The sequence below is a fragment of the Neophocaena asiaeorientalis genome, unplaced genomic scaffold (assembly GCF_003031525.2).
Source record: "Neophocaena asiaeorientalis asiaeorientalis breed wild unplaced genomic scaffold, Neophocaena_asiaeorientalis_V1.1 scaffold240, whole genome shotgun sequence".
NCBI classification, from domain to species: Eukaryota; Metazoa; Chordata; class Mammalia; order Artiodactyla; family Phocoenidae; genus Neophocaena; species Neophocaena asiaeorientalis.
Window position 1 is genome coordinate 5,909,231 of NW_020185331.1, and position 64,023 is coordinate 5,973,253.

The 64,023-nt window shown below is 39.8% G+C and overlaps 2 protein-coding genes across 4 annotated transcripts; one reads left to right on the forward strand and one right to left on the reverse strand.

Annotated features, from left to right (window-relative positions):
• Nucleotides 1–8,266: 8,266 nt before the first annotated feature.
• Nucleotides 8,267–18,952, forward strand: INA (internexin neuronal intermediate filament protein alpha). The gene is made up of 3 exons (XM_024735012.1): nt 8,267–9,382; nt 16,961–17,085; nt 18,559–18,952. The coding sequence occupies exons 1-3, from the start codon at nt 8,318–8,320 to the stop codon at nt 18,866–18,868; spliced, it is 1,500 nt and encodes a 499-aa protein (XP_024590780.1). The 5' UTR covers nt 8,267–8,317; the 3' UTR covers nt 18,869–18,952.
• Nucleotides 18,953–32,579: 13,627 nt separating this feature from the next.
• PCGF6 (polycomb group ring finger 6) lies at nt 32,580–59,967 on the reverse strand. Of its 3 annotated transcripts, XM_024735059.1 has the most exons (11): nt 59,556–59,967; nt 58,725–58,824; nt 58,536–58,632; nt 57,683–57,738; nt 57,523–57,582; nt 56,461–56,569; nt 54,061–54,219; nt 51,804–51,831; nt 42,861–42,959; nt 37,146–37,232; nt 32,580–33,803 (listed from the first exon to the last, which is right to left on the reverse strand). In XM_024735059.1, the coding sequence occupies exons 1-11, from the start codon at nt 59,916–59,918 to the stop codon at nt 33,747–33,749; spliced, it is 1,215 nt and encodes a 404-aa protein (XP_024590827.1). In that variant the 5' UTR covers nt 59,919–59,967; the 3' UTR covers nt 32,580–33,746. The 3 variants fall into 3 exon arrangements, with proteins under 3 accessions (XP_024590827.1, XP_024590824.1, XP_024590825.1); XM_024735056.1 differs by lacking the exon at nt 54,061–54,219; XM_024735057.1 differs by lacking the exons at nt 37,146–37,232; nt 54,061–54,219.
• Between the last annotated feature and the right edge of the window lie 4,056 nt (nt 59,968–64,023).

The following is a 64,023-nucleotide window of genomic DNA, read 5'->3' on the forward strand; positions in this document are numbered from 1 at the left end:
GCTGTGCTGATCAGATCCTAAATTGTATTTAAGTCCAGAGTAAGCCCAGCCATATGGCTGTTCCTGAACTTCTAGCCTGTGGCTGAGATTTCTGTCTTCCTTAATTCTATAACGTTGCTTACAATAACCTCTCATTACTTCTGGTGGCCTGAGTGAATCTGTCCTTTGCAACCACAAGACCTTATTAGGCCATAAAAAGAAACGGAACTCTGGTGACTGCTACAACACTGATGAACCTTGAAAACATTACACTAAATAAAATAAGCCAGGTATGAAAGAACAAATATTCTATCATTCCACTTATATAAGGTACTTAGAATAGTCAAAATCAAAGAGACAAAACATAGAAGTTACCAGAGGCTGGAGTCTGGGAAGTGGCAAGGGGAGCTATTATTTAATGGTTACAGAGTTTCTGTTTGGAGTGATGAAAAAGTTTTAGAAATAGATCGTTGTGATGATTACACAACATTGTGAATGTAATTAATGCCACTGAATTGTACACTTTAAAATGGCTAAAACAGTAGAATTCACGTAAAACAGTAAAATTCATGTTATATATATTTTACCACAAGCACACAAAGACCCTGTTAGAGATGCGGTGTCATGGAAAGAACACCAGCTTGGAGTCAGAGAAACTGAGTTCAAGACCCAGCTCTGCATTTTCCAGCTGTGTCACTTTGGGCAAGTTACCCAACCTCTCAGGGTCTCAGTTTATTCATTTGAAAAATGCAAATAATAAAACCCTTTCTAGGGTTTCCCTGGTGGCACAGTAGATAAGAATCTGCCTGCCAATACAGGTGACACAGGTTCGATCCCTAGTCTGGGAAGATCCCACATGCCGCGGAGCAACTAAGCCCGTGTGCCACAACTACTGAGCCTGCGCTCTAGAGGCCACGAGCCACAACAACTGAAGCCCGGGTACCTAGATTCCGTGCTCTGCAACAAGAGAAGCCACCGCAATATGAAGCCCACACACCACACCAAAGAGTAGCCCCTGGTCGCTGCAACTAGGGAAAGCCCGTGTGCAGCAATGAAGGCCCAACGCAGCCATAAATAAATAAATAAATAAATTTTAAAACCCAAAACAAACCCTTTCTAAGTTTATTGTGAGGAACAATGAAGACAAAAATGCATTAAATCATTACATAAATATCTTTTGAAAAGGAGTCTGGTGACTTTTGCTATGTGTATTTGGAAGAGGAGACAACAGGCCTCTGTATTCTTCTTAAGAAAGTGTGAGGCTTCTCCTTGGGCTGTGTGTTCAGGGTACACTTGGGGCCAACAGTGTGAAGCTCACCACATCTGCCCAGACTTCTCTGAATGCCCCTCTTCTTGACTTCCTCCTGCCACTTCCTCTCCAGCCCCTTTTGGGCTCCCAATGCTCTGGGCTCTCTCTTCCTTTAGTACCCTTCGAGACAAGCCCTCAGGAGGGATTATTTTCTCATTCAAACTGGAGTCCCTCTGTTCCCCTTCCCACAGCATATCTGTATTTAGGCCATACCTCTTTCCAGGGAGGAAAAAGCTTGATCCACATAATTTTGCTGAGTTGAACTGAAGGATTTTTTTAGGCATCAGCAGACATGTAGATACAGGAAATGCCGGGGGTGTGGGAGCCCTCCAACCCCTTTGTATCTCCCACAGCCAGGCAGTTAATAATCCTGAAACATTTGCTGAGTGGGATCCTTTCTCTAGGCATCATCAAAAGGCGGGGGTGGGGTGGGGACCAAATGGCTTCTCAAACTTGATTGCCTTCTGACGTTCTGTGAGGTCTAAAAAAGTAGGCGCCCACACCAGGAAGGCTGAGGAGCTGTCCTAGGTCCTGAAGTGCAACTGAGCTGGCAAGCCTCCCTGTTTCTCCTAACCCTGGGGCTCTGGCAACTCTGGTTCAGCCTGAACTCGGATTTAGAAGAGGTAAACAAAGAGCTAATTCTGGGAAGGGGGAAAGGATGAGAGAGAGAAGTATGCAAACACACAGAGCCTTCTGGATCAGCTTAAGCATGGAGAGATTGCTAAGGCCAAAACATAGAAACTTTTGTTTTGATTTTATTTTTAAATTAGAATGGTCACCAAGAAACCTCTAAGCAAAAATATGGAACAAGTACAAGGGGACAAAAAGCTGTGCAACAAACAATGCAATGCAAAACTGTGTAAACACCAATTTGTAAGCAAAACTACACCCACATAGATTGACGTGTCACCATCAACCATCACCATACCAAAGGACTCAGAGCTCTTTTGCCTTTTCTTGTAGATAGAAACAGTTTAATTTTTATGGACAGAGGACAAATAAGCATATGACTTAGCTTGATGTCATTCATGCTCTTTCACGTGTCTTTGTTAAAAAAAATTTCCCGCTTCTCCAGGAAGTTTGGGGCATAATCCTCTCCACCTGCCTTGATGACATGCTCATGCAAGCATGTTTTCATGGGGCTGAAGAAACTAGGCTGAACAAATATTACTAGTATAAAACCAGACACAGAAAAGGGGTGGGCTTCCCTCTAATTACTTAACACACATGGTCTGCAGTTAAATACATCCTGCCTTATCGTAGTCCATAAGTTAGGACCTCAAATTAGCCATAACTCTTCAACTTCACTCCTTAGAGGTAGTGACCACATCACATGTCTTTTCCTACACAAACAGACACAAGCAGCAAAACATTTAACTGGACACACAGTAGGTGTTCAATAAATGTCGGTTGGTTGGCTGTTTAAGGCAAAGTAGACGTGGAGGCTGGATTTCACTCAGGTAATATGTTTTCTTTTTCTTTCAGGTCATTTATTTTTCTTTCTTTTTAAAAAATTATGGTGTTTTTAATAGTGGAAAAATTAAAAATAATATGAGTCCAACACGAGATTGACTGAACAACTTATAGCACATCCATATAACTGCACACCACACCGAACTGTGAAATGAAGTAAACAGATCTACATAACTGATGTGGGTAAATGGCTACAATTTATGAAGTAAGAAATGAAAGCTGTAGAACATATATAAAATGTGTATGATTCTATATTTACTAAAAAAAATTAATCTGAGAAAAGGACACTTTTTATCACTTCTAGCTATATTCGTTGCTATAATTCCAGCAGCTGGCACATAGCCAGGGTTCAGTAAATATTTGTTAATTGGCTACGGTAACACCAAGGATTCAGTATAGCACTTAAAATACTCCCAACAGAGTGTAAATTCTGACCTTTTTTTGGTTGTTGTTACTCCAGAACAAGCAGGATTTTCCTATTGTTGGGCAGGAGGGGAGTGGGGAGAGCTTTGTTATTAGACAAAGCTGGTACAGCATTAGATTGAAGGTTCTGGATAATACATTCTTTTTTGCTTATTTTATCTTTCTACCTATCTACCTATATATTAATCAATTTTCATAACTTTTTATTTTGAAATTTCCAAACCTATAGAAAAGTTGCCAGACTAATACAATAAACATCTGCATTCACCAATTGTTAACTTTTTGCCACATTTGCTTTATCTCCTCTGCATCTGTGTGTGTGTATGTGTGTGTGTACTATTTTTGCCAAACCATCTGAGAGTACGTTATATAAATCATGACATTGCAAACCTAAATACTTCAGCATATACCTCCAAAGAACATTTGCCTATTTTTGATATGTATATAATTTTCAAAGAACTATTTCTTACTTTGAAATAGTTTAAGACCCAAAAGAAGTTGCAAAAATAGTACAGAAAGTTCCCAGGTACCATGAATCCAGCTCACTCTTCATGATAATATCTTACATAACCTTAGTACATTATCAAAAACAAGAAAATGACACTGACACAACAAATTAATTCAACTACAGACTTTATTTGGATTTCACCAGGTTCCTCCCTCTCTCTCTCTTTCATTCTATGAATTTTTATCACATGTATAAATTTGAGTAATAGAACTCAAAGTTACAGAACAAAACAACCTTCATGTTACCCCTTTATAGTCGTATCCTCCCCCTAACCCTAATCCATCAACCATTGATGTTTTCAATCGCTACAATTTTTTCATTTCAAGAATGTTACATAAATGAAATCACATAATATGGAGTACTTCTTCACTCAGCATAATGCCCTTGTGATTCATCCAAGTTGTTGAGAATTATTCATCAATAGTTGATTCTTTTTAATATAGATTAGCATTCCTTTAGATGGACGTATCACAGTTTGTTTATCCATTCACCTGTTGAAGGACACTTAGGTTGTTTTCTGTTTTTGTCTATTATAAAGAAAGCTAATGCGACCATTCGTATACAAATTTTTCTGTGAACATAGGTTTTCATTTTTCTAGGCTAATTATTCAAGAGTGAGATTGCTGAGTCATACAGTAAATGTATTTTTAACTTTATAAAAAACTGCCGAAGTGTTTTCCAGAGTGGCTGTACTGTTTTACAGTCCCACCAGCAGTGGATAAGAGATCCAGATGCTCTGAATCCTTGTAGGCACTCGATACTGTCAGTATTTTGTCTCTGCCACTCTAATAAGTATGTATCATTGTGGTTTTAAATTGCATTTCCCCAAAGGCTAGTGATGTTGAACATATTTTTCGTATGCTTATTTGCCATCTGTATATTCCCTTTGGTAAAATGTCTGCTCAAGTCTTTTGTCCATTTTCTAATTGGAATGTTCATTTTCTTACTGCTATGTTTAGAGTTCTTTATATACTATGGATATACATCCTTTGTTGGATATGTGATTTTCAAATACTTCCTTCCAGTCTGTGGTTTGTCTTTTCATCTTCTTAAATGGGTCTTTTACAGAGCAAAAGATTTTTTAATTTTTATGAAGTTGATTTCCTTTATGGATCGCACCCTTGGTGTCATGCCAAAGAGTTTTCCCAAGTGGTTGTACAGGAAAAAATTCAACCATCTTTTTCTCCTCACATGTGTTTAATACTGTGACAGATGCTGAGAGAGATACATAGATGTAGAAGTTGTGCTCAAGGAGCTTCCAGTTCAGTTTAGACAAACACACAAATAATTACAGCAGAAGATGGGAGGCAATTATGTCATGTGAATACTACAAAGGCTGTGGGTAGGAGGAGGAGAGCTCATGAGAGGGAAGGATCACTTTACATTGGAAATATCAGGGAAGGCTTCACGGAGGAGGCAGCATTTGAGCCTTAAGGATTTCAACAGCTGAAGTGGGGGCACAGGAAAAAAATTCCAAGGAATTTCTTGAGCATGCACATGGCAGGCACTGTGATACCCACTTTGTATACATAATCACATTTACACCTCATAGTAATCTCATGAGAGAGAGGTCAAGGGTTCTCAAACCTAAATTCAATGGGTCTGGGGTAATGCCTGGGAATCTGAATTTAAGTTCCCAGGTACTTCTAATGAGCAGTCAGGTTTGGAGACCCCTCAGGTGGATGGTTTTATTGAAATTTTACAGATGAAGAGACTAAGTAAGGTTCAGCAAATAATAGCAACTTGTTCAAAGTCCCATGGCTAGGAAGAACTGTGATGCAAAACTAGAGCTCTTACGGAGAGAACTTTATCACAAGGCTCTCTGCCTCTGGGAGGCAGCATACCTAAAAAAGAATTTATGAGGGAAGAGCAGAGGCCAAAGACTAAGTCCTTGAAACCCAGGAGAGTAGTGAGCACTGCCAAATGCAGAGGCCACAGAGGATGTGGCATGAAGGAGAACCTGGGGATAACTGAACAATGTGTCTGCCTGAGTCTGACATTACAGGAAGATGAATACACACCCCTTGCATAGGGCAGGGCACTCCCTCAGGAGACCTGGCCAGCTGGAAGGAGTTGTGGTTTGAGACTCAGCCAAGATCACTCCTTGGTAGTACAGCTTTGTGCTAAAATGATTAAAGCCAAACATGTGGGCCTACGGAGTGGTATGTCAAGAAAGGGGAGGCAGGGAGACACAAGTCTCACTGGGGAATCTCAGTATGGAATCTCAGGTAAGCTATTCAGAAATTGCAAAATGCAGCCCACTTTAGATTTTCCAGGGCCACTGCCCCTTTGATGGATTATTCAGGCCTTTTGCCTCATCTTCTGCTCTATGTGTGTCTTGCCTTTGGATTACTGCTTCTATTGGAGGATGGAAAGGAAAAGAAAGGTGAGACTCCAACTAGGACATTTTGCTGATTTTTGGTAGTCCTGATAACATGGTTAAAATGAGATCGGAACAACAGCCCAGATGTAAGATCTTCTAACTATCTGTGGGTGTTTCCACTTAGCCACACTCATGTTGGTCCCTGGTAGCACAGTCAAGTGGGCTGTATTCTCACTCCCAAGGGGAAGCCTGGAGGCCTGTGCAAGGATACTGTGGACAATTCCATCACGAAACCCAACTCATTTGCTGTTGACAGTAGATGCAAAGCAATGTCTGTTATTTGAAAGAGGACAATGATGACAATAACCCCTTATACCTGAACAAAGCACCTTCACATGCATCAACTCAGTTTTTTATGACCTTGGCGAGGTGGGCGTTGTTATCCCCACATGCTTAGGAAGTGGCAGCAGCCACAATTCAAACCCATCACCTCTGATTCTTTGAATTACAAACCAGCCTGCTACTTTGTTATTGGCCAAAACTTTCCTGAAGCCTACTTAGCTTTATTCTGGCTGCATGGAAATTAATAAGACTTCAAGAGTCTCATTTTTCTAAGAAGTAGAATTATGCAGCGAGGAAAGAATGTTTGCTTGCTAGTGACCTTATGCAGAGTGCTGCAGCTAAGCCTTGGTTTCTTATCTGTAAGATGGGGGAAAGGGCTACCTTGAAGAGTGGCCAAAAGGAGGTAAACCTATGCAAAATTCCTGGCACAAAGGCTGGCAGAGAATATTCATTCTGTGATGTTAGCACTCTTCCATCCTTCACATCACCAGGAATTTCTGAGCCCACTGAACTCAGCATTGAGTCCCTCCAGCTCAGGTCCTGGTCTCTGATGAGGAACCACAGAGACAGGCTGTGGCAGGGCCTGACCATCTTACATGACATAAAGCACAAAGCCAAGAATACGCTCCAAAGTCCCATAGGCCTCTATTCCCCCCTTCCTTTAGTGGCCTGTCTCAGGTAATATTTCCTCCATGAAAGTAAAACTTATCCTAGAACTACATCCTTGAGATTCCAAGATCAAGAAAGGCCTTCAGTTTGGAATTCTGGAATCTACTAAAAAGTTCTTCATCCTCCCTCTTCAAAGCCATAGCCACATCCTGAGAGATTATAAATTTGAAGACCCCACCCGACCTCCTCCCAGCCTTCATCTTTACAGATCCCATTCTTGGAAATCCACCACTGTGTAGTGAAGGAGGCCAGCTCAGTCATCAGCACTCTTCCCCACTTTTGGAGTTTAATCTGTTCGCAGGGACCTCTTTTGTCCAAAGACAGATCTCCACAAGAAGGGGCCCTCCCTAAACCAGATGAACATTTACACAGACTGAAATCTCAAATGCCTGCCTACAGGGCGAGACAGGTAAAGTAACTAAATTAAGAAGGTGGACGTTATTCAATGGAGAGTGGCGGGGGACTGTGGTGAACAGGAGAGCACGCTTATACAAGTGGCAGTGGCACCTCAGCTCTGCCCATCGTGGCCATCCCAGCTCTTTCCTCCGCTTCTCTCCAGTCTCTGCAACTCAGGCCCACTCCCTTTACCTTCCTCCCCTCTCTTCCCGGGCGTCACAGGCTTTCAGCACAGCCACCCAACCCCGGGCGCTCCGGAGAGCTGCAGAGGAACAGCTGATGAGATGCTCTCTGACGTAGACCCACTTCTCCCCTGGGAACCCCAAGCGGGCAGAGGGAGGGGCCAAAGCCGCGCCCTGAGGGTCCACACTCTGTCTGGAAAAACAGGACCTCACGCTCGGGAGCTCCAGGGTGGCGATGAGCGTACAGCATACCTCCCAGAAAACACTAACCTCCCAGTGGATTAAAGGGGGCAAGGAGGACAGGGTCAAGGGACGCGACGGAGCCGTGTGGTTTCCGGATGGGAAACCCCCATCGTTTAGGCACCCTTCCGCACAAGTCACTTCCAAACCAGATAACTCTCGGGGACGGACGCTTCAGACAGGCGGTGGCTCCTACGCAAATGGCTCTGTCCCCGCGCCCTCGGTCCGCGGCGCGCGCAGCTGCGGTAGTCACTGCGCTTCCCCGCCCCCGCTCCTGGATGCCCCCCCTCCCTCTCTCCGCCAGACCGGGAGCAGGAGCTCCGCCCACAACGCGCCGCCCCAGGCACCCCCCAACCCCGCCACCCCACGCCTTAAAACCCGGTGCACACCGCTCCGCCGCGTCCGGGCCGGCTCACCTCTCTTCTCCTCGTCAGCTCCAGCGCAGCCGCTCTCCCGGTCCTGGTCCCGGCACCATGAGCTTCGGCTCGGAGCACTACCTGGGCGCCGCCTCCTCCTACCGCAAGGTATTCGGAGACGGCTCGCGCCTGTCCTCGCGCCTCCCCGGGGCCGGCGGCGCGGGTAGCTTCCGCTCGCAGTCGCTGTCCCGCTGCAATGTGGCTTCCTCGGCTGCCTGCTCCTCGGCCTCGTCGCTCGGCCTGGGCCTGGCCTACCGCCGGTCTCCGGCGTCCGACGGGCTGGACCTGAGTCAGGCGGCGGCGCGCACCAACGAGTACAAGATCATCCGCACTAACGAGAAGGAGCAGCTTCAGGGCCTCAACGACCGCTTCGCCATGTTCATCGAGAAGGTACACCAGCTGGAGACGCAGAACCGCGCGCTCGAGGCCGAGCTGGCCGCGCTGCGGCAGCGCCACGCCGAGCCGTCGCGCCTCGGAGAGCTCTTCCAGCGCGAGCTGCGCGAGCTGCGCGCGCAGCTGGAGGAGGCGAGCTCGGCGCGCGCGCAAGCCCTGCTGGAGCGCGACGGGCTGGCGGAGGAGGTGCAGCGGCTACGGGCACGCTGCGAGGAGGAGAGCCGAGGGCGCGAAGGGGCCGAGCGCGCCCTGAAGGCGCAGCAGCGCGACGTGGACGGCGCCACGCTGGCCCGCCTGGATCTGGAGAAGAAGGTGGAGTCGCTGCTGGACGAGCTGGCCTTCGTGCGCCAGGTGCACGACGAGGAGGTGGCCGAGCTACTGGCCACGCTGCAGGCGTCGTCGCAGGCCGCGGCCGAGGTGGACGTGGCTGTGGCTAAACCAGACCTGACTTCGGCGCTGAGGGAGATCCGCGCCCAGTATGAGTCCCTGGCCGCCAAGAACCTGCAGTCAGCTGAGGAGTGGTACAAGTCCAAGTTTGCCAACCTGAACGAGCAGGCGGCGCGCAGCACCGAGGCCATCCGGGCCAGCCGCGAGGAGATTCACGAGTACCGGCGCCAGCTGCAGGCACGCACCATCGAGATCGAGGGGCTGCGCGGGGCCAACGAGTCCCTGGAGAGGCAGATCCTGGAGCTGGAGGAGCGTCACAGTGCCGAGGTGGCCAGCTACCAGGTAAAGGTTGGAATGCTGCGTAGGGAGGGGAGTCCTGTTCTCTCCCGCTCATACTTCCCGCACAGTTGGGGCTCTAGAAACCAAGGAGAGGATAAGGGAGGGGACAGAAAGAGCCCCGCCTGGAGGCATTAGCAAACACAAAGCCCTGGAGCCTCTCTCGCTAATTTTAGGGGCCTGGACGCCCTCTTTCCCTGCCCCTCACTTAACGTCCCTATCCAAGCCCTTCTAACAAAGAAGCCCTCAAGCTTCTGTTCTTCGGAGTCTTCAAATCTACCTCATGCCTCCCTGTCAGCAAGTGGGCATAAACACGCTGGCGACCTGAAGAACAACACCCACCCAAAGTAGGAGTGAGCCCAACGCGGGTGGGTCACAGCCTCTCCATGGCTGGTGGTGCTGTTTCCGCTGTCTGGCTTGTTTGATTGACTTTGAAAGGCTTTCTGTGCGCCCTGGAAATAGTCCTGCCCTTGGGTTGGGGGAAGAATGAGGGACTAAACTGGGAAGGGTTCTATCCCATTGTCTTGACTTTTGCCCTCAAAGGAGTAGAGATTGGGAGCCAACAAGATGAGTGATTGGGCTAGTAATAACCGCTCTGCTCTGTCCTCCCCCAACACATATACACGGTTCCCTCCTCCACCGAGTAATGTTACTACTTCCTAAAGAAAGCTTTGCAGCTGTCAGCAAATGAGCGTGGTCGGTCGCTGTCCTCGGTGCTGATCTCTCGTTCTTCCCATCTCAGAATTTCCCTCTTGTCTCATGTCCCAGTTATGAGTCTCTAGGCAATTAACTGCTTTGATTTTTTTTTTTCTCTTGCAACACCAACACATCAGTCTTGGCTACCTGCAGTCAAAAAGGTCACCTCGTGGACAGCATCAATTTTCACTTTCATGGATGGCTTAGCACTTAACAAAAACCACTTAATCTGCTCAGCAGCAGTGAAGTCCCACTCGAAAATGCCCATTTCCTTAACATTTTTCCATCCTAAGTGCATGTGATAAATCACAGAGATGGGTTCATCTTTGTTATAGGTCACTTATTTTTTTTCCGTCTTTGCCTGTCCTCTAAGCCCCGGTGAAGGTATCGATTGGCTCTTTCCTCCTTTTCTCTCCAAACAAAGGCCACTGCATCTTCAGTTTTACCACATAGAACATTCTGGGCTTATGACCACAAAGGACACAGAGGCAGGAGAAAAGTGTAGAAAAGAATCTAAATAGTGTGGTTCAGTTTCAAGGTGCAATAAAAAAGTCCATGGGATAGAATGCTAATAATTCAGAAACTTGCTATAATTCATTCTAGCCAAGATCAAAGTTTACATTTGATAAAATTAATGGGGTTTGGGAACATTAATAAAATACAATCAAGAAAGGAGTGAAACCTCAAAATGCTATTTGAGTCTGGAGCTATTGATGTGCAGTATTTGCTGTTCATTATAAATTACTCCCTTTGATAAAGGAAGGAAGCTTGCTTAGATCATTTGTTTTGGTGTTTGGAATTACAGTAATATTCAAATACTTCTATTCCACTTCAATATCTGTAACTTGAACTTTTCACTATGTGGCCTAGGTCCCAGATGGCCTGAACTAATCACATTTAGTTAATTGAGACTTCATGTTTTCTTCTAGAAGCTTCAAAGGATGAGTTAGGTGGTCTTCTGGAGGGCTAGCCCAGTATTTCTCTAAAAAGGATAACTTACCCACAACCTCCATCTGAATTGGGCTTTGCCATGTCCTCTGTTTGCTCATTATAGCCCCTGTATTCTGAGAGGTAGCGACAGTATTGTCTGGCTTGTTTTGTTTGCTTTAGAAGGCTTTCAGTGTTAGACAATAGTAGGGTCATGGAGATGTAGTCTGCAGAAAACAAAAAACAACAGAAACTGCAGTTCATGCAGCTCTGCAGTGCTTCCCCCGTCAGCTTTAGCCTCAGAGCCTCAGTGGACCTGCTTTGAATGGAAGAGAAGATCAGACAACATATATACATGTATATATGTATGTGTGTGTGTGTGTGTGTGTGTGTGTGTGTGTGTGTGTGTGTGTATCCTACCTACCTCGTAGGACCTAAGGCTCAGGTGGGGCTCACATCTTCACCTAGGGATCCTGAAGTCCTGAAGCCACAACGGAGTCATTGGGCTATTCTCTGTAGCAGTCTTAGCAGTGCTGACTGAGATGAAAAGCCTCCTCCACAGTGAGATTCAGCCATTGTTTTCTTGCCCTCTAACCCCCTCCCCCTCCCCTTTCACTGCAGTAATGGAGGCTGTTCTTTCTTCTGCTTCAGAGATTAGTGGTAGGTTCATCTTCCTTTGCAAGTTTGCCACCCTCTTAGAGGCAGAGGAGGGCCCCATTAAAGTCACGTTTTCCCTGCTCCTGAGAGCTAACAGCCTATTTGAGGAAAGAAAGCTTATCACACTTTTGAAAGGGTGATGAATGATTCAAGGTGACATAGTAAGTATACAGTGGTGTATGAGAGAGCCTGAATCAGGTAACAGGAAACATTATGAGGAGTTAGGGCTGTTGTCCTCAGAAGCCAAACAGAGCCACCCTCTTTAGCTGAAGGTTTTCCATTCCTGCATAGCTGCTTCACCACCATTAGAGTCCTTGCTCTGCCAAAGATGTCGAAGGACATTTTTGTAGGGTACTGGGGGCCCTGGCCCTATACTGTGGTCAGTCTTGGAAAGCTGAAGCTTTCCTTGAAAGACCTTGCTGAACAATCAAGATCACACCATTAGTTAATGCTCTCCAGGGAGATGAGCCAAGTCTGCCCTCTTCTTTCCAGTATGAGATTGGAATGCGGCCTAATTAAATAGGAGGAAGGGGCTGGCCCCTTGGAGATTGGGGGTGGCAGTGGCTGAGTAAAAATCTATAGCTTGATAGATCCATTTCTGAAATTAGAATTCAAGAAAAAAGCTTCATTTGGTCCCTCTCTCTCTTTTTTTTTTTTTTCCAACTCATCCATGTGCTTTTTGCTTTCTTTTGTTCTGTTTTTGCCCCCTCTACTTCACTGTATTATTGTTACCTGGGCCATCCTGATAGAGCCTTTACAGAAAATAAAAAACTAGTGGTTCCTAAACCCATTGACCCACCAAGGTTACTTGGGCGCTTAACAGAAAGATTCTCAGGCCCACTCCCAAAGATATGGATTCAGCAGTTTGTAGGTGGGGCCCAGGAATACGCAATTTCGATAAAAGCACCGTCACTCCTCAGACTGATTTGGGTGTTCATTGACTTAAACCACATTTCCCAGTGTAAACCAGCCTATAGAAATACATATAATGCAACATTTTGAAATATGGTAGGAAAAAAAAAATATGGGATGAAGCAAAGACAGGAGTGAGAAAAGGCAGCACAGTGACCTGTGAGTGTACCATGCATAGAAATCCTCTCTCCCCACCTTCATTTTTATCAGGCAGAGCGGTAATTCTGAACAGCCTCTTTCAATCAGTGAGTGCCGCACTCATTACTGCTCACCTGGCTGAGGGCCCCTCAAAGTGATGAAACCCACAGCACCGTCTGTTGTTCCTATGCTCCACTGCAGATGCTAGTGTGGCCAGTTCTCTCTCTTTACTCCCAGCCCGCATCCTTCCTTCCGGCCCTGAGGAAGACGCTCAGCACTTGGTTTAGCCATTCCAAGAGAGACCCCCGCTGGAGCTGGGAGTGCCTCTCTCCCACTCCCTCAGGCTAATCCAGCAGTAGCTGCGTGGTTGGGGGAGGGAGCAGTCTGCAGCGCTCTGCTCACATTTCGAGCTGGAGGCCATCTTTGGCAGGGCTTTTGAAGGGCAATGCAAGACAGCCTGGTGTGGGGAAGAGAGTGCAAACAAGAGACTGGACACTGAGGAGCAGTGGTCAGCAGTCAGCACAGTTCCTTCTAACAGGAGCAAAGTCGTGCTTTCTGTCTACACTGATCCATAAAATAGACATGTGAAATGTGTAACAGAAAAGTTTAAGGAAATTTCATCTATCTGGAACTCGGGTCCCCAACAACCTCTCATTCAGAAAACACAGCTGTGAAACAAAAATAATTTTTTTAAAAAGGACCTAATTAACCTGCTGATGTGACAAAATGTCTATCTCTAAATCACATATTGGGAAGTTGGCCCTTTTGCTGCCCCCAGCCTGTTTATTGTTAACTTTACATGATTCTAAAGTACTTTGCTATTTGGATTTCAAGCCTGCAGCAAGATAAAGAAGAGGAGCCACTGGAGTCAGGCATTGTCAAGAATGAGTAGAAACAGATCAGTTAAACTTTCAGGACAAAGAAAACCAATACGTAGCAAACACTAACTCAAACACTGCTCTATGAATTGGGAGATTGGGATTGACATATATACACTAATATATATATAATAGATAACTAATAAGAACCGCTGTATAAAAAATAATAAAATTTAAAAAAACTTTTTTAAATTACAAAAAATACTGCTCTAAGGGGCCATTTAGGATAGAAATAAACAGTCTGATATATCTTAGTTGACCTAAAAATCACATCACAGTATTCTAGGAAAATAATTGGTCATTGTCTTAATCCTTAGTTGCTGAGAAAGGTTGCATTGTGTTTAGTGTCCTAGGTAAGAGTACTACAAACCACTTTAGAAAGGTTTTTATTTAAAATTGTGATTTTTAAAAAATCTGTTACGGAGATGTACATCTTCGTGAAAAACAAACAAAAAATAATAATGTGGTGCTTTAAGGGGTTTGCCTCCAACTCTCCAACATTAAAATTTTATTTTACGTTGCCTTCCTTAGTTATCTAAAGGGTTGTAGGGAGGGCTCGTGATTAATTTGTCCATATCATTACAAGGGTAGAGAGTTAACAAGGGTAGAGATATTAACAATAATAAAAATCACTAACATTTATTGAGCATTCCTAGGTGCCAAATGCTGTTCTAATGCCTATTATCTAATTTAACAGATAATGGATTCATCACATAATAATGTGAGGTGCATTAAATTGGCATCCTAACTTGAGGATCTCAGAACACTTCAGAAAAGAATAAACACTGTAATTTCCCATATACAGAAATGGAAGTTTCAAAGAAACTAAAATATAGAAAACTGAATGAGGTATGTTAGATGTTTGTGGCAGGGCAAGAAATGCAACCCAAAGATCCTGATGAAATCCTCTTTTTTTCCTCATATAACATTTCTCTTGCTCCTTTGCATAATGAGTATACTCCCTCCCCTTTCTCCTTTTTCCTTCACCCTAGATGCTTTTCCCCCTTACCACAATAATATTGATTCTCTTACCTCTAATGCGTCACTAGCAGACTTACTTGTAGGCTAGTTTAACCTCAAATATAGCAACCATCCAGTAAAATTTCTTGGTAAAAATCCTTTTAAACTCTCATGATCTCTTAACACACTTTGGAATATTTTCATCACTGTCCAGTGTATTATGTATTTTCCCCACTGCTTATCATCCCTTGCTCTGTACCCATCAGTTAATTGAGTTTCTTCTTTGTGGTATTCCTGTCAATATTTATAGAACAGGTAGGTGGTATGAATTTTTGTTCTTTCTGCAGATTCTCTTGATTTGGAAGTTTGTACCCCCAATGTGTCAGCCCTGCCTTTCACCATTGCTTCAACATCCCCACAAGGGAAGTTCAAAGGTTCCTCAGCTCTTACTTTCTTGAGGTTTCTGATATTTTTATCTGCATCACTACTTCATAAAAATAACTCTCAGTCATTGTGCTCTTCATGTTGACAGAGTTGCAACTGAATTATATAAATTATTTGCTCAGAATAAGAAAAGAAATGCTTATGTAGCATCATTCATTCATTCAACAGTCATTCATTGAGCATCTACAATGTGCATTGTGCTAGGCTGTGGGCTTCCAGAGGAGAACTAGACAGAAGGGGTCCAGGTTTCCATGTAAATTACATCCTGGTTCAATTGTTCTCTAATAGTGATTCACCCTCCCAGGGACGTTTAGCAGTGTCTGGAGACATTGTTGATTTTCACAACTGGGAGGCAGGGCACGTGCTACTGGCATCTAGTGGATAGAGGTCAGGGATGCTGCTAAAAATCCTACGTTCATAGGACAGCCCCCCACAACAAGGAATTACCCAGATAATGATAAGAGCTAAAAAGCAGAGTGGGGACTTCCCTGGTGGCGCAGTGGTTAAGAATCTGCCTGCCAATGCAGGGGACACGGGTTAGATCCCTGGTCCGGGAAGATCCCACATGCCGCGGAACAACTAAGCCCGTGCGCCACAACTACCGAGCCTGCGCTCTAGAGCCCGCGAGCCACACCTACTGAGCCCGCGTGCTGCAACTACTGAAGCCCACGCGCCTAGAGCCGGCGCTCCGCAACAAGAGAAGCCACCGCAATGAGAAGCCTGCACACTGCAACGAAGAGCAGCCCCCGCTCGCCGCAACTAGAGAAAGCCCACGTGCAGCAACGAAGACCCAACGCAGCCAAAAATAAATAAATAAATCTATTTTTAAAATATAATAAATAAATAAAAATCAGAGTGGCCAGTTTCAAATGGGGGCTTTTTTCTAAGTTGTCTTCCCACTGGAGGTGCCTTTTTCTAATCTACACAAAGTTCCTTCATGGGCTAGCAGCTGCCCTGGTTTAAGGTAAAATCACGTGCTAGATCGGTGTGGAAAGGGTACTTAAACTGGATGCTGAGGAAGACCTGTCTTAGTAAAGGGCATTTGAACTGAATCTAGTTATGACATGATGTCAGTCATGTGAAGACCCACCACAGAGCATTCCAAACAGAGGAAATAGCTAGCCTAAAGGGCCTGGGATAGCAATGAACTTGGTAAGTTTAAGGAGCAAAAGAGAAGGCCAGGGTAGCTGAAACACATTGAGCAAGGGGAAAAGTAGAGGCCATGCTGAGGAGTTTGGACTTAATTCCAAAACTGTTGGAGGGTTTTAGGAAGATGAGCAATGGGATCCACTGTGTTTTTAAAAGATCCTCTGGTTTCTCAAGAATCACAGATTTAAAGCTATTTTTCTTCTGTGCCTGGGTTTGCACCTGGAGGAACTTAAAGCAAAAGGATTATATGAACTTAGTTTCTTTTTAAAAAAATATTATAATTTCAATCTGCCATTTGGATTAAAAAAAAAATCCTTGGAGTGTTTATGCTTCCTCCTATCTGTCATGAAAATGCTTTCAGTAAAGTGATTGAGTAGCAGACTTCCAGGAAACCATCAAAACAAATGGAGGCAGAGAAGACTTGCCATCCCCTCTGTGCTGTCCACAGTTGGAATTTTCTGAATCTAAGCTCCTAACCTGAGCCTTTGGTTTGGGAAAGTACCTGTAACAACTGAGTGATTCAGCAGTAATACAGCAAGCAAGGGAGGGACGGTAAGTAAGTAAAAAATAAATATTTCCCCAGTATTCAGTTTAGAACCGTGTGCTCCGTGGTAGAAATGTATCCAAATCTCCTGGGGACCTTTATGAAAAAATGCAGATGCTGGGACCCCACCCTAGAACAAATGAATCAGAATCTGGGCTGGGGGACAGGTCTGGATTTTTAATGTGTAGGCAGGGTTGAGAATCCTTGCTTTCTCAATCTCAGTCTCCATGAATGTCAGCTGCTTTGGCCTAAATATGTTGGACATGCGTTGCTTTTCAGGATAACATTGGGCAGCTGGAGAATGATCTGAGGAACACCAAGAGTGAGATGGCCCGTCACCTTCGGGAGTACCAGGACTTGCTCAATGTCAAAATGGCTCTTGACATTGAGATAGCAGCTTACAGGTATGTCACAGGGCATGCTCACCCAAGCAGATCCCATCACCTGGGGCATCTCTACCCAAATAAGTGGTTTTAGTCTCTCTGATTTCTGATGGGTGAGGGGGGGCGGGGGTTAAGGAAAGGTATCACGGGCTCCTTCCAGGTGAGCTGACCCTTATGTCCCTCGACTTGGTTATATCCCAGTTCCACCTTACTAGGCCTGGAGTAGTCTACCTACCTCTGCAAGGATTTAAGGGGATAATGTGAGTGCACAGAGGTTGAAATAAAATCCATCAGACTCTAACTTTAAAAATAAGGTTCATGTAACATAGAAAGTCCCAAAAGGTGACTGGATTCCTACTCAAGCAATATGTAAGTGAAAGTCCCAAAATCCCCCTGGATTCCTACTCAAGCAATATGTAAGTGAACATTTACCTCTAAAAAAAATAAATACAGGGTGGGGGTGGTGGTGGTGTGATGAATTGGGAGATTGGGATTGACATGTATACACTAATATGTATAAAATAGATAACTAATAAGAACCTGCTGTATAAAAAAATAAATTAAATAAAATTCTAAATAAATAACAGCAGCTACTATTTTTTGAATGACTACTGCGTGCCAGGCACTATATTAGATACTGCATATAAATTATCTAGGTATCAAGTCATATTATTCCCATTTTGCAGATGAGAAAACTTGAACCACAGACTGTGCAACATGCTCAAAGGCACAGTGCTGGTAATGGAAGAGCTCAAACTCAACCCCAGATCTGTCTGAAAATTTTTTCTTTTTTTCCTTACACTATGTATACTACTTCAAAACAAAGCTCCAAGAGGAGTTGATAGTGTTTTGAGTTTCTGATTTAAAAAAAAAATGATAAAAATTATTAGAGTTATGAGAAAAAAAGGTATTGGGGCCATGCTTTTATGATGCTGTTTAAGCCAGGCTGGGAAAAAGCTTGGTATCTGAAACAGTTTAATTCACTGGTTTCTGTTATTGCTGATTCCGTTTCCTTTGTACCCCTCCCTACACGTTGAAAAAGATACAAATCTCAAGTTCAGGCTGATTAGGCAATTCCTTTGTGGACTTCTTACCTTCTTATCCCAGTTGCACTTAAGGTGTTAATTAGTAAAATTACTTCTCCTTAGAGCTTTGTAGACTCTTAAGTGCCAAAAATGGGTGTGACGAAACCAAGGGGAGTTGTAGGGTTTTTTTAAATGTATTTGCGAATAGGATAGGTTTCCCTTTGACAGTGCTTTAAACGCAGCTTGTGCTAAAGATTTGTGAGTGTGTGTGTGTGTTTGAGTGTGTGTGTGCATGTGCCAGATAAAGTCCAGGTCTTTGAGCCTTGAAATTCAATATTTATTGGCCTCAATCTCATGAAGAAACTGCGAAATCTTTCTAATCTTTCTAAAATGAATAGAGGCTGGAGGGTTAAATTCTTTAAAAGTTTCAAGTTGACTTCCTGAGAGTTTTTCTCTGTTGGATTTACAGGAAACTGCTGGAAGGCGAAGAGACACGTTTTAGCACCAGTGGAGTAAGCATTTCGGGGCTGAATCCACTTCCCAATCCAAGTTATCTGCTCCCTCCTAGAATCCTCAGTTCTACCACCTCCAAAGTCTCATCCACTGGGCTGTCTCTTAAGAAAGAGGAGGAGGAAGAGGAGGCTTCTAAGGTAGCCACGAAGAAAACCTCCCAGATAGGGGAAAGTTTTGAAGAAATATTGGAGGAGACAGTGATATCTGCTAAGAAAACCGAGAAATCAAATATAGAAGAAAGCACCATTTCAAGCCAAAAAATATAATTCTGTTGCTTGAAAAAAGTTAATGCTTAAGAGGGGATAATATGCATTTGACTTGTTAAACAGCCTATTCCTGATCCAAAACACCTGTCGCCACTATACAATGTTTTCAAGGCTTCAGTCTCATATTTAGCATTGAATACTTACTTTCTCTAATAAGAAAACCACACCTTAGATTGGAGCAAATGGCAGTCCTAGAGCAATCACAGAGGAGTTATCTAAGAATGCAGCTTTCTCACAGCAATAGATGATTCAGGTACAGAGGAAGTACAGACTTCACAGCAATAGATGATTCAGGTACAGAGGAAGTACAGACTAAGGTACTAAATCTGTGATCATCATCATTTTGCTGTGAATTGAAATTAAAACCTATATTCACTCACCACACCCAGCCATTACCCAGCTATTTAATCTCACTCTAGATACCTAAAACATAAGGTCACTGCCAAAGATAAACCCACGGTCCACACCTGACACCACTCTGATAGAACTGTTTCACAAATGATAGGTGTTTGTTTAATGGACTCTTTCCCTCCCATCCCCCCTCATTTCCATATATCCTTTTCTTCCATTCAGAAGAAAAAAAAAAAAAGGCTAGTGTAGTATTTATCCCTTTGAAATACATTTCGGTTCTTCTCAAAAGAACTTACCCCCTTTAGCTCTCTCTGCTCAATAGGTAGAATTAGATGCATGCTGACCATTTCTGTGATTTGTGTAGTGACTTCTCCCTGTCCATTTCATGTCCTTCTATTGCTATAGTTTAAAAGAAATGGCAGTGATAAGTTTTATGGGTTGCCCCCAACAAATAAAATATTGAAAAAGGTCCCTAGATTTTAGGCTTTTAGCTTATTCAAATCCACTTAATCAGGAAAAAGGAATACTTCATTGAGTGTAGCTTTTCACCTTAACTTTAGAAGCACAGTCATAGTTAATCCCAAACTGTGATTAAGCTGACCTTAGATTTAGTAGTATAAGCTAGAAGAGGTATTTGTATGAAGGGGAAAAGCCAAGGTCTCATTTATCTGTGGCAGTTCATTTGTGGTGATAGAGAATTAGCTGTTTCATGCCTTTACCCTTAGACAGAATCCACATATTCCCCTTCCCACTAGTCTAGGTCCTAAGGAGGCCTTGGTTTCACTCTTACACCTTTTAAGAGTGCTAAGTATAGATTATGTTATCACCAGGACACAATGCTCCTGCCCAAAAGTAAAAGAAGACACTTCTGGTCAATCAACACCACCAGCGAATACAAAAAAGAAATATTTCTCTTTTCTAAAAGAGTCTTGCCCAAACAGTTTTCCCACTGCTGCATGGTTAGTGGGGTCTCCCTTCCCTGCTGGAGACGAAGAGATACTCAGACCAGAGAAGAGGCACACATGCTCCTACTCACATGCTAGGAAGTAGATTCTGGAGAGTTCAGTTTTCATCTGCCCAGCTGTGTAGCAGCTGCATTGCCCAGTCTTCCATGTGTGCCAAGTTTGATGTAGAATTAATTCTCTGTTGGAGTCACTTCCACCAGATCTAAAGAGTTGCTATATCTCTGCCACACATCTCCATTAGGAACTCTGTGGTGAAAAGGACATGATGCTTTTACTGAACTTTCTTATCCTAGCACATGCTTCAGTCGTTCACGGAACTTGAAAGAATACTTTTCGCTTCTTCCTTTCCCTTACTCCACCCCGTCTTTACTCCCCACACTTACTGTAAAATGTTAGTAAAATGAGAATTAAAAGTCACATGAATCCCACCAATATAACTTGTGTTTCGTGGTTTTTGCTGCTTTAACTGAGAGAAGCACTGTTTTGGTTCAGTGAGACAGGTGTACCCCCAAGTCATTCAGAAACCATATGTTGTCTGTTTCCTGCATCCACATTTAGTTTCGTTTAATGTTATTTTGTTTGTTTGTTTTTTCCCTGCCAAGGCCTTCGGGCAGTCTGCAGACTGTCTGGTCTGAAACACATAATGCACTAAGTGGACAGTTCATGGCAGGAAGTGGGAAAATCAAATCAATCAAATGATGAAAGACAGTGTATTCTGTACCTGGATAATAATTTTTTTTGAATTTTATATTTTTTTAAACAGCAGGTTCTTATTATCTATTTTATGCATATTAGTGTATACATGTCAATCCCAATCTCCCAGTTCATCCCACCACCACCACCACCCCCCGCTTTCCCCCCTTGGTGTCTATACATTTGTTCTCTACATGTCTCTATTTCTGCCTTGCAAACCGGTTCATCTGTAGCATTTTTCTAGATTCCTCATATATACGTTAACATACAATATTTGTTTTTCTCTTTCTGACTTACTTCACTCTGTATGACAGTCTCTAAGTCCGTCCACATCTCTACAAATGACCTAATTTCGTTCCTTTTTATGGCTGAGTAATATTCCACTATGTATGTACCACATCTTCTTTATGCATTTGTCTGTTGATGGGCATTTAGGTGGCTTCCATGTCCTGGCTATTGTAAATATTGCTGCATTGAACATTGGGGTGCATGTGTCTTTTTGAATTATGGTTTTCTCTGGGTATATGCCCAGTAGTGGGATTGCTGGGTCATATGGTAATTCTGTTTTTAGTTTTTTAAGCAACTTCCATACTGTTCTCCAGCGTGGCTGTATCCATTAACATTCCCACCAACAGTGCAAGAGGGTTCCCTTTTCTCCACACCATCTCCAGCATTTGTTGTTTGTAGATTTGCTGGTGATGCCCATTCTGACTGGTGTGAGGTGATACCTCATTGTAGTTTTGATTTGCATTTCTCTAATAACTAGTCATGTTGAGCAGCTTTTCATGTGTTTCTTTGCCATCTGTATGTCTTCTTTGGAGAAATCTCTATTTACGTCTTCTGCCCATTTTCTGACTGAGTTGTTTTTTTAATATTGAGCTGCATGACCTGTTTATGTATTTTGGAGATTAATCCTTTGTCCGTTGATTCATTTGCAAATATTTTCTCCCATTCTGAGGGTTGTCTTTTCAGCTTGTTTATAGTTTCCTTTGCTGTGCAAAAGCTTTTAAGTTTCATTAGGTCCCATTTGTTTATTTTTGTTTTTATTTCCATTACTCTAGGAGGTGTGTCCAAAAAAGATCTTATTGTGATTTGTGTCAAAGAGTGTTCTTCCTATGTTTTCCTCTAAGAGTTTTATAGTGTCTGGTCTTACATTTAGGTCTCTAATCCATTTTGAGTTTATTTTTGTGTATGGTGTTAGGGAGTGTTCTAATTCCATTCTTTTACATGTAGCTGTCCAGTTTTCCCAGCACCACTTATTGAAGAGACTGTCTTTTCTCCATTGTATATCCTTGCCTCCTTTGTCATAGATTAGTTGACCATAGGTGCATGGGTTTATCTCTGGTCTTTCTATCCTGTTCCACTGATCTATCTTTCTGTTTTTGTGCCAGGACCATATCGTCTTGATTACTGTGGCTTCGTAGTATAGTCTGAACTCAGGAAGTCTGATTCCTCCAGCTCCATTTTGTAGTATCTTTGTCTGGTTTTGGTGTCGGGATGATGGCGGCCTCGTAGAATGAGTGTGGGATTGTTCTTTCCTCTTAAATTTTTTGGAAGGGTTTGAGAAGGATGGGTGTTAGCTCTTCTCTAAATGTTTGATAGAATTCACCTGTAAAGCCATCTGGACCTGGACTTTTGTTTGTTGGAATATTTTTAATCACAGTTTCAATTTCATTACTTGTGATTGGTCTGTTCATATTTTCTATTTCTTCCTGGTTCAGTCTTGGAAGGTTATACCTTTCTAAGAATTTGTCCATTTCTTCCAGGTTGTCCATTTTATTGGCATAGAGTTGCTTGTAGTAATCTCTTATAATGCTTTGTATTTCTGCAGTGTCCATTGTAACTTCTTCTTTTTCTTTTCTAATTTTATTGATTTGAGTCTTCTCCCTCTTTTTCTTGATGAGTCTGGCTAAACGTTTATCAATTTTGTTTATCTTCTCAAAGAACCAGCTTCTAGTTTTATTGATCTTTGCTATTGTTTTCTTTGTTTCTATTTCATTTATTTCTGCTCTGACCGTTATGATTTCTTTCCTTCTAGTAACTTTGGGTTTTGTTTGTTTTTCTTTCTCTAGTTCCTTTAGGTGTAAGGTTAGATTATTTATCTGAGAGCTTTCTTGTTTCTATAAACTTCCCTCTTAGAACTGCTTTTGCTGCATCTCATAGGTTTTGGATCATCGTGTTTTCGTTGTCATTTGTCTCTAGGTATTTTTTGATTTCCGCTCTGATTTCTTCAGTGATCTCATGGTTATTTAGTAACGTATTGTTTAGCCTCCATGTGTTTGTGTTTTTTACGGGGTTTTTTCCCCATAATTTATTTCTAATCTCATAGCATTGTGGTCAGAAAAGATGCTTAATATGATTTCAATTTTCTTAAATTTACCGAGGCTTGATTTGGGACCCAAGATGTGATCTATCTGGGAGAATGTTCCATGTGCACTTGAGAAGAAAGTGTAATCTGCTGTTTTTGGATGGAATGTCCTATAAATATCAATTAAATCTATCTGGTCTATTGTGTCATTTAAAGATTGTGTTTCCTTACTAATTTTCTGTCTGGATGATCTGTCCATTAAGTGAGGTGATAAAGTCCCCCACTATTATTGTGTTACTGTTGGTTTCCTCTTTTATATTTATAATTGTTATATCTTCTTCTTGGATTGATCCCTTGATCATTATGTAGTGACCTTCCTTGTCTCTTGTAAACAGTCTTTATTTTAAAGTCTATCTGATATGAGTATTGCTTCTCCAGCTTTCTTTGATTTCCATTTGCATGGAATATCTTTTTCCATCCCCTCACTTTCAGTCTGTATGTGTCCCTAGGTCTGAAGTGGGTCTCTTGTAGACAGCATATATATGTGTCTTGTTTTTGTATCCATTCAGCAAGCCTGTGTCTTTTGGTTGGAGCATTTAATCCATTCACATTTAAGGTAATTATCAATAGGCATGTTCCTATTACCATTTTCTTAATTGTTTTGGGTTTGTTTTTGTAGGTCCTTTTCTTTTCTTGTGTTTTGCACTTAGAGAAGATCCTTTAGCATTTGTTGTAGAGCTGGTTTGGTGGTGCTAAATTCTCTTAGCTTTTTCTTGTCTGTAAACCTTTTGATTTCTCCATCGAATCTGAATGAGATCCTTGCCAGGTAGAGTCACCTTGGTTGTAGTTTCTTCCCTTTCATCACTTTAAATATATCATGCCACTCCCTTCTGGCTTGTAGAGTTTCTGCTGAGAAATCAGCTGTTAACCTTATGGGAGTTCCCTTGTATGTTATTTGTGGTTTTTCCCTTGTTGCTTTTAATAATTTTTCTTTGTCTTTGATTTTTGTCAATTTGATTTCTGTGTGTCTCGCTGTGTTTCTCCTTAGGTTTATCCTGCCTGGGACTCTCTGTGCTTCCTGGACTTGGGTGGCTTTTTCCTTTCCCATGTTAGGGAAGTTTTCAACTATAATCTCGTCAAATATTTTCTCTGGTCCTTCCTCTCTCTCTTCTCCTTCTGGGACCCACTATAATGTGAATGCTGTTGCATTTAATGTTGTCCCAGAGGTCTCTTAGGCTGTCTTCATTTCTTTTCATTCTTTTTTCTTTATCCTGTTCCACAGCAGTGAATTCCACCATTCTGTCTTCCAGGTCTCTTATCCATTCTTCTGCCTCAATTATTCTGCTATTGATTCCTTCTAGTGTATTTTTCATTTCAGTTACTGTATTGTTCACCTCTATTTGTTTGTTCTTTAATTCTTATAGGTCTTTGTTAAACATTTCTTGTATCTTCTCCATCTTTGCCTCCATTCTTTTTCCAAGGTCCTGGATCATCTTCACTATCATTATTCTGAATTCTTTTTCTGAAAGGTTGCCTATTTCCACTTCATTTAGTTGTTTTTCAGGGGTTTTATCTTGTTCCTTCATCTGGTACATAGCTCTCTGCCTTGTCATCTTGTCTCTCTTTCTGTGAATGTGGTTTTTGTTCCACAGGCTGTAGGGTTGTAGTTCTTGCTTCTGCTGTCTGCCCTCTGGTGGATGAGGCTATCTAAGAGGCTTGTGCAAGCTTCCTGATGGGAGGGACTGATAGTGGGTAGAGCTGGGTGTTGCTCTGGTGGGCAGAGCTCAGTAAAACTTTAATCCACTTGTTTGCTGATGGGTAGGGCTGAGTTCCTTCTCTGTTGGTTGTTTGGCCTGAGGTGACCCAGCACTGGAGGCTACAGGTGCTTTGGTGGGGCTAATGGCAGACTCAGGGAGGGCTCATGCCAAGGAGCACCTCCCAGAACTTCTGCCACCAGTGTCCCTCTCCCCACAGTGAGCCACAGCTTCCCCCTGCCTCTGCAGGAAACCCTCCAACACTAGCAGGTAGGTCTGGCTCCATCTCCTATGGGGTCACAGCTCCTCCCTGGGTCCTCATGCGCACACCACTCTGTGCTTGCCCTGCAAGAGTGGAGTCTCTGTTTCCCCCAGTCCCGTTGAAGTCCTGCAATCAAATCCTGCCAGCCTTCAACGTCTGATTCTCTGAGACTTCCTCCTCCTGTTGCCGGACCCCCAGTTTGGGAAGCCTGACATGGGGCTCAGAACCTTCACTCCAGTAGTGGGTGGACTTCCGTGGTATAATTGTTCTCCAGTTTGTGAGTCACCCACCCAGCAGTCATGGGATTTGATTTTACTGTGATTGCGCCCCTCTTACCATCTCATTGTGGCTTCTCCTTTGTCTTTGGATGTGGGGTATCTTTCTTGGTGAGTTCCAGTGTCTACCTGTCGATGATTGCCCAGCAGTTAGTTGTGATTCCGTTGCTCTCATAAGAGGAAGTGAGCACACATCCTTCTACTCTGCCACCTTGAACCAATCGCGTTCTGGATAATAATTTAACTAGCTTAACTTGGTGAAGATTTCTGAGAATGAACTGGCAGAAGTCACATGATAAAAAGTTCTTCAAAATGATAAGAATCTTTTCCTTCTTTGAAAATGAGGCTATACTTTTGCAGAACCCAGATGTCTAGGTAGAACATGGGCAGCAGTAATAGAATTTTCCTCTACTATAATGATTCTTAACCTTTTTTGGGATTCAACACCCCTTGGAGAAAGCTATGGATCCTCTTCCCAAAAAAGAATGCACACACAAAACTGTAAAGATCAAGGGGCTTGTGACTCCTTTAGGACTATCTACTTGGGGTATCCAGGAGTCCATGGACGCCAAGTTGAGATTCCCTAATGCCATCCCAGGTTCCAGGATGGAGACTGCAAATGAGGGGCTATATGGATGCAATTCACAGCTGGTGCTAGTGGTTGAAGCTGGAGCTTGCTGAATCCCGAACAATACTGTCATTCTTAGTCCATCTGGCTAAGGGCGGTTTCATGCCACTTGAAGATACATTAGTGGTACTGCTAGTGAAAAACATTAGTGGTACTGCTAGTGAAAAAGATGTTAGTTGCACATTAACTATGAGAGTTGTGTAGTAATCAAAACATCTTTCAGGGCCTATTAAGGAACAACAGTCTCATCAGTACACGGGTTTGTAAAGTAGGTGTTGGTTGCCGCTTCTAAGAATAGTACTAGATGGTTAATAGATCCTTCTCTATGCAAGACCAGAGTCCTTTCATTAATTTATATAATTTCTGGCTCTGACTCATTTGTATCTCCTATTTTCAATGAGTCACCACTAATTGCCATGAGCTCGTTTATAAAAGAAAGACATTAAAAGCATATTATGGGGGACTTCTCTGGTGGCGCAGTGGTTAAGAATCCGCCTGCCAGTGTAGGGGACATAGGTTCAAGCCCTGGTCCGGGAAGATCCCACATGCCACAGAGCAACTAAGCCCGTGTGCCACAACTACTGAGCCTGCACTCTAGAGCCCGCGAGTCACAACTACTGAGCCCTCGTGCCACAACTAGTGAAGCTCGCGCACCTAGAGCCTGTGCTCCGCAACAAGGGAAGCCACGACAATGAGAAGCCCGCGCACTGCAACGAAGAGTAGCCCCTGCTCGCCGTAACTAGAGAAAGCCCGCCCGCAGCAACAAAGACCCAACGCAGCCCCCAAAAAAGTGTATTTGTAAAAAAAGAGAGAAAGAATGGCAGAAGTAACACTGTGATTTAAAGAAAAAAAAGCATATTATGGAGTTGATAAATTACTAAATCAGAACAATTATAGTAACAGGGAAAAATGGTGTTCAGACTCGTAAGTCAGGGAGGAGAAGGAAAGGGGAGCATCAACATCAACTGTTATGATGGAACAGGACAAGAAAGTGAGTCTGTGAGATTGTGGGGAAGCCTGTCCACAAAGCACATTAATGATATCCAATATGACTTTCAGAGTCACTAGGCAATGTGATCCTCTGCATCCTGAGATGTATTAATAACAGCTATTATTTATTCAGTACATACTTACTATATGCCAGCCACTGTACTAGGCAGTAAACATAGAATGATCTCATTTAAGCCTCACAACCCTCGTTAGGTGTAGTATTTGTATACCCATTTGACAAATGAAGGAATAGATCCTTGGAATGACAAGGTTAAAACCCTTGTCTGATGCCACATAGTGAGTAACAGAGCTGGGAATTGAACCCTGGTCTTCTGACGCTACAATGCTTGCTTTTCTTTCCTTCGTTGTCTTTCTATGTAAAAGAAAGTCCACTCACTTGAGGGAATAAAAATCTTTCTTTTTATCTTCTTTTTCACCCCTTCCTCCCCAGGTTTCACTTAAGGTTTCTCTGCCCCAGAAATCCTTAGCAACACCAAGTCTCAAAGGCAAACCGCTACACTTTGCAGACTTCCTGAGCCTACTGCCTTCCTGTATTGCAGTAAGATGGTGGCAGACCAAAACTGGGCTCTGGGCCCATCCAATCATGAGTCTCCCCTTGCTCCTGCTAAAAGTTATATAGAATTGGGGGCTATTTACCTATTTTTTAAAAAGGAGTTTTAAGAAATAATTTAAAGGACTTCTGTAGCTCGGTATCAAAGAGCCTGGAAATAAGGGAATATTAGAGAAGGGACCACTCCTCAAGGGGTAATAAATCCAGGATACTTATAATTCATTCTACTGTACTGGCTAAAGATGGGGGCAAGATTTGAACCATAGTCTGGAAGCTAGAGTCCAAATTTTACTTCCAGAGATAATGCAAATTACACAAAGTCCTGGGGATGAACTTTTAGAACTTACCTGTGAACATAAGCAGGGAGCCCAGAACCACCATTCATGGATCTAAAGGCAAACATGAGACAGTTTTTGAAATGTATTTAAAATCCATCAGAACTGGAAGCACACTGGTAGTTGCTAGGGCTGGAGAAAAGGGGTATAGGGATGGGGTTTTACTGTGGAATGATGGAAATGTTTTGAAACTAGATAGAGGTGGTAGCTACACAACACTGCGAATGTACTAAATGCCACTGAATTATTCACTTTAAAATGATTAACTTTATGTCATGTAAATTCACCTCAATTTTAAAAATCCATTGATAGACGATTTATGAAACTATCAGAAAAATATAATTATGAAGTCTACCATACCTTCTGCTCCAGCTGAGACCATTATGTACAGCCACCTGGGTCAAACCAGTTAGAAGCAATTCCATTAGGAACACATAAGCCAGATCTAATAAGAGTAGTATTGATTTCAAAACAGAGCCTGGAGAAAAAGCCAGAAATCTCCCTGGATGTAAACGAAAGAAAGAATAGCTAGAAATGTTGCTTGCTTATGAGTGGTGATCACTGATTTTCAACTAGCTTTATTTTTATTATTATATCGTCAGAAATCTCTAAGTTGCTTTTAAGCAACATCTAAATCATGAGAATACATTTTGTTTCTTAGAACCAAATAAATTGGCATACCTGAAAGCACAGTACTAATTTAAAATGGAAATAACTGAGGGGAGCTTTGCAGGATCTTAAAACAGAGCTCCTATGTGAAATTTTATTTTTCTTTAGAGACAATACATTACTGGCTCTGCTGCATATTCAGATTTAATGTACAGGTTAGATTGATGTCACCCATGCCTTTGCTATTTTCCAATATCTCACACGGCTACGCCATTTGCAAATGGGGTGAGTGCTCGTGAATCCAGCCAAACAAAGGACTGTTTTTATTACATTACCAACCCCTGCCACATACACTTAAAGGGAGAAAGGAATGGTTACTATGTAGATCAGAAGGCTTCTCTACTCCTCTGTCCATCTCCTAGAAGATGACTTGGTTGCCCTCATGTTTTATGCTATTTCACAAGCTTACTAGGTGGGGGTGGGGACGAACTAAGATTTATATATTCTTTGTTTCAATCCCTTGAAATATACACACACATCCACACACACCAGGATTGTCATAAAACAGTGAGTCACACGACAGATATTTGAAGAATTATGTTTCTACAGTGCTTCAGTGATTCTGAATAAAACAAAATAGAGAAAGCTCAGGCTACAAAGAAAAATGAAGATTGATCTTGGAAGGGTCTCCAGGCTCCCTTCCTCATTGATTAATTACTGTAGATCACCACATGGCTACTCTCTCCCCTGATGAGACAAGTGGTCTCTGTTCTGAGACATTGCATGCCAGTTTTATCACGTTCTCCTAGGGGTTAGAGAATGCTCAGCAGAGTGTAACCAAAATCATTAATATGAGGGCTGGAATTTTGGAATACAATCAGTAGCAGGTCTAGCTAATTGCTGATTATTACGCAGGACAAAAAAAGCATTTTTCCTTAGAAGGGCTTATTAAAACAAATTGAACTCAGATTTATCTGCTATGCCATAAGTGTGAATAAATGAAAGGGGTAACTTCCATCTCCCATGATTTCCTGGCATAAGGACTCATACATGACATACAGAATTCTTGATGTCCTTTAGGGCTAGACAATCTTTTATCTTTATCTTAAGCCAGATGTAAGCTCAGCAAAAGGAACTCCTTTCTGGCAACGGAAATTGTCCACGGACTGACCTAGTCTGTGAAGTAGAAACAGCAGAGGTAAGATTAGAATTAAAGTGAAAGCAGAATTCAAGTCCAACCTCAGAGCCTGTATCCCCACCCCTCGTCCAGTAATTAATAGAAGGAAGTGAATAGAGAAAATATGTAAGAAAGAAAAAAGGGGGAAAAAGATAGTTTAACATCAATCTTTTAATAATAATGGACCTACTTATTCATTAGAAGCTAACTCAGCAAAGTAATCTAAGAAGTGACTATATAAGGACCATATTTGAATTTGAAAATAGACTATATGCCAGCCACTGTTCTGAGTGCCTTAATTCTCATAAGTCTTTGAGTTAGGTACCAAGTCCCAGTTTACAGATATGGAAAACTAAAGCTCAGAGAAGTTATATAACATGTTCAAGATCACACAGCTTGAAAATAGCAAAGCTAGAAGTCAAAGTTGTGAGTCTGGCTTCACAATTCATGTCCTTAACCAGTGTGCAATACTGCCTCTGTGTCTTTCGGGGGGTAAAATCTGTTCCGGGCAAATACTGTCTTCTTCATCTTCTGATTTAAAATGTTATTTAACCAGATTTTCTTTTGGGAGAACACTTTCTTAGAAACAGAAGAAAAAAACTTTTCTCATTTAAATGAAAATAGTGTCACAATTATAACCTCTGTAAAACAATAGACACCAACAAACTGAAATCAAAATTCAGTAAAGATCAAACCATAATATCCATTCTATGTAAGTAAATACTTGGCAAGCTTTCAGAAGATCAATATGGCATTTCATTTATGCATGGACTATTAATGTCAATAGATAATAAAATTTAGATTTCATCAGTCCAGTTTTGAAGAGAGGCCAAAAATAAAACTCATGTACACAACAACATTGAAAAAGGTTAAAAATGAAGACCTACCCTTTGGTCATGATCTGCTGAAGACAGCAAAGATAAACATTCGGAACCAGCATCTGAATGAATCTTCTCTACCGCTAGGGCTTTCCAAGATAACGAAATACACCACAGACGCTGCAGCTATTAGAACTTGAAAGGGAAAAAAAAATTTTAGTCACACATGTATCTAATAAGCAATTATGACCTGGTCATCCTACAAGAATATTCATCTAGGATTGAACCACTGAGATTATACTTTGGGTAGACTGAATAGGACAAGTAAACTGGTCAATGGCATTACTTTCAAGAATTCAAAGCCGAAGTTGCTGTAGGAGAGTCACTGTGTGAGTGTGTGCAAGGTCTGTGTCAACTTTGAGTCCAGAGGAGAGATTGTCAGAAACTAGGTAAGAATGTATTTCACTCAATCAGGAAGGAAGGGCAATGCAGTGGAAGCAGAGGGGAAGCTCAGTGAAGCCCAAGGTCAGAGGAAATGACGATACCAGGGAGAAAAGATTGGGATGGCATTCAGGGAGGAACTGAGAAACCTGCCAAGCGCACATTCTGCCGAACTACTATTACCACAGCCCAGCCCTCTGGGCATCTTTGCTCAGAGAGGGTTTAAACAAAAGCAGAGGGACCTGCAAGATGTACCAACCAAACAAATCTTTCTCTAGCCATTGAAGTTAGGCTCTGGAGTCTGCACTTCATATCGTCTCACTTGTGCAGATTTGGGTATTTAGTTCTGTTCCTGCTTATGTTCCTAGCAAAAATCCCTCTTGAAAAAAATTTGATCTTAACTAAAGTAAATGCATGCTGCTGGTGACGGCAGTAAGGCTAACTCAAGGCAAGACAGGGCATTTGTCTGTTCTTGCTTGTGCTTTTTCCCTCATCTAAGTCTTTGACCCTCTGGTTATTTGAAGACAACTATCACGTATTGCCTCTCACTGCTGTTTTTTGCTTCTCCAACATAGAAGCAATTGCTCAATGCTTGCTCTTTTTTTGTTCCTGAGTCTCTCCCTCTGACTGTTCCCTATCCCACTGCCTTCCCATCTGTCAGTATCCTTGAGGTATGCTACCCAGAACTGGATACAAGATGCATTGGAGATTAAAAGTATCAACTCCCTTGATCTAAAACTGTACTTCTGTTGATGTAGCCAAGGTCACATTGGCTTTGGAAGTACAGATTTTTAAACCAGTCAATCAGCATTCTTACTTAGTTTATGCTAAGTAAATTTATGTAGTTTATGCCACAATGTGATTTATGGTGAATGCCTATTTTTGTACACCTGGGGCTCTGGGACATGCCATATCAGTTTGACTACTGGGAGGGTGCTGGGGTATCAATGCTGCATGCCTATGTGACTGACTCCAATAAAAACTCTGGACTCTAGGGCTCAGGTGAGCTTCCCTGGTTGGCAACACTTCACACATGTCACACATCACTGTTGGGAGAATTAAACACTCTCCCTGCATCTGCACCGCGAGAGGACAAATGGCAGCTCGTGCCTGGTTTCTCCTGGACTCTACCCTATACATCTTTTCCCATTGCTGATTTTAATCTGTATTCTTCCACGGTAATAAACTATAACCAAGAGTATAATAGCTTTCTGGGTCCCATGAGTCCTTCTTGTGAACCATTAAACCTGAGAGTGGTCTTGGGGATCCCCAACACAGATGTTAACATGGGACAAGAATAAAAATAGTAAGCAATTTGTGCAAGAAACATTTAAGAGGCAGTGAGCTCCATAGTTGCTATTCTGTCCATTGTCAAATAAAGGCATTTAGTATAACCAGTGAAGGTAAAGATGTTTATAAAATATCTATTTTGATGGCATAGTTTAACTTTGATTTGGCTATGTTGTCTCTTAAAGAGTTTTGGTTATTTTTTAAAATTCCACAATAAACACAAACATTTCAAAATAGGTTAAAATAAATTTTTATTAAAAAAATTGTATTAAATGTTAGAAGAGATTTATACGCAATTCACAAATGCTGTATAAAACATTGCCAATCTTTCTCCAGTTGTAATTGTTTTTATGCAGACTTGGAAATTTTGCAGTGAAATAAGATCTACAAAATATTTCTTTTAGAAAGCATCACAATGATAATTTTAGGCAAAATAGTCTTTAAAACTGAAATATTTGCATGCAAGTGAGTGAGCTCTCAAACACCCGTATTCTTTATCCCAGTGACAAAGTAATGCGAAAATGAACATTAAACTGACTTACTGAGGAAACAATGAACAAGTATTCTGTAAACTTCTCAAATTCACTCAAATTTTTAAATTACTTTCAAAAGCAGTGCCATTACAAGGTACTGACAATCACATTACGTACTCAAAATGAATGTTAATCAAACTAACATTCAAAAAATAAAAATACTGTTGCAAAGAGGCACCCCTTGTTGTAAGGTATGTTAAAGGAGTGTTTATTACACTGAAGGCTTATGGTACGGGCCGTAAACCCTACAGGAGACAGTCTCTTCACACAGAAAAATTATAATCCATCCCTTTTAGAAGTGAATAATATCTCTTTAGTAGTGTTGCTGGTTGAAAAAAAAAAAAGTTACAAGTTCGAAATAAGATGGCAACATACAAAAAGTGGCCCATAGTTTTGGTCTTTGTCTAAGAGGTACATTCTGTAATTTAACAAAGACTGGCTTTAAATCTTCAGTTCAAAAGCACACTTCTTTTCCAAAAGGGTGACTGACGCCATTTCAGAGAGCAGAATCCTAACCACCACCTTGAAAGGGGTATGGCTCAATGAAGACAAAAACAAAAACAGTAACTGATTTACCTCAAAGATTAGGAAACAAAATCAATGTCAAAGTATTTGAAATCATAAAAATCCATTGCTTTAAAAATTTCCCCCTGAGCTGTGGATGCTTTTTTATATATAGTCTCTAGTAAAACAGATGCATTCTATAATACCAAGTTGTAATTATAAATCCTATGATTCTTGGTGCTGAAAATAGATAAGTTATGTCTCAAACAGCACAAAGTGATAACAATTACACATTCCGTGGAATTCTTTGGTGAGATGCAATCCTGCAGAAGTCTCCTTATTTTGTTTCCCTCCTCACAATACCCTTAGGATCTTCAAGTAATTTTCAAAGGAGAAACCACAAGTCCATAATGAAGGACCAGCAGACCATCCTGAAAAGAAAAAAAGTGTTTGGCAGTTATTTAAAAATCAGTTATGTAAATGATCAAGTCAAAGGTAGTTTATTTTTCATAACCCAACATGAATGTGAAATTCTTTGATTTAAAGAGAATAAAGAGTCCAAGATAAATAAACTTGCTTGTTCACTCACTTCATTACTAAACACTCCCTGTTAATGTGCCTTTTTAATGACTCTCAGAAGAAAATTCTGAAACTACCAGGTATCCACAGTTAGTCACAGTTGTTTATGGCAAAACATTTCTTCAAAAAGAACTAAAAGATACACATTTCATTCTGCACAGATTACTTAATATATCACCCAAGCAGTGGACTTCTCTAAAAAAGACTCAATTATCATAAAATATCATGGATCTGCTAAGAAAATAAAACATTTATTTCTTACATAAATGCAGCTTACAACTAAAACAAGTGAGAAAATTTTGGAACTCTTACCCGTTTAATGTATCATACATTTTACTTCCTCCTTGAAGTCTGTTCAATACAATCTACCCTTTCTTTGATATCCAGAGTCATCATTATGAACAGTAACTACACTGTGCTGTAACACAGTGATGTCCTCTGGGGTCGTGGGAAACTTAACCTGACAGTAAATGACTCCAGATACCTTGTTTCTGAGTCTTTTTATGTCTCCTCTCTTGATATCAGGTCTTAATTTTTTGTGCTGTCACCAAGGCTGCTTAAAAGTGTGCTTTTTTTTTTTTTTTTTTTTTTAAAGTGTGCTTTTTAAGGTGTTATTTCTAATCTACTATGAACTGGAAAACTAGCTTAAAAGGAAGGCTCACTGGGGAAGTATGCCATGGGCAATGGGCCTACTTTGAGCAACATATAGAGGGAGTGGTGGCATGCACGCCTTGCATTTCCGACCCTTCGCTAGCTATCGCTCTCTTTCTTCTTTATTAAGCTTTTTCGTGGTTCCACTTCCTCATTTCTCATTCACTATTCAACTCACTGCAATCTGGCTTCTGTTACTGACAACTTCGGAGAAAACTCACCAGAATTCTAGAAAGGGGCTCACCAATTCAAATGCCCACAAAGGCCAGAAAAGTTACATAAATGAATACGTGAATCACGTATGTAGTCAAATAGGGTATGTTGAGACCAGTGGTAAACCAGAGAGCAGATGCTTAGCTAAAGGAATTTTAAACTCAAAAATTAGAATAAGCCAAATAAAGTATAGTCCCATACCATGTTTGGCCCATGGACCATCAGACCTGTTCTAGACTAACTAGTCTAATCAAAGTAAATGAATTTGTATTCTAACACTCACAGAAGGATCCTATTAACATTTTTACATGAATACAAATTACATTTTACATAATGTCAATTTTTTTGCATATAGTTATATTTCACAATTACAAGCTGTTTCAAAATCTCAAAACTTCAATACATGTATAAAATCGCATTTTATGAAATGAGATAATTCCTTATAATTCAAATTGAACTCTATGTCTATTATATTTATATTCCATATAAATATACAGAAATATATAAATATTATTTATATTTTATAGTTAGATGTCTCCATTCATGGTCTTCTTAAACTATCCAACCAGAGTGAATCTTCTAAAAGGTAAGTCAGCTTATGTCTCTTTTGTCCTTGGCACAAATCTCTCCAATCAGTAGTTTCCCACTTCACTCAATTAAAATCCAAAGTTCATACTACAGCCTATAAAGTCCTGCATGGTTTTATTCCAACTGCTCAGATCTCAGCTCCTACCATTCTCTCCCTCACTTGCTACCTCCTAGCTTTCCCACTGCAGAGATATGTTATTCATTTAGCTAAGAGGTCCTGAGATTACATGAAACATTATTATCAATGAGGACTTTAATTAATTATATTTCAGGTTATTTAAGTTCTGGGACTTGCTCATCTCTGAATCTCCCCATGTCTAGAATAGTGCTCCGTAAATACTTTTTGAATTGAAGTCATATTTTCTACCCACTCCACTGACTTTGAAATTTTACTCCTAGGTTCTTACATTTCTAATCAAGCTTAACTTTTAAAAAGACAATCGGGACTTCCCTGGTGGCACAGCGGTTAAGAATCCGCCTGCCAATGCAGGGGATGCGGGTTTGAGCCCTGGTCAGGGAAGATCCCACATGCTGCGGAGCAACTGAGCCCGTGTGCCACAACTACTGAAGCTTGAGCGCCTAGAGCCCATGAGCCACAAAAAGAGAAGCCAGCGCATGGTAATGAAGAGTAGCCCCCGCTCGCCGCAACTAGAGAAACAGCAACAAAGACCCAATGCAGCCAAAAATAAATAAATAAATTTATTTTTTTTTAAAAAAAGACAATCATTTTCTAAGATTTCTGAAGTTTGACCTTATAAAAATTTTAAGAAATGTTTTGTTTATATCTCTAAGTATGCTTTACTTATCCAAGAAACAATTTTGCTTTTGTATTTTATGAAGAATCTTTTGAATTATTTGTTACCAAAATGTAGACAATTGGTATGGTGCTATATTTCTAAAAACATGTAAGAATAATCAAATAATCACCCAAATAAGTATTCAGCTACCCTTTTGTTAAGATTCTAAGCTTTAAGCTCAAAATTTTTAATAGGTGAACCTTGATTCTACCACTAACTAGCCAAGTGACCTTGGGCAAGTTACTTAATCTCTCCACACCAGTTTCCTCATCTATATGATCCACCAACGGATTTTAGAATTAGAGGGTAAAGTTCCAGGAGAAACTGGATCTTTCTCTTCATTAAAATTGTAAGTCTTATCTTGTTTTCATGTATCCTGATCAGATTTCACATTATATTCCCACTCACATTATAGGCTAATTAAAACATCATAACGGTTACCACAGCTTCTTACCAAATGAGCAACGAATGGTATGTGAATCTCTATAGCCTAATGAGTCTCTACAAATTTTTCTTAAAGAAATGTCCTTGCAGATACATTTGCCCGTAGTCTTCAAAGCTCTACTGCAATACCGGACAGAGAAAGAAGAAAAAAAGGCCTCTAGAATCAAACTGCCTGGGGTTTGAGCCCTGGCTCACTCACTCACTCACTGTGGGTAAGTTACATGTCCTCTCTGTACCTTGGTTTCCTTATCTTTAAAACTGGGAAAAAAAGAATATCTCATAAAACTATGAGGAATAAGAGAGCTAATCGATACAAATCATTTAGAAGAATGCCTGACACACAGTAAGCATTCAATAAACATTAGCTTTCTTATTTACAGTCCAGATGATTTCAAGAATATTATAGAATATTTATTAAAACTTTATTGATAACATGGAACATCTTTCTTTCATTAAATAACTTGTCCATTAGGCATAAATATGGTAAAGTCCAAGACCTACCTGCATTGCTGCATCACCTATTGCACGTCGAATTTCCCTTAGAGTTTGATAGCGCTCTAACAAGTGATCACCACAGATGATATCTACCTACAGGCAAATAAGAGTGCAAGTTTGCTTTCCTGCTTCAGAAAACCATATGACAAAATGAGGAAGATCAACATAATTATTTTTAGACTAGTCTTTGCTATTTTAGACTGATTAAACACTCTCAAGAAAGATTTTAGAAACTTTTAACAAATAAAGTAAAATGGAAGGAGCATTAGAGGACATAGCAGGACAGACAGCAGGCATTCAAAATGACTTCCTTGAATCTCTGAGAACAAGTTAAATCATACTTGATATGTTCAGCCCAAGAAGGCACAGAAAAGTCTATTATTTTAAAAAGTTTCATGACACAATGATTAATAGGGCTTATAACGCTTAAAAAGGCAATCTTTAGTTATTTGAATAATTTTCTTAATGAGGAATATCTCATTTTCCAACAGTGGAAAGTCTACTACTGACATAAAGTACACAATAAGGGAACTGTTTTACAGATGGAACAATCTTAACAAGGTCTTTTCAGCCCTTTTAGTAAGGTCAAAGCTCTAAGATAAATCTACTTTTATATAGAATGCTCTAGAAAGAACGATATGGTTGTACAGTTATATACTATATTGTAATATGATTCCAGTATACTCACTTGCTAGAAATAGAAATGCAAATCCTTATATTCTCTTTCACTGAGTACTCCTTTCCCATTGCCTTAAAATGGGAACAGGTCCTCAACATCTTATTAATAACATATCACTTAACAGGCTCCCCCTCCTAATGTCCCTATTTAGCTTACGGCATGAAATTTCTCCTTGCTCCAAACCAAAATACCAGCTCTAACTCCTATTTCTCCTTTTCCTTTCTTCTCACGTGCAGTTACCAAGTCCTGCTGCTTCCTTCTTCACCATGCCTTTTAAGTTCATATCATTCTTTCAACTGCTGCTCTTAGGCTTAAACCACTGAAACCGTCTCCTAACCAGATTTCCGACCTTCAAATTCTGTTTACTCTAAAAATCCTGTGCACTGCCAACATGTTAGTTTCCCTAAAACCTTCAGCATGGTTGGGTAAGAATAGTAAAAGCAGTTGCATTTAACTGAGCGGCCTCTATGCACAGCATTTGTTACACTATATATTTGACATATGTTATCTCATCTCATTTTCACATTCCCGTGAGCTAGGTATTGTAATTCCCATTTTACAGATAGGACGCTAAGAAGTAAAGACATTAAACTTTCCTAAGGTCACAAGGCTAGTAAGTAGCAAAGTTCAGATCGGAACCCAGGTCTGTCCCCAGGTCTATCTTTCTCCAAAGATAAGTGCATGTGAGGGGTTGGCAAACTTTCTACAAAGAGCTAGATAATAAACATTTTAGGCTTGTGGGACTCAGGATCACTGTCACATGTGTTCAATTCTGTCACTGTAGCATGAAAGCAGCCATAGTATGGCTGTTCCAATACAACATAATTCATAAAAAGATGGCAGGTTAGATTTGGTCCATAGGTCAGTTAGTCAAGCCCTGTGGTATCTCACAATGAATAACCTCCGATTAGTAACAACTTTTGTTTTATGCTTACCAGTTTTAAAGTTGGCAAAGCAATACTTGTTTGCAAAAGGACCTGAAAGCAATAATAGCAGATCTCGTGCACTAATAGCAGATCTTGTGCACAGAACTTAGGTCCATGAAAAATTAAAGAACTTGGAAACTAACATTATGTTTTTATTAAGTATCCAACTATCCAGAGACCACTCTTAGTGGGCTTCACCACATGGTATACATTTGTGATTTGGTTACTACAATTTTCTTTTCAACTTAATCTTAACCCCCAGAGATTAGCCATTTACTAACAGTTTGATGCATATGCTCCTAAATGCAATGTGTGCATGTGGGGATTTTGGTTTTGTTTTTCTAGAAATGGGATCATGTCACATATTTTGTTCTACATATTTTTAAAACACACACAGATACATGCAAACAACAAAAACTTAATATACTATGGAATCTTTTGGAATGCATAGTTAGCTCTCTGTGTTTAATAGCTGCACAGTGTTCCATTTTATGAATATATCATAAACTATATATCCATCCTCCTGATAAACATTTAAACTACTTCTCATTTTACATGCTGATTTTTAAGTTACTGGACTGTAAATACTTCATAAATTAGTTCATTCAAACAGAATCACATCTCTGAGGGTGCCACAAACATGACCCACATATTTGATAATTTGCTAGAAGGACTCACAGGACTCAGCATGATCACAGCTATGAGTAATTACAGCAACACAGCAAGGATACACAGTCAGATCATCAGTAAGGTAAAAAGATGTAGGTAGAGTCTGGAGAAATCCACGCACAGGCTTCCTATGCTCTTCCCTCCCAGTCCAAGAGGAGATAACACCCACATACTCTTTTCTCTAGCAGTGGAAATGTAGTCAATCTGTGCAGTGTTTCTGCCCAGGGAAGCCCATTTGAGGCTCAGAGTTTAGGGTTTTTATTGAGGGATGGTCATGTTGGCATTCTCTGCCTAGCAACTACCAAATTCCAGACTCCCAGAAGCAAAGCAGTTATTCATCACAGACCCATTGTTTGTACAATCTAGGTACAGGGAAGCACCCTTAATAGTTAGGTAACTTTTCATATTAGCACAGGGAACTTTTTACAAGCCAACTTCCTAGATTCTAGGCAAGGGCCAACCTTGTAAGCCAGCCCTTCTAAAGGCAGCAGCCTCAGGACTGCTTTGTTAACTCTTTTCTGCATAATCTTTCTACCCTTTGGAGTATTAAGTCTTAGTTAGGAAGAATAACTACGGTATTTCTGAATCTCAGAGCAGAAATCGTAATGTGAAGATGGTCTTAAGGGAAGAAAAACCCTTATCTTTTTAAAAGCAAGATCACACTAAAGCTTTCAAGACAGGATTTTTCACTGATTGAGCCAGTGCCACACTCATTCCTCTTTGTTCATACATACTTTTCTTTGATAGAAAGTTCTTTTTTTCTTTGTCTGTCTGGCAAAAAAAAAAAAAAAAAAAAATCCATTCTTCAAATCCTTTCTTTGACCTCTCCAGAGTTAAATCATTCACTCTGTGCTCTTGTGGCACTCATCATAACCTATTGTCATTCAGTTGTTTACTTTTGTATCTTTCCCACACAACTGAGTCACCTGGTGGCATTTTCTGTCTCATCTTTGTACTGGAGGCCAAGCACATAGATGCTCAATTTAGTACCAATAGATAGTAAATGAATGGTAGGGATACACCATATGACATGTTAGGGTCTCTGAAAAATGATTTGGAAACAATTCAATGATAGGGTTAAGGTCATATACTAAATAATGAAAAAAGGAACCTGGGCTTCCCTGGTGGCACAGCAGTTAAGAATCCGCCTGCCAATGCAGGGGACACGGGTTCAAGCCTTGCTCCGGGAAGATCCCACAAGCCACAGAGCAACCAAGCTCGTGCGCCACAACTACTGAGCCTGCACCCTAGAGCCCGTGAGCCTCAACTACTGAGGCCCGCACGCCTAGAGCCTGTGCTCTGCAACGAGAAGCCACCGCAATGAGAAAGCCAGTGCACTGCAACAAAGAGCAGCCCCTGCTCGCCTCAACTAGAGAAAGCCCGCGCAGCAACGAAGAACCAACTCAGCCAAATAAATAAATTTATTAAAAAAAAAAAAAACGAACCTATCTTTTAAGACGGAATTAATTATGGTAGGATTAACAACAAAATCTACTACCACATCTTTTATATAGAGAATATTTAGTGATCAATGTGGTAATCATTTCAAAAAAGCAAAATAAGGTCTGAAGGTCAAATAATGTACAAAGGAACACAAGAGTTATTAAAAAACAAGATACAATAAGACAGCAATAAATTCAAAACACCACTAAATCAACCATGGTGATCCAGAGGCACTGGGCTCTCTTATGTGAAAGAAATCTACTCAGATAATTATTGATTTCTGATTTGAATTAACTTAAATCTCTTAAGAACACGTCTACATTTTTTTTATCTTTCAGAACTGTCTTCCTTTTTTATTTTTATCTGCCACAAATAAATAATACTTTTAAAGGTATTTTATCATTTAACAGTCCCCTAGTAATCATGCATTCCTGCTAGTAAATAACCATTTACGAAGGTCACATACCTGTAAACAAAGAATACATTTTCTATTTGGGACTAAATGGTTTTAAGGAAGGTCAGCACAGAAGGCTCAAGTGACTGGGTTGACCAAGAATTTTATTTTGTTTAATGGTTAACTAGCTCAATGTTTTGTTCATATTAGAAGTAACTCTTGTTTACTGTCTCTTGGATTTAGAAGGCTTAAACAATTTTAGTCACAAATGGGTCTGCATATTTGATAATTCTCTGTTCCACTATTTTAACATTTTGGTGAAATAGTAATTTATGAATGTTACCAGCTATATAGTACCTGAATTAGAAAAAAAAATATTTACCTAAAGAGCGAAGAGCTGAGACACAAAATTAAAGACTGAAACAAATTTTACATCATTTTATTTCAAAATGTTAAAAGCCTTGAATTCTGTGATAGGAGGAAAAAATAAACCCAAATTTTTACACAATAAAACCAATTTAGAGCTTTGGCAACCAAATTTCTTAAAACACCAGTGTGAAACTTATAAATGGCTCTGATCAATATCTAGCCACAGAGGAAGTAATCCACATCCTAAAGAAAGCCCTCTTGGGTGCCACTTCTTATTCTATATAATCAGGTGCAAGTCTTCTGATTTCTGCTTTTAGAAATAATAGACTATTATGGGATTACTCACAATTCTTTGTTCAGGAGTCCCTAAACAGCTATCTATTTCTAACCAAAAGGCTAAGAATAACCTCAAGTATGCTTTGGCTACAAGGTGATAGATAAGTCATTTCCAATTTTCAGTTGCCATGAGATACAGCTAGCATTATGTCAAAGTCAGTAAAAGAAATCACATTTAATTGAACTTAATATATATTTAGTACCGGCAGATATTGATACTAAAAACATTAGCAAAATTTCAGATCTACAGCAAATAGACATTTTAGATAAAAATTATTCTATAAAATTTTACACATGATGGAGAATAACAAAAACCCCTTTTAAATTTGACTAATGAAAAAGCAGAGCTACATAAACGTGCATTTTCACTGGCCCACATTATTAAACTATGAGTTTACTTACACTTTATATGCAACAATACATGAGGTTTGAGATTTCCATCTTACAACAAGAAAGTATTATATAGCTATAATGAGAGCTCTTTTTCAATCCTTAGGAAACTAACAGAGTCTATATTAGACAGCTGTTTCACTTTTCTAGGTGTCTTGAGCTAAACATTGATAAATCCAAGGATGTCCTCTGAAGAGAAGTGAATGGATGGAAAAGTAAACTTTTGCTCTACTATCAAAAAGAAAAGAGCTGGAGCTGAAGCTCTAGAAGCTCTTTAATCATTCTCACACCCTCAGCTTTTCTCTGACACCCATAGATGGTCACCAATGGCAGCAAGTCAAATGTGATTAAATTTGGGGGTGGGGATCACTGTGTACCAATATTCAATTAACATTTACAATATCTACAATGTCATAAAACAAAAGCCACTGCATGAAATCCTAGAGACGGTTCTTTCTTCAATATGTTAAAGGTAATCTCACAACTTCCTGTCTTTTTACACACATATACTCTACCTGACAAGCTGGATCAAGACCCATTTTTCTTCTGAGGAATTTTTCTACATGTCCAATAGTTGCTTCTCCTGAAACTCGGACAAACTTCTTTTCCAATGGCTACAAAAGTAAACAAACAAACCAATTTCAGATTAAATATACATAAAATGTATAAACCTTAAAGTACATTTTATAGCAAAGATAATTCAATAGATTTATGAAAGAAAAATTACTATGAAATTTGAGTTAATTTATCTATCAAACAAGAAAAAAAAGAATTCCTGCTTAGCTTCACCTCTCCAAAAAGTATGTGAACAATTTTTTTTAATAGAATGGCTTACTGATTTGTTTTACTTCCTCATCAAGAATAAAACTTAGAGTAAAATTTATTGACAGCAAATATCCAAGATTCAATGTCTCAAACAACCTGGTTTCTTCAACAAAAAAACTTCAGGGAAAAAAAAAAAACCAACCAAGGCTGAGGAGGAACCACTAGACTAAAAAAGATACAAGGCCTATAAATAAGGGATATATCAACCAATTACAATATATGGATCTTATTTGGATCCTGATTTTTAAAAATCTTTAAAACAATTTTCATAAGACAATCTAGGAAATTTAAATAGCATGTGGATATTTAAGGAATTACTGTAAATTTTAAAAATGATAGTATTGGGACTACCCTGGCGGTCCAGTGGGTAAGACTCCATGTTCTCAATGCAGGGTGCCCAGGTTCAGTCCCTGGTCAGGGAACTGGATCCCATATGCATGCTGCAACTAAGAGTTCTCACGCCACAACTAAGGAGCCCATGTGCTGCAACTAAGACCCGGTGCAACCAAATAAATAAATAAATATTTAAAAAAAAAAGATCCTGCATGCCACAACAAAGATCCCACATGCTGCAACTAAGACCCAGTGCAGCCAAAATAAATAATAAATAAATATTTAAAAAGCTGCTTTACACATTCAGACACAAGTTATAAAAATAAAAATTATAGTTCATTATTATGTTTTTATAAAACATCCTTATCTTTTAGAAACAAACAATTATTTACTGATAAAATGATAGTTTGGGATTTGCTTCAAGATTATATAAGAGAAGTGTTAAAGGTATTGATGAATTGAGATTGGCCATGATTTTATAATTATTGAAGTTAAGTGATGTGTACATGGGCATTCATTTTACTATTCTGTCTACCTTTGTATGAGTTTGAAATTTTCTTTTAAAAGTGGAAAATTTTTTAAAAAGATTATCGGGGCTTCCCTGGTGGCGCAGTGGTTGAGAGTCCGCCTGCCAATGCAGGGGACACGGGTTCGTGCCCCGGTCTGGGAAGATCCCACATGCCGCGGAGCGGCTGGGCCCATGAGCCATGGCCGCTGAGCCTGTGTGTCCGGAGCCTGTGCTCCGCAACGGGAGAGGCCGCAGCAGTGAGAGGCCCACGTACCGCAAAAAAAGAAAAAAAAAAGATTAACATCTAGATGTATATGGCTGGAATCTGATCCAACAGTCTAAGGTGATAGGTAGAGAGACCATAGGGTTTTAAAGTAGAAACTAATGCTTACCTAGCCACTCTCTCTCTGAGGCAATTTTAAGGATACTACTATTAATAAAAATGAAAAGCTGGGGTAATAAGAACTAAAAGGGTACCTTTTAGGAAAATGTGAACAATGTTTTTCTAGCACTAGCAGAGAGGGAGCCCAGAATTGCTACCAAGAGGACCCAGGCAGGTTAGGCACACATTTCTTCCATGTAACAGCACTCAGCTCTCTTATCTGTAATTTGGTTTCTTAAGAACTTTCCTAACAATAGATCTAACCCTTACTACCACAGTGCAGCAGATAGCATGTTAAGTGCAGATATTCCAGAGACTGCCTGGGTTTAAACACTGGTTCTGCCACTTTCTAGCTGCAAGTCTTTGGACAAGTTGCTAAACGCTTCTGTGTCTCCATTTCCCCATTCGTATTGTTAATGCAGAGATACTAATAGCACCTACCTCATAGAATTATCATAAGGAAAGTGTGTTAATATACGTAAATAACTATTAATAATTCCTGGCACATAGTAAGTACTTAGTTATTACTAGTGTATTGATTTATTCTGTTCTTTATGTAAAGGAATCTAATTAGAGGACCTAGTTGTCATCATGGATACTGATATAATCTAGACAAAAATGGCAAAGGTTCGTGTTCTTTAAACGCAGGTTTAAGAATCATCTTGAAAATCTAAGGCAGTCTTTCTCACTAAGGAGCAGATACAGCAGTGCTCCAGGTGAAGTCTTGATGAAGGTACCGCATTGTAGGTGGCACTGCCTGATTAGCATGAGAATCCCATCATGTGCCTTGAGAAGCTATTCTGGGTAATCTAGCTAGATGCCTGCCTGGCAATCGGTGCATTTCTGAAGGTTAATTTCTGGGGCTTACCATCTCAATAGTAGGCTTCAGGTATACCAACAGAGGACAATTCAATATTCATCATTTCTAGTTCTTGGTGAGCACTTCACCCCCAAGTGTTTATCCAACTTAGCTAAAGTTATCAATACTGTACTTTTTAGACCACCCAGAACAGAATTATGAGATCTGCCAGTAACTGAAAGAAAAACATTGGCCTTGGCTTTCAAAGTTGGCTTCTCACGTGGTTAACCTTAGTCTTCATACCCCAGGCTCACAAGTTAACAGAATTTTTTTCCGATATAATTCAGATCCAGCTTTTTTAACAATTTGCTTTTTTTGTTTTTTGCCTTTTTTTTTTCTTAAGCTACAAAGCAGGTTCTCACCTAAATGGTCAACTCATTTTTTTTTCCCTGCTGCATCTAATAGCCTCCTACCATCTGCATATAAACAGGAAAGAAAAATTCCACAGAAGAATTTTACTTCTTTGAAAGTAAGCACAGCAATCTTCCCTACCATCTATAACACAGGTCAATTTGAGAAGAAAGTTGAAACAATAAGGTAGAATCTATAGGGAGATTTAAGAGACATTCAGTTATTTTCTGACTATAGAAAATGCATACCACTAAAAATATTGGGTCGGCCAAAAAGTTTGGTCGTGTTTTTCCAAGTGAACTTTTTGGCCAACCCAGTATCTTTTAAAAAGATGGTATCAACTCATTTTACCTTGAAAAAATTCCTACCTCTGTCAACTGAAAATAGTTACCAACCCAGTCACAAGGTAAATCCCTAGCAACCAGTTGGTGAATTTGAAATACCACCAAAAGACACCTTGGAGAAATGACAGATTCTGTGTCTGGGGCAAGAGATGTACGAGTTGAGCATGGAACATCTTGTCATATGAGATAGCAAGGAAGCTATTATAGACCATGATTATCTATGATAAGACAATTTGAACATCAATAAAGATAATAATTAAAAGGGGTTTAAACCACAAATATATTTAAATGCATGAGTTCATATTAAAGTAAAAACAAAATCAAAAATACCTAATTGATTAGGACTGGAGCATGCTAATGAACCAACATTATTTTGAACCTTGTAATTTATTCTTTCTTTCCTATATGAATGGTACCACTGGCTAATCAAATAGAAGTTCCTCATTATTGAAGTATTTTAATAAAAGGAGGCAGAATGACAGCATCATTTTCCAAACCCTATTAAGTTAATGGGCTGAGACACTGAGTACCAATTGTTGCTAACAACACAAAGACACAAACAACCAGACATTAATGTGCCTCCAGATGGACAAAAACACCACCGACTATGAAGTATTCTTGGTCCCCTCAAATCAAACCTGTCTGATTAACACTCAGACTTAACTACTAGTTTATGGGAAAGACAGAGGACAGAAGAACACATTAAATCACAGCACAGAGATGCAACATCAAAACCCCATCTGTAGGAAACTATAGCACAAATGACCCAGCTTTGTCAACAATGAATTGCAAGAAAAAAGAAACAGAAAACTTACAGATTTGAAAACCTATCAACCAATCACAATGTGTGAACATTATTTGGATCCTGATTTACGACGATGTTAAAAAAACAAAACACCCACTACGGCTGAGATAAAAACTTGTACACTGACTAGATATTTGGTAAGAAACTTATTTTCTTTTTATTCACCACCTTCAACCTTTTGAAAAACCACAAACTTACAAAGAAGTTACACTAGTAAATGAAGATCCAGATAGCCTTCACCTACTTTACAAATGATTAACATTGCTATATTTGCTTCACCTCTTCCAATGTATGTAATATGTGTGTATATACGTGTACATTTATTATTTAAGTTACTTGCAGACATTGAGATATTTAACCCCTACATATACCAGCAGTTATCATCTCAGAATAAAGGGGCTCTCCTCTATAACTACAATATAATTATCAGGAAATTTATAACATTAATACAATGCAATTATCTAAATGGGTCCAAATTCAAATTTCTCCAGTTGTCCTAATAATGTCCTTTACAAGTTGTTCTTATTTCAATCCAGAATCTAATGAAGGATTACACACTGCATTTTGTTGTCATGTTTCTGTAATCTCCTTTAATCTAGAATAGGTCTGTCTCTTTATTTTTATCTTTCTCAACACTGACATTTTGTAACTTTTTTTTTGGTATGCTACGTGGTCATTAAAAAAAGAGACTCATCTTTTAAGAGTACTGAAACACTTTACAGATGAAATGGCAAAATGCCAGGGATTTCTTTCGGAATAATATTAGAAAGAAGGGACTTCCCTGGTGCCACAGTGGTTAAGAACCCACCTGCCAATGCAGGGGACACGGGTTTGAGCCCTGGTCTAGGAAGATCCCACATGCCGCACAGCAACTAAGCCTGTGCGCCACAACTACTGAGCCTGCGCTCTAGAGCTCACGTGCCACAACTGCTAAGCCTGTGAGCCACAACTACTGAAGCCCGCGCCCCTAGAGCCCGTGCTCCGCAACAAGAGAAGCCACTGCAATGAGAAGCCCCCGCTCGCCGCAACCAGAGAAAGCCCGTGCACAGCAACAAAGACCCAACACAGCCAAAAATGAAAATTAAAAATAAATAAATTAAAAAAAAAAAAAGAAAAGAATCCGCCTGTCAATGCAGGGGACACGGGTTCGACCCCTGGTCTGGGAAGGTCCCACATGCCAGGAAGCAAATAAGCCCATGCACCACAACTACTGAGTCTGCACTCTAGAGCCGGTGAGCCCCAACTACTGAAGTCCATGCACCAAGAGCCCATGCTCTGCAACAAGAGAAGCAAATGCAATGAGAAGCATGTGCACCAACGAAGAGTGGCCCCCACTCGCTACAACCAGAGAGAAAGCCCACATGCAGCAAAGAAGATCCATCACAGCCAAAAATAAATAAATAAAAATAAATTTAAAAAAAAAAAAGAAAGAAAGAAGGGAAGTGTGGGAATTCCCTGGTGGCCTAGTAGTTAGGATTTGGCGCTTTCACTGCTGTGGCCCGGGTTCAGTCCCTGGTGGGGAAGTGAGATCCCACAAGCCGTGTGGCAAGGCCAAAAAAAAAAAGAAAGGAGGGAAGTGGATGGAGGTATAAAAGAAATTAAATTGGTCATTAGTTAATTGGCAAAGCTGTGTGATGGATGCATGGAGGTTCTATTCTGTCTACTCTTCAGTGTATTTAAACATTTTCATAATTAAAAGTGAAAGAAAAAATTTTCTGAACTATATGACTGCTTGGTGAAACACTTTTAAATTATATGTAACAAACAGACTTTATGATTTTCATGCCATAAGTGTACATGGTCAATAGTTTAACTAGGCATCAACCTAGTCAGACATATTTATTTGAACAATAAATAAAAGACAAGGTATAAAAACAGCTTTTTAAGTAGTAGAGAATGCTGAGCTATAATATCAAAAGCTAGAACTCCCTTATAAATACAGAATTAAAAGAAAAATGTTAAGATTGCCAATGTGTTAGCTAAGAAAATATTTTAAAATGACTGTTTTAGCAAAATAAAAATAGTCAAAATATGCAGAAATACGATCATTTGTTTCTAAAACAATATATTCATTACCTCTTATAGACATAAGCCTGCAAACTAACATCAGTATCATTAGTTAACACTGAAAACTTAGTGCCTCAAAACTATAAGAACAGTGTAATAAACTTCTATAAACCTAGCTTTATCAACCCACAGCTAATCTTGTTTTAAGTATACCCCATCCATTTCCTACCCCAACTGCTTACTGGCCCCCATTCCCCAGTTTTGTTTTGAAGCAAACCCCAGACACATCATTTCATTTGTAAATACTTCAGTATGTATCTCTAAAAAATAAGAACTCTTTTTAAAAACATAATACCACTATCATACTTTAAAATTCCTTGATATCAGAAAATAGACAGTAAATGTATAAATTTCACCATCTCAATTTTCTTACCTAGTAGAAAATAATTTTATTATTTTTAGGGTTGTTATTACAGAGAAAATAAACATAAAACAAAGATTTCACACACAAAATGTAATAACCAGTGATGGACTCAAGCTAAAATTCTAATTTATGCATATATTATTTTTATCAGATATATTTTTGTACTCTCAAATGTATACACTAAATATACTACAAATAATGCTTCTATTCGAAGTTTCTATTGGATCTTGGCTTGTTTTTTAAAATTTAACGGCTTTATTGAGATATAATTCACATACCATTAAATTCACCATTTTAAAGTATACAATTCAATGGTTTTTAGTACATCTATAAAGTTGTGAAACTATCACCATTATCTAATTTCAGAACATTTTCATCACCCAAAAAGAAACTCTTACCAATTAGTAATCACTCCCAATTTCCCCTCTCCCCCAAGCCTCTGGCAACCACTAACCTACTTCCTTTCTCTATGCTTTTGCCTATATTGGACACTTCATATAAATGGCATCATATAACATGGTCTTTGGGTGCCTGGATTCTTTCACTTAACATGTCTTCAAGGTTCATCCAGGTTGTAGCATGTATCAATATTTCATTCCTTTTTATTGCCAAATACTATTCCATCGTATGGATATATCATATTTGGTGTACCCATTCATCAGTTGATGGATATTTGGGTTACTTAAAATCTGGGGCTATCATCTCATAAATTTTTTAGTTTATTTTCAAATCCAATCCAAATAAACGCCATACACTGATGTCCCTTGAGTCTCTTTTAATCAGTATGTTCTATCTACATGTTCCCTCTTTACGTCTTTCCCTTTTATTTGCTGGAGAAACAGAACTGTTTGTCCTGCAGTTTTCCACTGTCTAGATTTGGCTTATTATATATTCTTAATAAGTTCTTTAATATTATTAAAGATAATAATTTAATATTATTAAAATTATATTCTTAATAATATTCTTTAATAAGTTCCTGTGTCCCCTGGATTTCCTGTAAATTAGTAATCTAGGGGTATGATCAGCTTCACATTTCTTTTGGCAAGAACACTTCATAGGTGGTAGTGTCATATTTTTTTGATGTATGAGGATCAGAACTACATAAATATTCTAAGCGCATATGTGCTTTCGCGGAAGCAATAGGCTAATATTTTAATTTAATTTTTAGTTCTTTCTTCACGACATTCTTACACTCTGTTGGCTCGTCTGGCTACTACAGGTCACTGGACAGGTGTCTTCAGTGAACTCTAGGAGCATATGACTCTACACTTGTCCCATATAGAAACTTATATGCTACTTTCCCACCCAGTACACTATGAAAGGACTTCCTAAAGTTAATCACCATAAGTTTGGTTATCTTACAACTTAGAAGAGGTAAAAAGTTACCAAACCTAACACTGCATTCCCTCCATCACAATGATCTCTGGGAAAAACCTATAATATACTTCATCCAGAAAAGTACTCATTTATTCCTATGCTTCAATTCAATTCCTATGCCTCCTAAGCCATTATAGTCACAAAACAAAACACTATGCCCAACCAGGTATAATTCACCCATATTTTATTTTATTTTATTTTTTATTAGGTGTTTTATTTTAATTTATTTTCATTTATTTATTTATTTTTTAACTTATTTATGTATTTATTTTTTTGGTTGCACTGGGTCTTCATTGCTGTGCACGGGCTTCCTGTAGTTGCGGCTAGAGGGGGCTACTCTTGGTTGCGGTGCTCAGGCTTCTCATTGTGGTGGCTTCTCTTGTTGCGGAGCATGGGCTCTAGGCGCGTGGGCTTCAGTAGTTGTGGCTCACGGGCTCTAGAATGCAGGCTCAGTAGTTGTGGCACATGGGCTTAGTTGCTCCATGGCATGTGGGATCTTCCCAGACCAGGGCTCGAACCCGTGCCCCCTGCATTGGCAGGCGGATTCTTAACCACTGCGTCACCAGGGAAGCCCCACCCATATTTTAGTATAGACTTTGACAAAGTCACTGAAAATCTAACCAGATCAAAGTCAACTATTTCCTTATATATTTATAATCCCAAGTAACTATAGGCCTGATTTACCCCTTTTAAAAAAGTCACCTTTTCCTGGATGATTCATACTATAGGAGCAACACTGTGTACAATGGCACCTGTGATGCTGAAGCCTTTAAGACAACTCTGAACTTAAGTATGTTACAAAAGAGTTCATTCTTACCTTTAAAGTTTCAGTAAATGATTGAAGTAACAAGTTGGGGCAGGCTAACTTCAACCAAAGATGTTACATGCAAATGAAATTTTAAGCTCATATTTAACTCTAAATGCCAAATATGCAAAAAATGCTTTGAAACATTTTTTTAATCACCGAATTAACACAGCATTTGGTTTCAGTTTTAAAAATTACTCACTTATTTTTCCTTAGACCACTGTTCTGAATTAATAACAAATCCCTACTTAATAACTCTTTTCTCATAAACCTATTATAAGAGAGCATTACTGAATGTACTTCATATTTCAACAAGTTTTATTTACAGAACCAATTTTATAGACTGTAACTGAAGACAGTCTCCGTATGATTGCTAATCTTAAATTTGTGTGCTACAGGGTCCTCTTGTAAAGTAAATGAAAAATAAAAGTAAAATACCTTAAAATGTCCCGTGCCTTCATTAGCACTGAAAAACGAAAGCAAAATTAATCAATTTTGAACTATATGTTTAATTATATAACACAGAAAAATAACATAAATACACATATTTGAGGAACATCAACTTAATTTTAAAACACGGTCACCTACCCCTTTATGAAATAAACAAATGTAGTTAATTGTCATATCTGCCACCTAGTGGTAAGGCAAAGGCAGTTTTATACAGTATTTTACATTGCTTTGTATATTTACTTCCAGGAGTTAAAAGCATACTCTTAATATTTATATTTCCCCCACATGTAGCATTCTAACATTTTCTAGCTTAAAGTAAAACTTCTTTTTTTCTGTCAGAATTAATGTGTTTTTTTCTTGATAGCAATGTTTACAAGATAGAGTCCTTACAAGAAAGCTGCTACATTTCCTGTTGTTTTACTTGTAACATAATCACCTGGGCATGATTTACTCAGTTTGCTTTTCCTCTAAAAGTACAAAGAGATTTCTTGATTAAATCAATTACTTTTATATCATGAGGAGACAAGGAACAAACTTTTTTTGACCAACTACTATACACCAGGCATTATATTAGGTCTTCATATATTATGCATGTTTTTCATTCAGTTCTCACAGTAACCCTTTAAGTCAGGCATTAGAATCACCATTCTACGGATAAGGAAAATTAAGCTCAGAGAGGCTGAATAACTTGCTTAAGGTCACACAGCTAGTAAGTAATAAAGCTGGGTTTCAAACGCGGGTGTACATATAAAAGCCCACATTCTTTGGTTTTTTCGGCCATGCTGCACTGGGTCTTAGTTCCCCTGACCAGAGACTGAACCTGGGCCAGGGCAGTGAAAGCGTTGAGTCCTAACCACTGGACCGCCAGGGAATTCCCAAAGCTCACATTCTTTCTTCCCTATCATGTTGTGAAGAATAGGCAAGATCACAATTGCATCATCTAGAGTATTCTTATAATACAAATATAGAGAAATATATTAATATACAATATAGATAGTATAAATACCTATAGAATATGTTATACTGACAAACATAAAACATAATTTATGTATACACATTATATATAGATGTAAATCTAAGGTTATAATATCTTAAGAGCTACAAAATAAAATATCCTCGGGAATTCCCTGGTGGTCCAGTGGTTAGGACTCCGTGCTTTCACTGCCAAGGACGCAAGTCAATCCCTGGTTGGGGAACTAAGATCCTGCAAGCTGCACAGCCAAAATAAATAAATAAATAAAATATCTTTTTCATTATAAGAATTATCTCTATAGAATCCATGATATATGGGCATCTGGCTTCTGCTTGAATATCTAAAGAGATAGCTTCTTGACTTACAAGTTGGTTCATTCCATTTGTGGGCAACTTTGTTAGATATTGCTTGCTTGCACTGAATCAAATATGTTTCTCCCTGTAACTTATACCTATTGGTCCTAGTTTTGCCTTTTGGTACTCTTGTGAATTAGAGTCAATCTTTCTGCTACTACACATGACATAGTTTTCACACCTTTTACTATTCTGATTACACCTCAACTTACTAACATCTCTCTTAAAATGTAATGCCTAGAGCTGAACATAAGACCCCAGTTGGATAACATAGCATACAGTGGGATAGCACCTCCCTGGTTTACTAAACACCACTGAGTTTAAGATTGCATTAAATTTTTGCCATATCTTCTCTCATACACTTATTTCATGTGAGTCCATTTTCTTTACTAGGCAGATATTGTACACATTACAGCACCACAGACTACTTTAACCTTTATTTCTGAATGACCCTGCATTATTTCAATATTCATATACTGATAATAGTTTAGACATGTTAGAAATACCATATGTTGATTCTTTTAACAATCCTGTGAGTTGGTATTATAATCCCCAATTTAGAAATATGGAAACTGATGATCAGAGAAGTTAAGCTACATCCTAGGGGTTACATATCTTCAGTTACACTCTTCAAAGTCTATGCTCTTTCTATATACACTATACTGCCTAAGGTTTTATAATCTTCTACTTTACATATAGAAACTGAAGAACAAAAAGGAGAAGTACTGTACAAGACTATCTTAAGATCACAAAACATGCATACCAAATTTAGGGGGGCGGGGAATCTCATATTCATTCCAGTGGTTGAAAAATCACTTCCACGGGCTGAACCTACCTCAGGATTTCTGCTAATCCAATTCAAGCAGGGTCACCAGCTGGACCAAATTTGCCCTTGTACTTGCATCAGGTTAAAACTCACCTGCCATTCGTCCTGCCATGAAAGAGCTTCCTATGGGTTACCCTCAGTAGCCTGACTTCAGTGGTAACACCAAGCTTTTCAATGTAGTAAACATGTGGGGATTTAACTCTGAGGACTGGCGACTTCTTCAAAAGGACTCTTTGCCACATTGGAAGCTTTCTTCCCCATAACCATTTGAAAACAGATAAAAGACTATTTTATGACGTAGACAGACTACTCATCATAATCTTCAACATATAAGGTTCAATTCTCTTGTTTTACAGATAGGGAAGCTGAAGTTCTGAGAAGTTAAAAATACAGTTTCCACGAGGGCAAGAGCCATGGCTGACTTATTCCAATTACATTCCCAGCAGCTAGCAGAGTGCTGTGTTGGTACACAGCAGGACCTTAATAAACATCTTATGAATAAACAGACAGCGATTACCTCAATTTTACAAAGCTATATAACAAAGGAGCTAGGACTTAAATAGAGATCTTCTTATTCCAAGTGAGGGCTCTTTTTTTCTACAGCAGGGAATGTGTTAACAATGTAACAACTCCAGTAAGTGGTAATGACTGCTTTGACCAGAGTACTCAAGTCTCACTCATTAGGAAAGCCTGCCATGATTAAGTATTGATTTCTCCTTTGGACAGACAGAGATAATGTAGCACACTTGTCACATATTTGCCATCTTTGCGTTACTGCCACTTTTCAAAAAAGGTATAAAAAAACTGTCAGTTCCAACTGTGCGTTAGTGTAAAAGGTTACATTTCCCGAAAATATTTTTTTTAGAAATATAAATTCCTTTCAATTTTCAAATTTTAATTAACTAGACTTACTAAAAATCAAGTTACATGGTAAAAAGTCAAATACAATGAAAAGTAAGACTTTTTCCAATTCTATACTCATACACTCCAGTGCCCTTTTCTAGAAGCAACTGCTATCAACATTTTCTTATATGTCCTTTCAGGAATGGTCTGTGCCTGTGGGGAAAAAATATATATATATGCATATATGCCCACCATCCACTTTTAAAAAAAAAACGTAAAGAGCACATGCTATATATTCTCTTCCGCATCTTGCTTTTTTCACTTGAGAAAGTGAATTTTGGCAATTGTTCCATATTAGCACATACGTTACTAGCACATGTTCATTGCTATATACCATTATTTTACCAGTTCCCTTTTGGACATTTAGGTTGGAACACATTCTTTAATAACAGAAATTGCTGGTTTAAAGTCTGGTATTACATGATTTCTTCTCATTCTTCTAAAGAGATCTTTATTTCATTATCATCAACCACTACTACGTGGGGTCTGTGGAGGCGTAAGAAAGGTTTCTCGCCTCTCAGGGATGCTTAATATCAGTTGAGAACACAGGATGACTACATAAAGAGATAAATACAACATAGTACAAGCTAGATACTAAATAAATAATACAGGCAACCTAGAGTTATAAGGAGGAAGTGACTGAGAAGTCAAATAGTCATCAGTGACATAAAATGGAAGATCTAGATCTTCCAAGAAAGGCATTTTAGTTTATCCTGCAAACTATGGAATTATTTTGAAAACTACAGTTTGATACAGGCCAACTCTATGATGACAGTCGGCCTAACAATATTGCAGGACAATGGAGTACACCATATGCTACAGTGTTTGAAAGAAGCAATTTTTATTAAGGGAGATATCCAACTACTTTGGAAAATAATTTGGCAAAACCAAGTAAAGCTGAAGATGAACATATCCCAAGACACAGCAAATCTACACTCTTAGAAAAATATCTCATATATATATATATATATATAAGGAGATACGTAAAAAATGCTTAAAGCAACAGTGTTTATAATAGGAAAAAAATTGGAAACAAAGTGTTCCACAGTACAAGAAAAGATAAATTATGGTATATTTATTTTAAGGGAATACCAGGCAATGGTGAAAATGACTGAACTAGTTATACATTTTAGCATGGATGAATCATACAATGCTAAGTGAGAAAAGCAAGTGAGAAAACATGGTATGATACCATTTAAAGTTTTTAAGTGGCCAAAAACAATTCTACATATTGTTTAGAAATAGATACACATGTGGCAAACACATAAAAAAATGCATGGGAATGATAATCATTACTTTTAGGAGAGTAGTTATTAACCTCTAAGGGAAGGGGGGAATGAACAGGAAGAGGTAGCCAAGTGCCTTCTGCCATATTAGCATGGTTTAATTCAAAAGCCAGATGATGGAGATACAAGTGGTTATTTTACTACTCTTTAGTACCTTTTTCTAAGTCTTAAATATTTCAGAATTATTTTTTAAAAGGATATCAGAAAAGCTCGATATGACCTTAGTTCAGGATGATTTTGTAACTGTTGGGACTTAAAAAATTCTTTATTTTAAAGTTTAGAGGTAGAGGTTTAGGGTACTCACCCAATAAACTCTAGTAATAAAGACATGTCAAGTTCAGGTGGAATACGAAACACTGATTCTAAGACTTTCTTAGATCTTCCTTTGCTCGAAGGGACTGGCTGTGGAACAGCTATTTGATAGCCAAACAAAAAAGTTGAGTTAGAATATAAATATCATAAACTGAGATCTTTGGAAAATAATTACAGAAATTTAACTATGTTGACTATTTAAAAGATCATAAAGCACTCACTCTCCCTTTTTAAAATAATATCAGTTAATCTGTCAAAGCCAGTGAAATTAGTGACAAGCCTGGGGAGCACTCCACAATGGAAGGCAGACATGTATGGCTGGTTTATCAGGGCCACAGAGAGAGCTCAGCATAACAGCAACAATAGCTGTAGGTAGCCCTTAATAAGCACTACTATGTGCCAGGGCTCAGGGCTCATGCTTAGCACTTTACATGCACCATCTCATTTAGCCCTTATTATAATTGCATGCCATAGGTACTAATGCTTTTTTCTTTTAAATTTTATTGGAGTATAGTTGATTTACAATTTTGTGTACTTTAACTGTAAAGAAAATGAGATTACAGTTTAATGAGATTAGGCAATTTGCCTAAAGTCACCCACGTAGTAAGTGGAAGAATGAAGATTTACACCCAATCTAACTTCCATACTGTGACGTTACCATCATCATAAAAACTAATATTTGAGCAGTTACTATGTTCCAGGCACTGTTTTAAGTGCTTTGTATTATTCAATGTATCCTTACAACAATTTATAGTGTTATGATTATCCCTGCTTTATAGAAGAGGAAACTGAGACATTGAAGTAATTTGCCAAAGTCATACACCTAGTAAGGTGGCAGAGCTAGGATCACACTCAATATAGCTCCAGAGCCTGTACTCTTTAATCCTTATAAATAATTAAATTGGATTACAGTAAATCATGACCTTCAAAATCTTTCTCTCTCTTTGATCATAAAATAACCAGCTATCACCAAAAAGAACCTCAAAGGGAGTAAATTTTATTAAGTTAGTATTCTTTAATCTATAAATACATTATGGTATACACCCAAACTTACCAGGTTTAGGTACTTCTAGACCTCTTTCTTTATAGAAATCATGCATTTGCTTTTTTTCTCCTAAAAAATGATAAAACACAGACTAAATTACACTTAAAATGTAACTAGCAGAGTCAGAAGAGATTCTGGGATTCACAACTATGTAATAAAATAAACTTACTTTCCTCTAGATTGATCACTAATTTGTACACTATGTCTTGTAACTGTCGGTCCAACCTAATAAAAGGAAAGGATGGAGAATACCTCAGAATTCAGAAAAATGCATTTGGTACAGAGTGAATGATGTTCTTTGTAAGTAACTGTTTTCTCTTAGGGGTGACTATCTCCTTTCTCAGAGCTGAGTTACTTTTAGGTAGCACTCATGGTTCTCATCTGAGAGAACCTCAAGTAATTGTATGTGGTCATAATTACAAGTAATTATAGACTCTTGAACTATTTGCTAAATTGTTCCATGTGAACTGGTCTTATTCCCTTAATAAGAATGTGAGCTTGAGGGCAGAGACTGTATTTTGAAATTCTGTGTATCATCTGCAAAACACTCTTCTATGAAGGTAGTAAAAACATAATAGTATTTGCTAAACAAATGAAAGCAGGTCACCTTTAGCATTTTTCTTCCCTTAGGAAACTGAGCATGAACTGAAAATTTAATAAGCCACAATGACCTATGACAGACAGGCTTTTCTAAAGAGGCCAGTTATTTCAGGTATTAGTTTTAAAAATAGCATTCTAGATACACAGAAAAGGATAAGCCTAAACTAGACTCATCAACTTGACTGATGAAATTAAAATCTTCAAGAAAAGAGATCTGTGCCTTTTTTTTTTTTTTAAAGTTCCCAGTGGATATTACAGTGCCTGGTACACAGTAAGTGCTCTATATGTATTTCTTTAAAGAATATGTATTTCCCTTTCTCGTCATTTTGAGATAGGTCAAGAATTTATTACCAACTACACAATTTCAAGCTTTCAGAAAAAGTATACCTAAAATATAAATTTTACTTATATATTCTTCTTACCTTATGTTGTAAAGAGGTTGTGTCTGATGTACTACTATGTTGCATTTTGGACACCTGTTGCTATAGTAAAAGTGTCTTACAATGCAGCTTTTACAAACTGTTGAAAAAAAAATGTTGAAATTAGGATACTTTCAAGACATTTCAAAAAATCAACATATTATTTGGAAATATGATGAACTATATGCTTACATGTATGAAGACATTCTGTAATGGTAGTTGCATCTATTAAGTAACCTTTGCAAATGGAACACAAGATGTATGGGGTCAGCTCAGAGAGATTTATCAGGCGCTGCAAATGCAATGGAAATAGCTTTAAAATACAAGTCCTTGCCTTTTCAAATTCTTAAGCGATAATCCCCAAATTTTATTATCAACAATGTGTAGCTTACTTTGCAGCATGGAAACATGTTACCTTACCTCCAACCCTTCAAACACTCTCATCAAAGTTACAATAACACAATATAAACCAATGTTCCGAAAAGATCTCATTCTTTTGGAGATACTGTATATTGCCAGATGAGGGGCATCTTACTATATGAATTATCGCGAAATGGACAAACTTTCCAGATACTGGTGTTTAATATTAATTCTGAGTAACTAGGTATATTGTCTAACTTTATGAAGTATGCGCTGCCCCATTAAAAAAAAAATCTCCCAATTAGAGACTGACTAGGTGGGGAAGGGTTTCCCATCCTCACAACACCCTGTAGAAATGGACTGTTTCCCTGGCCCACTGTAAGCTCCTGGAGGGCAGCAGGCCGGTACCCTTGGCGCCTACATCCCTGGCACGCAGTAGCTTCAATAATGAGTGAGTCGGACCCAGAGAGCTTAAGGGACTGCAGAAACGTTACAATATGAGTCGGCAGGGAACCGGGCCGGGACAGAAGGCCGGTCCGCGCCACAAGCAGGCAGCGCAAGGAGAGGTGAGGGTCCGTTCAAGTGCCAAAGGTTTCAGCGGCGAGCGGGGAACCCGGCCCTAACTGAGGAGGCCCGGCGTGGTCAAACAGGGGCCATCAATACCTCCTCCTCGTCCTCGGAGTCGGGCCGGCCCCCCTCCAGCCTCAGCGAGAAGTGGCTCATCTCTTCTTCCTCTTCCTCCTCTTCTTCCTCCTCCAGGTCCTCATCCTCTTCCAACTCCTCGTCCTCGTCCTCGAAGCGGCCCCTCAAGCGGCCCAGGCTGCGCTCCGGCTCCAGCTCAGGGGGCCGGGAGCCCGAGCAGCCGGGAGCCCCCGCCTCGGACAGTGGCGGCTGGCCCTCCTCACCCGCTGCGGGCGCCGGGGTAAGGGCAGGAGGGGAGACGGGAGGCGGGGGCGGCATGGCTGCGGCTCCCTCAGCCTTGGCAGAGCCCGCGGTGCCTGCCGTTATCACAGGGACCCCCTCCATGCCAGGGGTAGAGACCAGGCGAGGCGAGACCGAGGCCAGGTGGCTGGATAGCGCGGGAGTTCCGCCCGCCTGCCTGAGCAGACAGTGCGCAGGCGTGAGAGGCCTGCAAGGCCCGCTGGGAAATGTGGTTCACCACCCCGCACCTAAGCCGGGGCGTAGGCGGAGCCGCTCAGGTATATGGGGCGGCGCTTGCAGGCCGCATCTTAGAGGAATCTCACCCATTTTTTTTCCTTTGAAAGGCTGTCGCTCTCTGCACTGCCTTCTGAAAACGACGGAATTGGTACCTTTTAGACAACAATATTCTGTTTGCACTGACTGATGCACAGAGCACTGAAATAGGGGCTATAACCATACTGCATTACGAATAATAATGATTTCAATTTGAGTACCAATTATGCGTTCCTTCCATGCAAGATTATTTCCGTTAGGAAGTATTTAGTTTCTATTTTGAAATATGTAAGTTTATTTATTTGTGCTCAGGCAGGCGGGCGGAACTCCCGCGCTTGTATTGCCACAGGGTGGAAATTTAATCACAATTTGAAGGCCATCTATAATTCCCCATCACATAAAGGAAAGTCAGTTATATTTAATTCAACAAACACTTATTAAGAGTCTGCTGTAGGGACTTCCCTGGTGACACAGTGGTAAAGAACCCGCCTGCCAATGCAGGGGACACGGGTTCGAGTCCTGGTCCGGGAAGATCCCACATGCCACGGAGCAACTAAGCCCGTGCGCCACAACTACTGAGCCTGCGCTCTAGAGCCCGCAAGCCACAAGTACTGAGCCCGCGTGCCACAACTACTGAAGCCTGCGCGCCTAGAGCCCGTGCTCTGCAGCAAAAGAAGCCACCGCAATGAGAAGCCCGCGCACCACAACGAAGGGTCACCCTGGCTTGCCGCAACTAGAGAAAGCCCACACGCAGCAACGAAGACCCAACACAGCCAAAATTAAATTTAAAAAATAATAAATTAATAAAAAAAAAAAAACTAAGAGTTACCATATAGGGAATTCCCTGGCTTTTCGGTGGTTAGGATTCCACGCTTCCACTGCAGGGGGCACAGGTTCAATCCCTGGTTGGGGAACTAAGATCCCGCATGCGTGCCAAAAAATAAAGTTACCGTATAACCTAGCAATTCCACTCCTAGGTATATACTCGAGAGAAATGAAAATATATGTCCCCACAACGCCTCTTACGTGAATGTTCATAGCAGCATAATTTACAGTAGCAAAAAACTTTCCTATATCCATCAAGATAATGGATAAGTAAAATGTTGCATATCCATTCAGTGGGATATTATTTAGCCACAAAATGAAATAAAGTACTGATACATGCTTCAGCACGGATGAACTTTGAAAACGTTATGCTAAGTGAAAGGAGTCAGTCATAAAGGACCACATATTGTATGGCTTTGTTTATATGAAATGTCCAGAAGAGGCAAATCCATAGAGACAGAAAATACAGTAGTGATTGCCTATGGCTGACGTGATGGGGGTAAATGGGGCGTGTATTTTTAATGGGTACAGGGTTTCTTCTGGGGGTGATGAAAAGCATGAAAATTTAATGTGATGATGGCTGCAAAAAAAATTGGATTGCATACTATAAATGTGTGAATTGTATGGTATGTGAATTATACTCAATATAGTTAAAAGTGAGAGTAAAATGGCAAATATGAAAATAGTAATTATGATTACATTAAACTTTTTCTTCAAAATTATGTTCAAAAAAGAGGTCATAAAAATTGTGTAACAGAAATAATTCCCGAATTAAAAAAAGTCTTCACATAAGATGACACTGGACCAAAGAAACAGAGACTAAATAAGACTAAGCACAGTTTTTCTAACATGCTTTCGTGAACCCACAGATATATGTCTGGTACACATCATCATATGTTAAGGAATGTTAGATAGCCCCTTCCTGTTCTTAAAAAATAAATAAAACAGTTAAAGGGGGTTTTGTGTGTGTGTATGCCAATGATATGAAATGTCTCCAACTGATAGTTCTGAGATCCAAATATTGTAAAGTGTATAAGGAAGAGTCTCGTCATTTGGGGTGGGCGTGTGGATACGTTGGTAGACACAATGTTGGTTTAGCTTAATTTAGATGCTCTGCAAGATACTTAGATACTCGGCAAGATAAAGCAACCCATGGCTTCTTGGTTGAGACTACTATCAGAAGGGCCCACTGAGGAAAGAAAAGGAACCAGTTTGTGGTAAACCACTGCAAGATAGTTAAGTAAAGCAACAATCTCCTTAAGATCACTTTGGGTCCAGGTAGGTAGAGAACACTTTAACCAACAGCTGAAAGTGAATACTTTTGCATATCCTGTATAAGTCATCCAAGCAGCAGTTTCTCAGGTTTGGGAGTTTGTTTTCACTTCATTTTCCCCTTGTAAGAAGATATGCTGTTGTTCCACTGGAAAATATTGGAATTCTGAGGAAAAACCTCTACCAGGTGGGAGTCAGAAAAGACTTGAAGAGCTGATAGCTTCCTTGCAGACATGGCTTTGGCCAAGTCCTATAACTGCTTGTAAATGGCAGAAGAGTTTGCACTTTGAAGCATAGTGGTCCATGCCCTGCAGGATATTCAGGCAGGAGGGGACAAAGCATCAGTTAGCCACACACCCCAGTAAGGACGGGCTCCCACAGAAGAGCCAGGTCAGGGCTCCAGCATTGTAGGAGAAGTGGGTCACGCTTATCTCGCTCCATGAAGAACAGTGTATCTAGACAGAGAGAGAGAGACAGTTTGATGCAAGTACCGAGTCTGCAGGCCAGCAATATTGGCTTTGGATATAGGCACCTTCTGGGCATAGTAAACAGGGCATGCTCTTTCATAAGTCAGGGCCTGTCACAGACCCAGGCACAGGAGCTGGAGAAGTGGGGAAATGGTCACTCCTTTATAAGATAAAAATGTGCTAGTCATTTAAATTCCCTCATGATGGGCGAGATCACCCCTTCTCTTTATTATGAAGGGCTGTGTTGGCATGGATGAAGATCAGTGGCTGCCTGATGTCTGCTGCCTGTTCCACAAGTCACACCATGTCCTATTAATAGACCAAGCAACACAATCTACAATAAACACAAGTTGTTGAAAACATAGAGTATTTACTAGAGGAGGCAGCAATAGCACCTGGAAAGATGTTGAGGAAACCAAATAGTGGACCTGAGAGCACTAAATAGGAAACCAATACCCTAGAACAGATATTGGCAATTTTTTTTTCTGGAAAGGTCCATATGTAGTAAATATGTTTGGCTTTGTGGACCATACAGTCTCTGTTGCAGCCCCTCAACTCTGCGGCTGTAGCACAGAAGCAGCCATAGATAATACATAAACAGAGAATTCTGTGTGCCAATAAAACTTGATTTATAAAAACAGGCAGGTTTGGGAATTCCCTGGTAGTCCACTGGTTAGGACTCCATGCCCTCACCTTGGGGGTGTGGGTTCAATCCCTGATCAGGGAACTAAGGTCCCACAAGCCACGTGGCACGGCCAAGAAAAAAAAAAAGGCATGTTTGCTGACTCCTGCTGTAGAACAACTAACATCCTAGAATTAGGTGTGGACTCCCACACCAGCTGATAAGCTAACCTATGGAGAGAGAAGCTATAATAGGAGTAAACCATATGAAAATGGAGGTTGGGGGAAGTGCTGTCTAGGTAAAGTAGGTAGCAGATGAATGGGAGATGAGATTGGAGAGAGAAGCTTCAGATTAGGCAGGAGCCTGGGGATCAAGGGAAAGAATTTGTATATTATTATAACTGGGGTGAGAAGGCACTGAAGGGTTATAGGCATGTAAAATTTTAAATAAAATTACATTTCAAAAAATCACTGTAGCTACTGGGTGAAAAAGAGGGGATGTGGTAGGCTGTAAAGTGTAAAAAAGTGTAAAAAAGTGTAAAAAAGATAAACTGTGGTACATCCATACAATGGAATGTTATTTAACATAAAAAGAAATGAAATATTGAAACATGAAATAACATGCATGAATCTCAAAGGCATTATGCTGAGTGAAAGAAGCTGGTATCAAGAAGCTACATGGCGGCTTCCCTGGTGGCGCAGTGGTTGAGGGTCCGCCTGCTGATGCAGGGGATGTGGGTTCACGCGCGGCT

What these genes read in the sequence shown, in the direction of transcription:
- PCGF6 (XM_024735059.1), bottom strand. Translation starts at nt 59,918, where the DNA reads ATGGAGGGGGTCCCTGTGATAACGGCAGGCACCGCGGGCTCTGCCAAG. An exon ending in ACTCCGAGGACGAGGAGGAG is followed by an intron (nt 58,825 to 59,555) that starts GTATTGATGGCC and finishes TTGCATTTGCAG; the next exon opens with CGCCTGATAAATCTCTCTGA. An exon ending in AGTGATCAATCTAGAGGAAA is followed by an intron (nt 57,583 to 57,682) that starts GTAAGTTTATTT and finishes ATCATTTTTTAG; the next exon opens with GAGAAAAAAAGCAAATGCAT.
- INA (XM_024735012.1), top strand. Translation starts at nt 8,318, where the DNA reads ATGAGCTTCGGCTCGGAGCACTACCTGGGCGCCGCCTCCTCCTACCGC. An exon ending in CCGAGGTGGCCAGCTACCAG is followed by an intron (nt 9,383 to 16,960) that starts GTAAAGGTTGGA and finishes GTTGCTTTTCAG; the next exon opens with GATAACATTGGGCAGCTGGA. An exon ending in ATTGAGATAGCAGCTTACAG is followed by an intron (nt 17,086 to 18,558) that starts GTATGTCACAGG and finishes TTGGATTTACAG; the next exon opens with GAAACTGCTGGAAGGCGAAG.